Raw genomic sequence first — 50,848 nt, 5'->3', positions numbered from 1 at the left:
CAACACTCAGCAGTATTTGTTTGATGATAGTACTGTATATTTGTGTAAAGCTAATATTTACATATTGTGTATTACATTTCAGTATGTTATTTGAATCACATAGCAGAGCCGGCCCAAGGCATAAGCGTACTAAGCGCTTGCTTAGGGCCCCGCGGCCACCAGGGGGCCCCCAAAAGCAATTAACAAAAAATATTTATTTTTTATTTTGTGCATGTACGAGTCTGACTGATGATTTCTAAATGATCAAAGATATATTATTTTACAAAAACACAATTTTAGGTCAACAGAGTGCTGCTGCTGATCTAGGCCTAGTGATTCTTCCTGCCTCTCTTTAAATGTAAAACTGCCTCTGCTGCACCTGTGACGTTTGACGCCCGCCGTGCAATGCCAGTGCGCACTGGGCATCAAAAGCGCAGATAGAGGCAAAACAATGTCACAAAAAAGGACATATCCTTCAGGTGCAGAAAAAAGGAAGAAGAAGAAAGTGGAAGAGGAGAAAAAATGCCAAGATAAAGGTATGTTTGCATGACTTGGTAATAAAAAGTTCATCAAAGAGATTTGTAGCTGTAATTAGCTTTAGCTAGGTGACGTTAGCTAGCTAGCAATATGTTTTTAGCATCAGGTTACTAGTGAGATATGTTGTTTGCACAAATTGTTTGCAGCAGAGCACGGTCATTTATGTGAGTAAAATAAACATTATTTTTTACATCAACTCATAAGTTATGTGAAACTTCCCCAGGAGCATTGTTCAAATACTTTGGAGGCACAGAATCAGCCCAGAGCCAGTCCACATCCTCACGCTCAACTGTGAGTGATGAATCAGGTGAGGAAAAGACTGTCACCATACAGTATACATTTCATTTCTTAGTATAAACATTACACCTGAAGGGAAATTAATATAGTCAAAGTATCTCATTAATATGTATGTATTTCATCTTAGGTCCATCTCCATCCTCTACAGTGCTCTCTCACACACCTCCACCCTCTGTGCCCACTGTCCCCTCCATGTCTGAAACCACAGATGATTTATCTAGTAAGTTAACTGCAAAACACCCTTTATAATTGCTCATTGTACTGCAGAACATTCTGAGATGAATAATTATGTCCAACAGTGCAATTTAATGACCTTATAGGTCCTTCTTTTTTAGTCATTGTCTTTCTTTGGTCACTTCCTCAGCAACTTCCACCACAACGTCCCCTTCACACCATGGACCATCATCAGCTCCGCCAGTTGACCCAGCTGAGTGGCCTTCTTTCCTCTCACATTCAGACAGGACTGAGCAGGTGATCAGAGGACCACTGTCTATTAAGGAGAACTTTTCATTCCCCAAACGGCATGATGGCCCAAGTTTTCATTATCATTATACCTACAGACAGCTCGTCAATGGAGAAAAAGTCAAGCGTAGCTGGCTGACTTATTCAAGAAGTAAAGATGCAGTCTATTGCTTTTGCTGCAAATTATTTTCCAAAAAGTCCTTAAAAGTGTCAGCCGAGGGACAGCGGGATTGGGTCAACATAGGTGCACTGCTGAAACAGCATGAAAACAGTGAAGATCATTGTAGCAACATGGTGAAATGGAAGGAATTTGCCTTGCGTCTTTCAAAGGGGAAAACTATTGATGAATTTAACTTCAGTAGACTGCGCTCTCTTTGTACAAAGTAAACATTAAATATGAACAATTAACTACAAATGTAAACTAGTAATTAAAGACTAATAAGTGATGAGACAAGATGACACTTTTACCGTAAATGCAAAGCTTTATCACTTGGACTGTTCAACCCCAGGCCACTCTTGTAGCTGAATGTTTTCTACATTTTAAGATTAGGAACCATATGTGGCACTCTGGACATCATTCCTTCATTCATTGGTATTATTTATGTTCTTAACTGGGCCACCCCCATATCTTTATAAATGACATGTCATTTGTAAAGACATGCCAGGCTGACAATAGGATCATGTAAACAACACTGCCAGAGCCGCAATGAGTTTATAGTAGGTGTGTGAATGATCAACAATCAATATTATTGGCAGAAATAGAGGGCCCCAAAATCAAATTTTGCTTAGGGCCCCATGGAGGCTTGGGCCGGCACTGTCACATAGCTTATACATTTGTCATTGTGTGTATTTCAGTTTTACAAAATTAAAAGTCCAGTGCAAGACAAAAAGATAGGAAAAAGACAAAGCAAGATCAACAACAATAAAGAGCCTAAATGGATTCATCTGCTTTGGAACTTTATTAGACGTCTTGGATTGTTTGTCATCCTAGATTGGAAGCATACAGAAATATGTTTAACCGTTCAATTAACAAATAATGGCATTTATTTGATGTTATGTCAATGTTTGATAGGTGCTGCTGGGTTTATGGGTACTATCATTCTTGTCTTTTTTTCTTTCTTTTTTAAAATATTCTTTTGAACCCATTCCTCAACTTTTTCAAAAAAAAATTGGTTCAGTCACTTTCCAATAATTTCTGTGATTTTTGTGGGTTTTTTCCCTTCTTGGGCGTGCCAACAATTTCCAGCACTCTCAACAAAATCCAAACTAGTGACAATTTCTGTTATGATTAATTTCACCTTTTCTCATTTTTATGTCCAGGACGCTGAAAAGACCTTTCTTTGGCGTTAATGAACCCGCAGGCGGCGTAACAACCAATCAGGTCGAAGGTAGGGGTTATAGTTATACGGTATACCGTAGTGTTGTCGCAATACCAATATTTTGGTACAGGTACCAAAATTATTTCGGTATATTTCTAAATAAAAGGGACCACAAAAAATTGCATTATTGGCTTCATTTTAACAAAAAATCTTAGGGTACATTAAACATATGTTTCTTATTGCATGTTTGTCCTTAAATAAAATAGTGAACTTACAAGACAACTTGTCTTTTAGTAGTAAGTAAACAAACAAAGGCTCTTAATTTAGCTACTGACATATGCAGTAACATATTGTGTCATTTATCATTCTATTATTTTGTCAACATTATTAAGGACAAGTGGTAGAAAATTAATTATTAATCTACTTGTTCATTTACTGTTAATATCTACTGTTGCGTTTTGGACCAGATGTTCCTCCCAGAGAATTTAAGTTGCTGGTCACTCCCAAGTTTTTTTGATGACACATAAGCTGAGTTCTTTGACCACCAGACAGAATGGGTATTTTGTGATTTATTTTCAAAGCTTTGAAAATAAACGTGAGACCAATCCAGTACAGAAGCGTTCACTAGCGCAGCTAAAATGGTCTAATCTAAAATACGGAAAACTTCTCTTCTATAATGTGTCTCTCGCCCCCACCCTCGTTGTCCCTCCCTCCAGCCCGAACACATGCCCATTGTGTCTTGTATCTAGAGTCGGCCTGAGAAGGGAAGCAGGGAGGATTCCTCCTCTCTGCCTCCTAGCTCCAGGGGGCCCCACAATGTAAGCACACTTTCATGAGATGAAGAGAAAAGGAAAAGAGTACAATATGGAACATTAGCTATTTGTAATATGACTATGAAAGTAAAGAAGTAACACTTAAATATGGATATATGTAAATATCTGCCTCCGACACTGCTTACTTTCTCTTTTAACATGTTCTATCTACACTTCTGTTCAAATATAATAATCACGTATTCTTCTGGTGTTTGATACTTTATATTAGTTTTGGATTGATACTACGAATTTGAAAAACGAAAGAAGATGTTGTGATGCCAAAAAATATAGACGTAATCATAGTAGTATCCACTAGATACGCTCCTGTACTTGGTATCATTACAGTGGATGTTAGGTGTAGTTCCAACCATGGTGTTTTACATTTTGACGCCGGTGAGCTACGGTGTCTAGTGAAACATGTTTAGATATTCCTCGTCCTGCAGGGATGATACTTGTAAGAAACATACTTTATTTGTCGCCAAGGAGGCGAGGATTAGTGATTTAGAAGTAGCTAAAACACCGCCCGGATTTTGCGGGAGACTCCTGAAATTCAGCGCCTCTACCGAAAACCTCCCGGGACAAATTTTCTCCCGAAAATCTCCCGAAATTCAGGCGGAGCTGGAAGCCACGCCCCCTCCAGCTCCATGCGGACCTGAGTGACGTGTCAAGCCTGTATTCACGTCCGCTTTCCCACAATATAAACAGCGTGCCTGCCCAAACACGTTATAACTGTAGAATGATCGAGGGCCAGTTCTTGGTTTCTTATGTGGGTTTATTGTTAGGCAGTTTCATTAACGTCCTCCCAGCGCGGTAACAACACACAACAGCAGTCATGTTTTATTCTACCGTAAAGCAATTCGTCTGCCGTAAACAGCAATGTTGTTGTAATATATTGAGTTGGAGGCAATAACCAGGCGAGGTGATGAAGTACGTCTCTTTACTGTAGACTTCAGAACAGACTCACACACTTGACGTCAGGTGCGCAACACCACGTAAATCGTTGGCCAACCAAAAAGTAACCCCAGTACGCTATAGCCAACATTCACCAGGAGATGGCAACAGACGAACATAGATCACTCTATTACATTCCTCCCCTTTTAGAAATGTAGAAATTACTCAAAAATAAATAAACAACCCAACCAAAAAATGCAGCAGCTCAATTAAAAAAACTGTACTTAAGCCACATTCTTTTTTTTTTTTTTTAGTACTGAACTCTTAACCCTCATTTGTAAACAATAACATGCTTATTATACAAACAGTATTTGTACAGCTTTAACACAGATTTTTATACTGTCTTCAGAGATTCAGTTTTTTTGGTGGTACTCGAAACCTTTCTGGGTACCTGCGAAAGGGTGTTCAGCATGGTTAGAAAAATAGTGACAGAGAATAGAACAAGGATGGACAATTTAACCCTTAACTCAACAATGAGTAGATGAGTGTTATGTATGTGTATATGTGTAAATAAATGAACACTGAAATTCAAGTATTTCTTTTATATATATATATATATATATAGCTAGAATTCACTGAAAGTCAAGTATTTCTTATATATATTTGAAATACTTGACTTGGTAAATTCTAGCTGTAAATATACTCCTCCCCTCTTAGCCACGCCCCCAACCACGCCCCCGACCCACCCCGACCACGCCCCCCACCCCCCACCTCCCGAAATCGGAGGTCTCAAGGTTGGCAAGTATGCGTTAGCCGCTAGCTAGCTAGCCATGTCTTAAAGCACCTCTTCCTGAGGGCGTTTCAGTGTTATAACTTGATTGATTGATTGAGAAGTTTATTGTCATCTTAAAGAATTGAATCTATGTAATGCTTTAAAAAGGCAAATGGATGGCACAAAAAGCCAAAAGGCTTGTTTCCATTGTGGTCCATACTTCACTTTTATCTTTAGTTTTCAAGCCAAATTACGTCCGTTCTCCCTTTTCTGTCTACACACTGTGTCTGCTTGTAAGAACTCTGTGATTGTGCGCTGCCGAACATGCTCCTCTGCTCGTAAACCAGCAATGACACGACGACGACAGAAGGGGTGGGGGCGGGGAGTTGGCGGTATAGTACCGGATATGATTAATTAGTACCGCAGTACTATACTAATACCGGTTGTGGAAGGAGGGTGTGATCAGCGCGCCCGCAGGAGCAAAGGTTACCACCTCTGCCGATGGTGTTGAGGGCGGAGCACCATCGGATCAGGGCGGGGCATGTGCTGACGGCGAGACACAGCTGGCAGGTGATTAGATTTCACAGGTGGTACGTGGTAATCCAATCATCTGTTGTCTCTAACAGTGAGCTGCCGGGAGCAGAGAGGGAGAGAGGATACGGACGTGACTGAGAGGTCACGTTCTGCTGGAGAGAACTTTTGATTTAAAACTATATGTACATTAAATCCTTGTTAAACCCGCACGCTTGGCTCTTGTGCCGTGTCTACAATGGAGCTGCTAGGAAGCGACTTCCACACCGGTATACCGTACAACCCTACTATACCGGTACTAATAAAGTACCGTGATATAAATCGTTTAAAAAAAGGTGCTATGCTGTCTCTGCAAGCAGAAACAGGGCGGAGACAGAAGAGGGAGAATGGACGTATTTTGGCTATAAAACTAACGCTAAAACTTATAGCTCGCTTTCTAGTAGCTAGCTGCTAGCTAGCCAGCGGCTAACGCCCGCCCATACACTGTTTAAGCTACTACTAAATCACTAATAATGGTCTCCATGGCGACGAATGAAGTACGTTTCTTACAAGTATCATCCCTGCAGGACGAGGAATAGCTAAACATGCTTCACTACACACAATAGCTAACCGCTAACAACAAGCTAGCGTTCCTGGATGTAAACAAATGGGGTGGATCTATACAAATATCGACTGTAACGATACCAAGTACAAGAACCGTATATAGTCAATACTAAAATGATTATATCAACGTCTTTTATCATTACAATGTCTTATTTTTATTGTTAATACTCTCGGGAAATACTTCCCTGGACACACTTTGAATATGACCAATGTTTCATAAATCAGAAGAAAAGCAATGGGAGGCCTAAATGAAACTTTGGTATCGCATTGATACCAGCATTTGTAGTATCAGACAAAACTTATGTGAAATATCAAAAAGAAGAGTAAATTGTACATTTTAACAGAAGAGTAGATAGAACATGTTTAAAACAAAGTTATTAACAGTAAATGAACAAGAAGATTAATAATCAATTTTCTACCGCTTGTCCCTCATAATTTTGACAAAATAAAAGAATGATAAATGACACAATATGTTACTGCATATGTCAGCAGACAAATTAGGAGCCTTTGTTTGTTTACTTACTACTAAAAGACAAGTTATGTTCACTATTTTATTTAATGACAACATTATTTGATTGCAATAAGAATTGTGTTTAATTTATCATAACATTTTATTTTAAATCAAAGCCATTACTGACATTTTTTGTGGTCCGCTTTATTTTGAAAAATATCGAAATACATTTTGGTGCCGCTACCAAAATATTGGTACCCTAGTAAAGAAGTGGAAACTGTCTTACTTTCATGTTGAAAGGCATCAGACGTGATGTCATGGGGAGGATGAGGAGCGAGATGAAGGCCAGCGATGTGGTTATGTGAAACCAAAGGCTGCTGGGAAATGTTTCATAATTGGATGCACTTGAGTGAGTGGCGCAGAGCTGCATTAGCCAAAGTCAATTACAGCTGTTAGCGTCTGCATCATCACAACTTTTCTTTACTACACTGCAGAGCGGGCCAAAGTGCGGCCGGGGGGGGGGCCGTTTGTGGCCCAGCAGATGTTTTTTGTGGGCCCCATGCATGTGAAGGATAACTTCCAAATAGAGATGTCCGATAATATCGGATTGCCGATATTATTGTCCGATAAATGCTTTTAAATGTAATGTCGGAAATGATCGGTATCGGTTTCAAAAAGTAAAATGTATGACTTTTTAAAACGCCGCTGTGTACACGGAAGTAGGGAGAAGTACAGAGCGCCAATAAACCCTAAACGCACTGCCTTTGCGTGCCGGCCCAATCACATATCATCTACGGATTTTCACACATACAAGTGAATGCCTGCATACTTGGTCAACAGCCATACAGGTCACACTGAGGGTGGCCGTATAAACAACTAACACTGTTACAAATATGCGCCACACTGTGAACCCACACCAAACAAGAATGACAAGCACATTTCGGGAGAAATGTGTGTTTGTATGTATGTATATTTGTATGTATGTCTATATTCTTATGTGTGTTTGTATGTATGTCTATACTCGTATGTGTGTTTGTATCAGTGACGTTCAGTCACTAGAGGCAGGTGAGGTGGGGCCTCACCTGCCATCATGGAAAGAAAAAAAATGTAAAAAGAAAACATTTTTATTAAATTGTTATATGTATCCAGTGATTATACTATAAAGTTATTTTCCATTTAACTTCACCAGTTTTAAATTATTTTTATTCAAAATCGCTGAATTTTCACATTTGCCGTTCAAATACTGAGAAGAGACGGTGCGGTGAACAGCAGCCAGTTGAGGCACGTCACTCAGTGCCGCAACATGGATTGCGGACTCGGCTAACTGCTGGCCTGCTGTGCAGTGAGACCGTATTGCTATATGAATTATATTATACATTTCCATAGTTTAGTTAGCTGAGGTATATAATGTACAGAGTATTTTGTCAACAACTGTATGTGTGTAACGTATTTCTTGTGCTGAGCGATCATAAAACGGCTGCAAAAGACGCACTGGCTGAGGCTCGCCTCCTGCACCCCCGCCGTAGAATGCACGGCAACCCCTGACGGGAGTGTTATATCAACTAAAGCCCACACTTAAACTTTCCACGTGCAAGATTGAATCTATTTAAAAAAGTTATTTCATAAGAAGCCAAAAAGTGCAAAAACAATAATGTTGGTGTTGGAGGAGTTGTGAATGACTGCAGGGCCACAACATTAGGTACACCTGCAGAGTGCAGGTGTACCTAATTCACAACTCCTCCAACACAAACATTATTGTTTTTGCACTTTTTGGCTTTTTATTAAATAACTTTTGTAACCTATTTTTATGGGCTTTCCTCTTTGTGATGTTAAGTTCCTGTTATGCGCTGTTATACAGTATATGCCTTGAGCTCTTATTTTGAAGGCGCTAAGAGTGGAAGTGATGACACAGTGGAGTGGAGCGGAAGTTTTTGAAAGAAGGTAAATAAAGTGGTCCTCGTGTAAACTGGAGCCTCCGTGTTTGTTATTTTGTAGTTTCATACAGTATAGGCCACATTTATAAACCCTCGGTTACACTTTTTTAAATAGATTCAATCTTGCACGTGGAAAGTTTAAGTGAGCGCTTTAGTTGATATAACACTCCCGTCAGTGGTTGCATTAATCCAGCACAACAACGACGAATGGACTTCATTTATAAGTAAAGGTAAGACCATAATAACGTTGTTTTTTTTATTAAATGTGCTTTTTTGTGTGCTACAGTTTGTATGTGTAAAGTTAAAGTTAAGTTAAAGTACCAATGATTGTCACACACACACTAGGTGTAATGAAATGTGTCCTCTGCATTTGACCCATCCCCTTGATCACCCCCTGGGAGGTGAGGGGAGCAGTGGGCAGCAGCGGCGCCGCGCCCGGGAATAATTTTTTGGTGATTTAACCCCCAATTCCAACCCTTGATGCTGAGTGCCAAGCGGGGAAGAATGCTGGTATGAGCTTTTAAACATAACCCGTTAACTGCTGCCAATCAAATGGTGAATAAGATACTCTTTAGGGTTCATATGTTTGTAATTTAGTGTTGCCAGTCAACTTATCCCCAGGTGCATGTCTTTGGAGGTGGGAGGAAGCCGAAGTACCCGGAGGGAACCCACGCAGTCACGGGGAGAACATGCAAACTCCACACAGAAAGAACCCGAGCCGGGGATTGAACCCAAACTACTCAGGACCTTCGTATTGTGCGGCAGATGCACTAACCATTGGCCCTAGTGTGTGAATGTGAGTGTGAATGTTGTCTTTCTGTGTTGACCCTGCGATGAGATGGCGACTTGTCCAGGGTGTACCCCGCCTTCCGCCCGATTGTAGCTGAGATAGGCTCCAGCGCCCCCCGCGACCCCGAAGGGATTAAGCGATAGAAAATGGATGGATGGATGTTTGTAAATCTGACTGTGATGAAGTCAGTGCCTCACCAGCCATGAAAATCACCGCACGTCACTGGTTTGTATGTATGTATGTCTGTACTGGTATGTGTTTGTGTGTGCATATATATATCTATACATATGTGTATGTATGGTTTTTCACGTGCAAATTTTTTCTTACAAAAACAAACACATTCTAGGAAAATGTTCATACAAAACCAAATCATACAAAAAACACAGCCTATCAAAACAGACTTTCCCAACTATTTATACATTTGAAACAAATTTGCACGGGAAAAACTCGCCTGTTTACTCGTGTATTATTCCACAGAATAGAGTGCCTGGGGGAAAAAAAACCTACGAGTATGTTACTCACTTTTTTATGAATACCATTGCAAAATATTCTACCGTGGGGCCAAACAAAGTTGCGAGTGACAGCACTTTGGTGTAGCAGGTGAGAAACTGTATTGAATTCAAGTCCGAACTTGTAGCAAAGTACGCATGTGGCCCTCTCCTCCTCAAGTCATCAATAATTAGAAGTGATGTTAAATGTATTTCACATTGTTTTCTGCATGTACTGTAAACCTTTTTTCCTTTGGTTTTGTACAATTGCCTTTGTCTTGTATGACAGTATTAGCACCTCTGGCTATCATCAGCTTCTTCCAAGTCGTCTGTTCGATGTTTATTAGATTGCATTCTTCTCTGAGACAGCTCGGTCGGGTCTGGCGGCGTGAGACATGATACGGAAGGAACTGTGAACCTGCCCCCCCCATCATTTGTGTAACGATACAAATGTGTCATTTTTGATGTCACGTGACGGCGCTGCACGCTCCAGATTAAGGAGCAGCAAAGCCAGATTTGTCTGACAAAATCCAAGCCGACCAGAGCAAACTTGACCTTTTGATTCGAGTATGTTTATTTTGGACACTTGTCACATTTACAAACATGCCAATTCAGAGATTTTCATTTGCGCTTGAACCTCGTTAAGCATGAATAAATAGGCAGGTGTTGTGTTTAAATTATTTATTCATCTGCTGACGTGCAGGTTTTTACAAAAAACCTGCACACATTTATAAAAGTACTCTCTCAGACACACAAAGCAGGGGTGTCCAAAGTGTGTCCTGCGGCACATTCTAAAAATATGAATACAAAACAAAAAAAGTGGAATAAAAGAGAAAACAGGTGAAATGTAATGAGAAAAAGTTGCAATGCAGGCTGATTTTTCTTGAAATCTGGCATTAATCAAAACATAATACTGAATCAAAATCAATGTTACGAATTATTGAATTTTTATTCAAGATGCAAATTCCACTAACATTTTTGGGGGTGAAATAGTGCATATTTTAAGTTTGCCATAAATATCTCATTAAGTAAAAAAACATATATATATATATATATAGAGAGAGAGAGAGAGAAAACATGTATGACTTATATTTGAGTGAGTGGGGCCCTTTTGGATACACAATAACTTTAGTGGGTTTTATTTTCTTTTAAAAAATAAATTTAAAATCGAGCCAGATGAGGTGGTTCGGGCATCTGGTCAAGATGCCACCCGAACGCCTCCCTCGGGAGGTGTTTAGGGCACGTCCGACCGGTAGGAGGCCACGGGCAAGACCCAGGACACGTTGGGAAGACTATGTCTCCCGGCTGGCCTGGGAACGCCTCGGGATCCCCCGGGAGGAGCTGGACCAAGTGGCTGGGGAGAGGGAAGTCTGGGCTTCCCTGCTTAGGCTGCTGCCCCCGCGACCCGACCTCGGATAAGCGGAAGAAGATGGATGGATGGCGTTATGAATTATTGACTTAGTCAAAGCCCCAATGACTTCAAATAAACAATTCCACTTGATATTTTTTGGGGGGGGAAAGTATTGCATATTTTGTTTGCCATATTAAAAATAAACCAAACAAAATAAAAACTTATAGATTTGAAGTTGAGCTAGTGACTTAAGTGTTGAAAGTTAAAAAAATAAATAAAAGTATGACTTAAAGGCAGTGGTGGGCCGTGCGTTTCCCATCTCAGCCTTCAGTGATGTCTGACTTCAATGATTACCTCTCAAAATACCATCATTGATTTCACCATATGACCATTGCTGGAGAAATACTATATATATATATATATATATATATATATATATATATATTAGCCGTCAATAATGCATAACGTAAATTTTGATTCATTATTATTGCCTCAAAAAAAATAAAAAAAATAAAAATATATATATATATATATATACGATTGTAGCTGAGATAGGCTCCAGCGCCCCCCGCGACCCCAAAGGGAATAAGCGGTAGAAAATGGATGGATGGATGGATGGATATATATATATATGTCAATAATTCATAACATTCATTTTGATTCATTATTTTTGAGTAAAATATATGTATTTCGATATTTACATATATTTATATATATATATATATATATATATATATATATATATATGTCAATAATCCATAACATTCATTTTGATTCATTATTTTTGAGGTAGTGACGGGTTTAAAAAAAATAAAAAAGGTTTTATATATATAGCCCATTTTGTGTTTTTGCAATAAAAACAAGGTTTATAACAGAGCATAAATCATTATTTTCTTTAAAAAAATTTAATGACAGACCTGTAGTTGACCTAGAGATTTAAGCATTGAATTAAATAATTAAAAATATTTTTATATTAGACTTATTTTGAGCATTAATGACTGGGTCCCTCGGACCAAACTTGAGGGGAGCCTAAGATAAAATAAATGTATATATTGAATTGGTTTTGAAAATAAAAATATCAAAATGGCCCCCGCATGCTTTACTTTTCCGTGTGCGGCCCTCAGGTTTGGACACCCCTGCACACGGCATGAGAGACGAGTGATAGTTGGCACATCCACGAACAACACGACTCTTATCAGTCAATAAAAGCGCAACTTGACACAAACAAATCCCTTCAGAAGCATCTAGAACGAGGGACCAGCCTCCTTTTTTGTCATTCAACATGACTTGAGGCACAAAACGTCATGGGTGATTGCAGAAAAGCACAATTGAAACGTTACAAAACGATTGTTCAACACCTCATTTGGCGCCTGGTCATCATCCATCCTCTTTGATTGGAACATAATAAAAAAATACAGTTTTAGGCGTCCACAAGGGGGAGCTGCTTCAGTCTTTCTTGTTGTCTCCCGGCAGGAAGTAGGGGTTCTTGTGGCCTTCCACCAGGTACGAGTAGCGTGACGGGTTTTTACTCTTGAAGGTCTTCATGGCGTCCGTGTTGAGGTCGTATGAACCCGACTAAAAAGGTGAGCCAAAGCTGTGGTTAGTCACACACAAACACACAAACACAGACTTAAAGTGGACGAGACGAGCTAGCCACCTGGGAGAGCCCACCACCATTTTAGTTAGCAGGAGGCAGGAGTCTAAAAGCCAACAAACCTTACCTTCTTCCATCTTGCCTGCTTCAGCTGAAACCCCTAAAGCGACACATGGGGAGTCAGGAAAAAGCAGGGAGCGTGGGCGGGAAACTAGTTAGCTAGTTAGCTGGCTAGCACTACACATGATTGTATTTCAATTCAATAGCTTGCTAGCTAGTAAACCTGCTACACACATGCTTGATTCAAACTCAAGAACTCGCTAGATTGTTCTACACAATTCAAACTCAATAGCCATTTAGCTAGCAAGTACTGCACACTTGTTTGTATTCAAACTCAATAGCTAACTTGCTAGCTAGTATTAAACATGTTTGTATTCAAACTCAATAATTACCTAGGTAGCAAGTAAGAGTTTCAAAATGTTTCATTTTCAAATTAATCGTGATTCGTTTTTGTAACGATTCTTACTCGATTCACAAAACTCAAACATTGTTTTATATATATTTTTTTAATCTGACCTGTAGTTCACTGGTACCCAACATTATTAAAGTATTTATTTTGAATCCAGAATCGTTTTGAATCATGAATTGAATTGTGTGGAGAAAATCCTCAGTGCTGAACTCTGTAGAACTTGCACCTGGCTCGCTGACAACAAGCTATCCATACACTTGGGTAAAACAGAATCCATCCTATTTGGGTCCCACATCAACCTTAAGAAAGTCAATGACTTCACTATAAAAGTGGGTGACGTTGTTATCACCAGGAAAGATGAGGTCACCTACCTAGGTTCCATTCTAGAGGCTAATCTTTCCTGTGATAAAATGGCAACCAAGGTAATCAAAAAGGTCAACCAACGAACGAGATTTCTCTACAAAATCTCTGGTTAACAAAAGCACCATGAAGATTCTAGCGGGAACTCTCATTCAACCCTTTTTCGATTACACATGCACATCGTGGTACCCTAGCACCTCCAAAACCCTCAAATCTAGACTCCAAACATCCCAGAACAAGCTAGTCAGATTACTTCTAGACCTCCACCCCAGATCACACCTCACTCCCACCCAATTCTCCAAAGTGGGCTGGCTTAGAGTGGAGGACAGAGTAAAACAACTTGCACTGAGCCTGGTCTATAAAATCCGCTACACCTCCCTGATACCGAAGTACATGTCAAACTACTTCCTTAACGTAAATGACCGCAACACCAGGGGGAGCTCCACTAACCATGTTAAACCCAGATTCCGATCTAACAAAGGTCTTAACTCATTCTCTTTCTATGCCACATCAATGTGGAATGCACTCCCAACAGGTGTAAAAGAAAGTGCATCTCTATCCTCCTTCAAAACTGCACTAAAAGAACACCTCCAGGCAACTTCAACCCTAAACTAACACCCTCCCTTCCACATCCTACCTCCCCGGATTGTAAATAATCAAATGTAGATACTTATTCTTTATTATATGCTTTCCGATCTCTCTCTATGTCCACTACTTGCTGTACATATCCTACCAAGTCAGTCCTACACTGTTCCAATGTCCATTTCTCTGATGATGCAATTGTTGATGACTGAAGTGTTGATATCAACCAAACCTAACCCACCCCCCACATCCCACACCCCGGATTGTAAATAATGTAAATAATTAAATGCATATACTCTTGATGATTATCTTGTGTGATGACTGTATTATGATGATGGTATATATCTGTACCCCGACTTAAACAAGTTAAAAACTTATTCGGGTGTTACCATTTAGTGGTCATTTGTACGGAATATGTACTGTACTGTGCAATCTACTAATAAAAGTTTCAATCAATCAATCAATGGTGCCCAAAGATTCACAGCCCTACTCGCTAGTGCTACCCACATGTTTGTATTCAAACTCAATAGCTAGCTAGCTAGTACGCTGAAAGGTGTACGGCTGCAAAATTAGTCAAAACTGTTAGCTTGCGACGTTAGAAGGCTAGCTTGTTGATATTAGCATGCTAACAGTTAGCATGTGGCAAGTACCATTTTATATGACTGAGGTGTGCTAGTGCTACCCACATGTTTGTATTCAAACTCAAGAGCTAGCTAGCTAGCTAGTATTTTTACAGCTGCAAAATTTGTTAAAACCGTTAGCATGCGATGTTGGAAGGCTAGCTTGTTGATATTAGCATGCTAACAGTTAGCATGTGGCAAGTACCATTTTATATGACTGAGGTGTACGGCTGTAAAATTAGCTTAACAAGTTAGCATTCTAACATTAGAAAGCCAGTTATTTACACACAATGTTTGTATTCAAACTCAATCTTGTGGTGTATGTTGGAGTGCAATGTGGACTAAAGATGGAATATAGGAACATATGTTTGATTTTGTTCATTTTAGTGCTTTACTAGTCTTTGCTTCACATTAACTGCCTTGTTCAAACAAGTAGAGTCAGAACGTAAGGCTAAAAGCTAAATGTTTACAATTTAAAGTTGTCCCGATACAACATTTTCACTTCTGTAATAATCAGCAGGAATTATAGTACATACATACATACATGAAGTGGAATGTTAATTGGTTTTTGGTGACACCTAGTGCTCCCAATAATTAATTCAACTAAGGAATATGTTTAGTAATGCCGACACGTTTGATACTGGATACTTTCTCACACACAAACATGAATTAATATGAAACTATAATTATTTTGATACTTGTTTATATTGACAAATGTTCTGTTTTACACTTGCAATATTGTTCCATTAGTATGTATGTATAGCTTGTGTGCTATTGTGTGCTTAGCTGTTGTGTAGCTGCAGGTTCCTAGTAGCCTATAACATAGCATGTTTACCTTTTGTAAATGACTTGACTGAAATAGAAGGAATTTTGTGCTTATTGGAGGACATTTAGATGTTAAGTGGCTGTCCAGCTTTGCACAAGTAAACACTCTGCAGGACTGCTTGTATCGCACATTTGACATGCAAGCCCATATCATCTGGTAGTAGTTTTTTTTGTTTATCAGTCATTGATATCGGGGACAGGTTAACATGTCGCAGTTCTGCTAGCATCGGGCATTTTCCATGCAAGCCAATGTCATCCGATACTTGCTTTATTTGCTGATATCAGACCTATATCTGCAATAAATATCGGGCACAAGTGAACACGCTGCAGGTTTTCTTCTATTGAACATTTTACATGCAAGCCGATATCATCCGATACTTGTCTTTTTGCTGAAATCGGACCAATATCAGTAAACATGCCTTAGGTCTGCTTGTATCGGACATTTTACATGCAAGCCGATATCATCCGATACTTGTTTTTTGCTGATATTGGACTGAAATCTGATATCAATATGGGGCACAAGTAAACACGCTGCAAGGTCTGCTTGTATCTGACATTTTACATGCAAGCCGATATCATCCGGCACTTTTTTGTGTGTGCTGAAATTGGACCGATATCAGGCGCAAGTACACACACTGTTGGTCTGCTTGTATCGGACATTTTACATGCAAGCCGATATCATCCAATACTTGTTTTTTTGCAAATCGTACTGATATCTGATATCAATGTCAAGCACAAGTAAGCACGCCTTAGGTCTGCTTTTATCGGACATTTTACAAGCAAACTGATATCATTCGATACTTGTTTTTTTGCTGATATCGGACCTATATCCGCTGTCCTTATCAGGCATACAGTAAGTAAACACGCTGCAAGTTTTCTTCTATCGAACATTTTACATTTCTGGAACGCTTGCAATACTGTATTTTAAATATTTTTTGTTGCATTCAACATTATTACTTTGAACATATATTTTCAATCTTAATAAAAATCCTAGAAAATTATATTTTAATATTGTAAACATTTTTTTGGAATAATTTTACATGTTACATTTTTCATATAAAAATTTTAAACAAAATCATATTTAATTTCTAATACAGTAGAATTTCTGAAACACTTAATATTGTATTATAAATTATTTGTTGTATTAAAATTAATTGAATTATCTTATCGGACACTTTACATGCAAGCCGATATCATCCAATACCTGTTTTTTTGATGAAATCGGACTGATATCAGGCGCAAGTAAACACGTTGGTCTGCTTGTATAGGACATTTTACATGCAAGGCGATATTATCCAATACCAAATGTTTTGCCAATATCAGACCGATATCAGTAGTGTGTACAAGTAAACACGCTGCAGATCTGTTTGTATCGGACATTTTACATGTAAGCTTATATCATCCGATACTTGTTTTTTTGCTGAAATCGGACTGATATCAGGTGCAAGTAAACACGATGTAGGTCATTTTACATGCGAGCCGATATCATCCGATACTTTTTTCAGTAAATCAGACTGATATCCGATATCAATATCAGGCACAAGTAAACACGCTGCAGGTCTGCTTGTATAGGACATTTTACATGCAAGGCGATATCATCCAATACCAAATGTTTTGCCAATATCAGACCGATATCAGCAGCGTGTACAAGTAAACACGCTGCAGATCTGTTTGTATCGGACATTTTACATGCAAGCTTATATCATCCGATACTTGTGTTTTTGCTGAAATCGGACTGATATCAGGTGCAAGTAAACACGATGTAGGTCTGCTTGCATTGGACATTTTACATGCAAGCCGAAATCATCCGATACTTTTTTCAGTAAATCAGACGGATATCCGATAAAAATCAGGCACAAGTAAACACGCTGCAGGTCTGCTTGTATAGGACATTTTACATGCAAGGCGATATCATCCAATACCAAATATTTTGCTGATATCAGACCGATATCAGTATTGTGCACAAGTAAACACGCTGCAGATCTGTTTGTATCGGACATTTTATATGCAAGTTGATATCATCCGATACTTGTTTTTTTGCTGAAATCGGACTGATATCAGGTGCAAGTAAACACAATGTAGGTCTGCTTGCATTGGACATTTTACATGCAACCCGATATCATCCGATACTTTTTTCAGTAAATCAGACTGATATCCGATATCAATATCGGGCAGAAGTTAACACGCTGCAGATCTGTTTGTATCGGACATTTTACATGCAAGCTTATATCATACGATACTTGTGATTTTCGCTGATATCGGACTGATATGGGTTTCAATATCGGATAGGGGCACCCCTATTTTAAATACACTTGTCTACAATGAATAAATGAAATATTTTAATATTTGTTGAGAAATATGTTTCACTAGTTGGATAAACAAACGGATGCGCTAACTCGCATTTTGCCAGTTTGGAGTTCAGACTCTAAAACCTGGATTGTGCTCATAGTGGTTTGCACCTCCTCCCCCTGCAAACTTTTGCGTGTGGGACATTATTTCCTGTATGTGCGCGACTTGTTTAGAAGGGCATACAGCCCTCTTCCACAAACGCCTTCTCTGATTTCCTATCAACATTTGCAACAAAAGGGAGTGTGGTGACATATTTCGTTCCAGCTGCAATAACACTGCTTCTTTCTGTGATTACCCTTGTTCGCTTGCGTTAAAGAAATCTAACGAGCTGGAGTTGTGATTTCTCGCAAGATGCCACATCTATACAACATAATGTCATTAATATTCCACTCAAGCCTTGATAATCAAATAATTCATATCGACCATCTCTAAAGAGGACGTATGGATTGGTTAATTGATGTTCCAAGAGTGGCGCTCACCACGCCGTTGGTATGATTCTTTCCGTCCACCAAGACACGAGTGCTGCCTCCCTCGGTCATCTCCATGGACGCCGTGTCCCACGTGCTTGTGGCGGTGGCGCGGGGGATGGGCGTGATGTCAGAGGGCCACGGCTTGGCCAGCTCGCCTGTCGGGTACGGACTACTACTGCTGCCAGGGTCGCCTTGGCACCTCCGCCTGGTGGACGCACGGAGATAGTACAGCTTTACATTTTTTTTACTGTACATACTTTTAATACAGAATTGTTGCTTTCATACTGCATATTAAATTGTTCATTGGTTTGTTGTTGTAATCAAGACATTTAAAATATAAAAAAACATTTTAATATATGATAACTTATGTAAACAATAGATAAAAAGGATTAAATAGCATTTCAATACTCTAAAACCTCAATTTAAAATATAATTTAAAGAAATCATTATTTATGCAAGTTGTGATACTGTGAAATTTCTGGATCATTTGCGATACTATATTTAAAATATTTTTTGTTGCATTAAACATTATTACTTTGAACATATATTTCCAATCTTAATAAAAATCCTGGAAAATATTTTAATATTGTAAAAAAAAAAATTAATATATATTACACGTTACATTTTTCATATAACATTTTTTCAACACAATCATATTTAATCTCTAATACAGTAGAGTTTCTGGGACAATTGCGATACTGTATTATAAATGTGTTATTAAATTGATTAAATTACATTAGAGATATATTTTCAATCTAAATACAAATATTTGAAAAATTAAATTTTAATACTGAATTTAAATAAAAGAATTACGCTTAACATTTTTTTTTTGAAAATTTAAAACAAAATCATATTTAATTTCAAATTCTGTAAAGTATCTGGAACACTAGCAATACTGTATTTTGAATATTTTGTTATTGTACATTGTATTACATTAAAAATATATTTATCTATAATAAATCAAAAAGAATGATCGAAAATAATTATTATATTAAAAAAATATATATTATTAAATGTTAAATTTTTATCATTATCCCGCATAATATATAATTTGTAATACTGTAGTTTTACGGCGTTGTTCTCAAGCTTTTCAATTAAGATTTTATGTATTTACAATGCGTGACACTCAACTAGATACACTAAAAAGTACATTCATTTGAAAAAGTTAAAGATATTCCAAATGAAAACACTTAATGAGCATAAATTCGATCTTTTGTACGCTGTGACTTAAGTTTCAATGTGCTCACCAGCAGCAATATGCGAGCAAAGCTGAGATCAGGATGAGTAAAATCCCTCCCAGGACGCAGGAGACCACCACCACAGCCAGGAGAGATGCTGAAAAAACAGTTTTTGACTCTTGAAGCTCACAACTTTTAGATTGAGAAAGAGTCAAAACATAAAGTAACTCACAGTCCCTACAGTTAAGGCCTCCGTAGCCAAACGCACATCTGAAAGACAAAATAGTGTCAGTGAATGTCCACAGGAGGGCGCTAGTGGTTGCACAATCCATGCAAACTTAAAAATGTGCCACTCACGTCTTACAGATATTGTCCACCCCATGTTGTCCACTTGGACATGCTGCAGAGACAATAGTAGGAACAATACCAACAAAGTGAACACAGTAGTATGAATAATACCAACAAAGTGTACACAGTAGTATGAATAATACCAACAAAGTGTACACAATAGTATGAATAATACCAATAGAGTGTATACTTGCTCCTCAAAGACGATGATTTGCACACACGGTGTGAAGTCTTTTCTATGGCAGCTTTTAGAGAATCAGGAATGTTTATGCTGCGCCCACTTGTCTCCGTGGCAACCATAATAAACGTAGATTCAGCGCTAAAGAGCTCTCTATTGCTCGCTCCCCGTGTACTCTGGCTGTCACGCTACAGTGTTTCATTGCGCATCGTGTACAGACCTTAGTTATCTTATAATTTAGAGGCTTCAAAGTCTCGTCACACAGATTAAACAACCCTCGTGAATCTGTATGTCATCAGAGTGGAGTTTAAAAAAAAGTTTATTCTTTCCTTTACTCATAAAAAGCAGCATGAAATAACACTTCAATTACTATTATTCAGGTTGGTTTATTATTCCTCATTAGTTTTCAACAGCTACCTATTAATCTGCCCTTTGACCCTGACAAACTTAATTATCTCACATTCAACTTTATTTCACAATTCACAATTCACCCTAAAGATTAAATATTACATTTTAAAATGTTAAACATGTATTTTCTATTCATATTATATCCATACTAAATTTGTATTACCTAAAATTTATCAATATTTTTTAAAGTTTTTTTATAAAGTTTTTTAATGTACTTTTATAACATTTTGTTTTTAATTTACTTTAATTATACAGTACTTATACTATTCTCAACCACAGTAACATTCCATATTTATAAACTTTTAAAGTATATTTTTATTTTTTATAGTTAGTTTTTCCATGTTTTTTATTTTACAATTTGTAATTGTATTTACATATTTACTAATGTTTTTATTAACCCCAGAAAACATTCAATATTCAAGTGGTATTTAAAAAAACGATATATTTTTAAGATTTAATTTTCTCAAATGTATTTTTCTTCATTCAAATTTAAAAAATGTACTTAACTTTTAATTATGTATACTATTTTTTAGTATAATAGTCGCATTTTAAATTTTTTTTTATATGGTACGGTATTTTTTTATTTTACAATTTTTTAAATGTACTTTATTCACACTATTTTTTAACTAACCACACATATTTAAGTGACATTGTTTAAGATATATATATATATATATATATATGTGTGTGTATATATTTTTTTTTTTTTATGTAGATATATATATATATTTGTATGTAGATTTTCATATAAATTATCTATTCTACAGCCTTTAAAATGAAAATGAGTTTTTTTTCTTTTCCTATATTTATTTATTGTATTTGTGTGGATGTGAGTGTGAAAGTTGTCTGTCTATCTGTGTTGGCCCTGCGATGAGGTGGCGACTTGTCCAGGGTGTACCCCGCCTTCCGCCCGATTGTAGCTGAGATAGGCTCCAGCGCCCCCCGCGACCCCAAAGGGAATAAGCGGTAGAAAATGGATGGATATTTGTGTTCACTACAAGGGATATTTAACTTTCAAGAGCCAGCACTCAACATTTTCAACTTATGTAACTTCTACATTATTATTAGATACACTATATATTAGTATACAATGTATTACTTGTTACTGCCAAACAGTGCTTCAAAGATATTATATTTTATTATAGGTCTTAATAAATGTAATAAAAAGGGTTTCAACGGGAAAAAATATATTTTGTTAAACATGCTGCATTTCTTTCCTCGCTTTAAAATTACAATGCGAAAATCATTTTCTGCATTTTCTGTAAAAAATTTTAGTGAATGATGCACCTTATTGACAACAATTACACAGGAAGTAGATATCTATGAAAGATGAGGATTCAAATTGTGATTATTGGGTGAGTTTTTATAATAAAGTCAATTATGATTGTTGCAAGACAAACAGTTTACCTTTGCAGCTGGTGTTGGAGTAGACTGTTGAGACATAGCCTTGTTTACAGGAGCAAATTACCAATCCGTTGGCGCTGGTGCACACAGCGGTGACGGTGTCACAAGGAAATGGCGCCTGACCACACAAGTCTGTGCCTAAAGTGGGTCAATAGAAACAGGACGTGAGCGAAAAGCCAAGATAAGCTATAGTTGCTGCTTTTAGTGCAAGCTAGCTTACTGCTAAATGTAGCGTTTATCAGTAGGCCTTGAGAGCTGCTGGCGATGACCTCTTTAATGGTCTGCTCCACTGACTCTTGAGAGGCGGCCATGTTGGCAAATATGTTGTTTACCGTTGCAATCACACTTCCTGGTCTGCAGGGAACACAATCAGAATTGTGACATGCTTTCACGACACAAGGTGAGGTATTTTGGGGGCGTGCAGGGCAAACTTACGCAAGCTGCACCACATCTGAGCGGATGTACGCCGGTTGATCGGAGAAGGCGCCAGCGAGCTGCAAATGAAAATGTTAAGTAAAAACACCAAAACTGCTGCTATCTTTTGTGACGAGGAAGCTAACCGCTGTGGCGATGTTCCCCGCCGTGTTCTGGAAGGCTTTGGAGGACCTGTTCAACATATCGCTGTTGAAGTCCAAGGAGCTCAGGTGGAGCTGTCCAGCAAACACTTGACCTGAGCGTGACGACGAAGAAGACAGTTAAGACAAAAAGCTCACTGGCTTAATGACGGACGTTTTTGATGTTTACCACGTGTGCAGCGGCCGTCCACCAGGAAGCTTCCGGAGAGACACTGGCAGGTGCCGTTGAGGCAGACGCTTTCAAGAGGACACGGCTCAGCGGGACAAACTAGGGAAAAAGATGATGATGCATTCAAGTCATCAGGAAGCTCTTTTTTGAGAAGGAAATACATCAAAGCAGCTTTAAAACGTCAAGAAAATGTGCATGCTAACTAACAGGTGACTAAATAGTTTCTGGAAAAGTCCTCAAATTAAGCCAAAAGGTACAAACCCAAAACTGGACCCTGTGTGGGCAGTGGCGAGGTTCCAATGATAGTTGTGTTGGGTGAGGTCGAGGTCATGTGACTTGAGGCTTCATAGCTGGTGGTTCCCGTTTGACTAGTCACTGGGTCATTCAAGAACATGTCAGTCCAAAGACAACACAAACTTAACTTTAAAAAGTCGTACCTTCTGTCATTGAAGGGGGTCCAGATGAGACTGTGGTCAATTGTGTTGCTGCGCTGACACTAACGGAAATCTCCGGAGGAATTGTCGGGGTAAGGATAGTTGTTAGCGTAGTTGCATTGAAGATCTCGGTGGTTGTTGTGTAGTTGTCGGCTGGAGTGGCGGTTGTCATCCAGGTTGTTGCCGTGTCCTCCTCATTGACGGTCGTCATGGAGTCAGTGTTGTTTGTCCATGCGGCGGTTGTAGCGGAATTGTTCATCTCTGCTGCGGTCGTTGAGGTCGTGTCGTTGACTGTCAGGGCAGGTGTTGTAGGGCTGAAACTTGTGTTGTCTGCGGTCGTTTCAATTGACGTTATCGAGACTGTCATGTTCGTCGGACCTGTTGTCGTTAACGTTGTGACGCCAGCTGTCGTCATTGAGCTCATGTCATTGATGGTTGGTCCCGTTGTCGGGATTAAGGTGGCGTCGTCGTTCGTTGTCATGGAGGTTGTGTCATCAGTGGTTGCACTGTCGTTGACTGTCAGGGCAGGTGTTGTTGGGCTGAAGCTTGTGCCGTTGGCGGTCTGATCGATTGTCGTCATAGAGATTGTCATGTCCGTTGGACCCGTTGTCGTTACCATTGTGACACCAGTTGTTGTCATTGAGCTAATGGGACTGATGGTTGGTCCCGTTGGGATTAGTGTTGCGCTGTCGTTCGTTGTCATGGAGGTTATGTCGTCAGTGGTTGCACTGTCATTGACTGTCAGGGCAGGTGTTGTTGGCCTGAAGCTTGTGTCGTTGGTGGTCTGATCGATTGTCGTCATAGAGATTGTCACGTCCGTTGGACCCGTTAACATTGTGACACCAGTTGTCCTCATTGAGCTAATGTCACTGATGGTTGGTCCCGGTGTTGGGATTAGTGTTGCGCTGTCGTTCGTTGTCATGGAGGTTTTGTCATCAGTGGTTGCACTGTCATTGACTGTCAGGGCAGGTGTTGGGCTGAAGCTTGTGTCGTTGGCAGTGGTCGGGTCGATTGTCGTCAATGTCGCATCCGTTGGCCCCATTGTTGTTAACGTTGTGACACCAGTTGTCATTGAGCTCATGTCATTAATGGTTGGTCCCGTTGTTGGGATTAAGGTTGTTTTGTCGTTCATTGTCATTGATATTGTGCTGTCGTCAGTCGGAGAGGTTGTGAAGTGTTGGTCTGTAGTTGCGGGGGGATAGCCGCTGCCATCTGTCGGGTCGGGAGGGCGCGTGGTCGTGCCAGTCTCCCTCGTGTTGCCATCTTGGGTTGTTGACATCAAGACAGGGCTGCTTGGCTCAGAGATGGTGGTCTCTCTGTCAGCGTAAGATGCCGTAGCATCACTCACGGCTGTCATTGGTGTATAACTTGGTGACGGTGAGAGCGTTGTGTTGCTGCTAAATTGACCGAGGCTTGAGAAACTGTCATCAGCGGATCCTCCCTCAGTTGTTGCAGTGAAGTTGTCGGGATCTATTCCTACAGTTCCTACAGTCAAAGCAAAGATGGGGAATTAGCTCATCATCGGAACATTCTGTCATTTGTTTGTTGTAAGTGTTTGATAAGACGACTGACAGACAAACGTAATTACTCAAGAACGATGTACAACTGTGTTGTTTTTGGACCAGCAAAGTTGAGATATTTGTACATAAACATTGTAAGATACATTACAAAGCTTGTCTCGGTCATACGAAGAACATTTGCTTTCCGTTGCCACTTCTGTATTCTGACGCTCACAATTGTAATATAAACATACTAGACGCACAAATCACCATGAAGACCATTCCTGGATCCCTTTACAACCTTATCAGAATCTGAAGTTTGAAATTGCAAAGTTCATCATTGAAAAGATGTCCGCCATTACATCCACTTCTTGAAGCTGGTTATTAGCCTATGTCTGTTCCCATTTAGCCACATGCCGTTTACGAGGGAACCGATGGAAGTTGTAATGTGGCTTTCGGAGCGCTCCGACTGGCGGGAGGGGAGGTCTTTGAGGCTACTCGTGTACACTTAAAATCGTTCAGCTTTCCGAATCTCTCAGCTGGCCAGGGAACACATTAGTGGCATCCAGATAGGGCAGCGGACGCCTTATGTAAACACTTTTGAGAAGGCCGAAGGCGCTATCAGCTGCTGCTGGACCTTCCTTGATTATTTTCTGTGTGTACAAGAACTTAACTACGTTTAGACTTGGAGAAGAAGAAAGCTGACTTTAATGGCTTTTGTGTACATAAACACGCCCAGTATACGACACTCAATGATGACGGATGGGAAAGATAATATTGTGAAGAGAACACATTGATGTGTCATTCTGTGACGCTCTTGTCTCGGTTGCGACATAAATACTGATCGTGGATTGGATGACCATTGATGGAGATTAAGGAAAAAAACTCTTAAATCTGATCCAGGACTTCTTGGGTTTATTAGCCATGTTGCTACATTCACAGCACAGAACTACGATCACAGAAGGTTATCTTGTAGCTTTCACAGGAACATGTGGGGGGTTTAAGGTTGAGTTACATTTCATGCTGAAACTCCTTTCTGCATTCTTTCCACTTTTAGAGTTTGTATGTAGTTTGTTTGAAACTTAAAAAAGACACATTTTGCCGATTGTGTTGTGTCACAAAGACTTATCAGATCCTGTTGCCATGGTGTCAATCATATAAAAACTATGTACGATCCTACTGAGGCTTGGAAAAACCCATGATTGATTGGTATTTTGGTAAAGAAGGCGGTCGTTATTGTTATGGTAACATAACAATAAGTCATGCGGAAATGTGGCAAAAGCAAACATTAGTGTGTACATACCTGTGTGTGTTATCAGCACCTGTCATCTTCATAATTGTAATAGAGGAACATCGAGTGTGTTTGTCTGCTGCAATAAAAGCGAAGGGAGTAAGAGGAAACAGACCCTCTTGAAATATTGCATAAATTGTCAAACTTTTTTAGAGTTGCAAGGGGACCAAAATAACTTCTACTGACTTTTAAACTGCAGTAAACTTACACATATATTTATTGGAATCATTGAATAACTTTCTTGGTGTCTTTTGTTATTAAGTTGTCTGAATAGGATTTTATTACATTCGCCGTAAGGTATATGTAATTACCAGATGTTTTCTGTCGGTCAGTTAGCAACATCAATCCAATCCACTTTATTTATATAGCACATTTAAACAACAAAATGTTTCCAAAATGCTGCACAACAATATTAAAAACAATATTCAAATATTATCCTTAGCTCCACCAATGACTGAATAAAAACAAAAAATAAATACATATAAAACCAATATAAAAACAATATAAAATAAATATGATTAAAAATTATTTCAAAGGGTAAAACTAATTAAAACAGTAAATAGAAATAACAATTTATAAACAGAGGCCAACAGAGGACCACACAACTCACGTAGTGTTAAAAGCCAGAGAATATAAGTGGGTCTTAAGACGAGACTTAAAACACTCCACTGTGGGAGCAGTTCGAACATGGAAGGGCAGAGTGTTCCAGAGCTTAGGGCCGACCACAGAGAAGGCCCTGTCTCCCCTGGTTTTAAGTCCGGTCTTGGGCACTACGAGCTGGAGCTAGCTCTAAGACCTCAGAGCGCGCGCAGGATTGTAAATTTGGATGAGGTCCGAGATATACTGAGGTGCCAGTCCATGTAAAGATGGACAGGGAGCCAGTGCAAACTCTCAAGAATTGGGGTTATATGCTGGCGTTTCCTGGGCCGTTAAAAGTTGTGTTGCCGCGTTCTGGACTAACTGCAACTGGGAGAGACCTTTTTGGCTAAAGCCAGCATAAAGTGCATTGCAGTAGTCCAGGCGACTTGAAATAAAAGCATGCACGACTTGTTCAAAAAGGTTAAAAGACAAAAACGGTTTTACCTTTGCTAAAAGACAAAGATGATAAAAACACGATTTTAAAACGCCATTGACTTGTTTGTCAAGTTTAAAATCGCTGTCTATAGTGACGCCAAGACACTATAGACCATCAAAAGGTTATTGGCAGATGTTGATAAAACTCTCAGAAATTGTCAAAATGTAATAAGAAACTAGTTTTTTTTAGTTTTTTTTACTTGTTTACGTTACGGGCCTGAACCTTTCTCCGTGTGTATGCTAGCAGCCCTGCTTCCACCAACAAAGACAAAGAGTTTATCGGTTTATTTCAGCAACATAGCTCAAAGATATGGACGCATTCTGATGAAACTTTCAGAAAATCTCAAATGGAATACGGAACAAGTCATTACATTTTGGGGTTGATCCAGATCACCGTCTGGATTCAGGACTTTTTTTTTTAAAGGACTCTTTTTTATTATTGTTGGTGGTCTGTATTCTTGAGTGCTTTTCTAGCTACACATATAATCCTACAATTACTCAGTGAAGAACAAATGTTTTTTATTGTCTTAATATTTTTACAGATTTTTTTTATACGTGTGTATTTCTCTCTCTCTCTCTCTCTCTCTCTCTCTCTCTCTCTGTGTGTATGTATGTATGTATGTGTATATATATATATATATATATATATATATATATATATATATACACAAAACCCAAAACTAGTGAAGTTGGCATGTTGTGTGAATAAAGACGGAATACAATGATTTTGCAAATTTTTTTAAACTTCTATTCAATTGAATACACCGCAAAGACAAGATATTTAATGTTCGAAATCAGAATTTAATGGCAGCAACACATTGCAAAAAAGTTGGCACAGGGGCATTTTTACCACTGTGTTATGCCTTTTCTTTTAACAAACACTCAGTAAACGTTTGGGAACTGAGCAGACAAATTTTTCAAGCTTTTTATGTGGAATTATTTACCATTCTTGCTTGAAATACAGCTTAAGTTGTTCAACATTCCGGGGTCTCCGTTGTCGTATTTTACGCTTCATAATGCGCCACAAATTTTCAATGGGAGACAGGTCTGGACTACAGGCATGCCAGTCTAGTACCTGCACTTTTACACTACGAAGCCACGCTGTTGTAACAAGTGCAGAATGTGGCTTGGTGCAGGGGCGTCCATGAAAAAGACGTTGTTTGGATGGCAACATATATTGCTTCAAAACTTGTATGTACCTTTCAGCATTAATGGTGCCTTCACAGAGGTGTAAGTTACCCATGCCTTGGCCACTAATACACCCCCATACCATCACAGATGCTGGCTTTTGAACTTGGCGCCGAGAACAGTTCAGATGATTATTTTCTCTTTGGTCCGGAGGACACGACATCCACAGTTTCCAAAAACTATTTGAAATGTGGACTCGTCAGAACACTTTTGAAATCCCTAAATTCCTTGCAATAGCTTGTTGAGAAATGTTCTTAAACTGTTAAGACAATTTGCTCACGCATTTGTTCAGAAAGTGGTGACCCTCGCTCCATCCTTGTTTGTGAATGACTGAGCATTTCATGGAAGCTCCTTTTATACCCAATCATGGCACCCACCTGTTCCCAATTACCCTGTTCACTTGTGGGATGTTCCAAATAAGTATTTGATGATCTAACAAAGGTCTTAACTCATTCTCCTTCTATGCCACATCAATATGGAATGCACTCCCAACAGGTATAAAAGAAAGGGCATCTCTATCCTCCTCCAAAACCGCACTAAAAGAACACCTCCAGGCAACTACAACCCTAGCCTAACCCCCTGCTCCCACCACATCCCACCTCCCCGGACTGCAAATAATCAAATGTATACACTTGTTCTTATGCTTTCTGAGCTCACTATGTTCACTGCTCGCTGTACATATCCTACGAAGTGAGACCTACACTGTTACAATGTCCATTTCTCAGGTGATAAACTTGTATGATGACTGAAACATGTTGATAGCAACCTAACCTACCCCAAACATGTTGCAGGCATCTAATTCCAAATGAGCTAATATTTGCAGACCGTAGTCGAGGAGCGCAGGGGAGACGTTCCTCCAGGGCCTATGTACTTCGGGGCTAACAACCTTCACTTTACCCGGCAGTGGGTCTTTACAGCTCCGGACTCGAAGGTGAATGACGAGGCCGGCGGTTTGTTGCAACTTTGTGACTTTATTGGTGTCTTGCACGCAGCCATCCACCAAGCTAGAGCACCTGCACGCACTCACTGTTGCCGCTCCCTCACCTCTCTCACCCACTCACTCACTGACATCACTGACCTCACATGCTGTCATATCTTAAAGGGCCACACACACACACGCTACTCTCATAACAACTAACAAGACATCATGGCGAAGCCAGAAGTCGAGTTTCTTAACATCGAGACATTCTCACTACTTGTCTTTTGTCGAGCACAAAGAACATTTTAGTTAAATGTAAGTTGTGTCTTGGAGCAAAGATCCCATCTACTTAAAGTTCAAGTGCCAATGATTGTCACACACACACTAGGTGTGGCGAAATTATTCTCTGCAATTGACCCATCACCCTTGATCACACCCTGGGAGGTGAGGGGAGCAGTGAGCAGCAGCAGCCATTCAAATCTGCTGAAACAGCTACAAAAGCAACATGCTTCGACGAAGCTAGTAAAGAGAGACACAGACTCCGATGCCACTTTAGCTCCACTTAAGGATTTTAACGGAGGGACTGCTAGTCAGGACAACATTGATAGAGCCATTGCAGTGTAATATTGTTTTTAATAGTGTTGTGCAGCACTTTGGAAACATTTTTGTTGTTTAAATGTGCTATATAAATAAATTGGATTGGATTGTATGTGCTAGAAGACATGCAGGCTATTTCTACAGTGGAGTCACCTGCTTTCAGGCAGCTAATTAGCATGATACCGGCGTCAAGCAGCAAATGGCACGGAAAACATGTTCCAAGTACCTGGACAGTGAGTACATAAACATGGAAAGCAAGCTAAAGAAAACCCTCCAAACTCTGCCTCTGCTCATCATTCATCATTGGAGGTACACACTCTGTCAATTCTCTTATATACTCTTTCATTCTAGACTTCTAGAGTGTTTGATTATCACATCACTCTAAATGTATAGACTATAAAGTTCACAAACATAAAAAGGGATCCTAGTGGGCCAGGGCAATCTTTCCTTATCTCTAAATTAAAACTGGGGAAATGTGTAGAGTGTTCTGGGCTTCAGTACAGTGTTGATCTCCTGAATACATGATTTTATTTCCGAATTCCTTGAGAGAAAAAAAAATGCCTCGTTAGGCTTTGTGTATGTCATGTGTGCCTTCCTTGGGTGAAGCCAGCTTTACAGCTATGCTGTTATTATGCTGTTTGATACTTATGTATGTTATGTTGCAGCTATTTAAAATAGTTTTGTCAATTTCTTCTGGCCTGAAATAAATTGACCCTTTGAAACATATCTATGTCTTTGTGTGTTGTATGTAGACCACATTGCTTTCTGAGATCAGTGATGCAAATGCATGTCAAGTTGATCAACAGATTGTATTATTCTCCAGTGCAATAACAGTACTGAACGGAAGGCAAAAAGGGCATTAATGGGAGCCTTAATAAAAATAAAAAAAAATAAGTAACTAGTTACATTTCACAGTAACGCATTATTTTTTGGTGCAAGTAACTGAGTTAGTAACTGAGTTACTTTTGATATAAAGTAAATAGTAACTGTAACTAGTTACTGGTTTGAAGTAACCATACTTGCCAACCCTCCCGAATCTTCCGGGAGACTCCCGAATTTCAGTGCCTCTCCCGAAAACCTGCCGGGACAACCATTCTCCCGAATTTCTCCCGATTTCCAGCCGGACTTAAGGCACGCCCCCTTCAGGTCCGTGCGGACCTGAGTGAGGACAGCCTGTCGTCACGTCCCCTTTTCCTCCATATAAATAGCGTGCCGGCCCAGTCACGTTCTAACATCTACGGTTTTTGGAGAGTGTACAACTGCACACACAACAAGAACAAGAAGGAGATGAAGAAGAGACAGTCAAGGAGACGACGAGTGACAGAGAATAGAACGAGGATGGACAATTCAACCCTAAACTCACTCCTTTCCTGCAAGTTAAATTTCACAGATGCTGCCTGTAATAGAGTGATCTAAGTTGTTTGTTGCCATCTCCTGGTGAATGTTGGGTATAGTGTTCTGTGGTTACTTTTTGGTTGGCCAACGGTTTACGTTGTATTGCGCACCCTGACGGCAAGTGTGGGAGTCGGTTCTGAAGTATGAAGTAAAGAGACGTAACTTCATCACCTCGCCTGGTTATTGACTCCAACCCAGAATATTACACTGCCCATACATACGTATGCTCCTTCAAAGGCTGTGCTACTGGCTGCAAAGCATTGCACTTTCAAATACAACAATGAGTAGAGGAGTGTGTGTGTGTGTAAATGTGTAAATAAATGAACACTGAAATTCAAGTATTTTTTTTTTTTTATATGTATATATGTATATATATATATATATATATATATATATATATATATATATATATATATATATAGCTGGAATTCACTGAAAGTCAAGTATTCATTTTATTTATATACCTGTGTGTGTGTGTGTGTGTGTGTGTGTGTGTGTGTGTGTGTGTGTGTGTGTGTGTGTGTGTGTGTGTGTGTGTGTGTGTGTATGTATATAAATATATTTATATATATATAAAGAAACTTGAATTTCAGTAAATTCTAGCTATAAATATACTCCCCCCCCCTTAACCCCTCCCCTAATACACATATTAATATGCAGTCATTAAAAAATATACAAGTAAATTACATTTGTTTTGAGTATTTTTATGTATTGTGCCAATGATTGATATACATAGATATTATTTAATGATAATGATGACAGCCATGAAATAGATGATTAACTTCTATAAAATAATCCAAAAAATAAAACAAAGTAGATGTCAGTCAGTGTTTGGTTGCCTTGCTGAAGTAATAATTAAGAGTGGGCTGTCTTGTCATTGAGGACTTATCCTCCAGCAGGATTATCCCCTGCAGACACAAAAGGGATGACTGGGTCTAAGGTCGCCTGCACACACGTTCAGAAGGATGCGGATCAGAAGGTCCGGCTTTACCCACAATGCATTTGGTTAGGCCTTCCAGCCTCTTTGACACCCAAGGTCTACCTTTGTCTCCACGCGGTACACCAGCATCTGTCACTATGGCGAAGTCGACACATGACTGCGGCGAAATCTACGCTTGTGCGCCTTCTACTGTTTATTTTAATTTTATTTATGTGGCACTTAAGTCCTTATCCTGTTGGAGGCAGCGTCACGCCGACTCCTGCAGTCAGTGATGATGATTAACGCACATGTGGCGGACCCATGACAGCTAAAACACAGTTGACCATGTTAAGTTAAAGTTAAAGTCCCAACGATCGTCACAGAGACACTCGCTGTGGTGAAATTTGTCCTATTGGACTTCTTTTAGTTCTTCCACACCAAACACTTCCAAGCATGCCTTGATGGACTTTGCCATGTTCACTGGGAACACAAAAAGGTGTTACCACTTAAGTGTTATGCATACATTAATGAATGTAACATAACATGTCTTAAAGGAGAACATTATCACCAGACCTATGTAAGCGTCAATATATACCTTGATGTTGCAGAAAAAAGACCATATATTTTTTTAACCGATTTCCGAACTCTAAATGGGTGAATTTTGGCGAATTAAACGCCTTTCTATTATTCGCTCTCGGAGCGATGACGTCACAACGGGACGTCACATCGGGAAGCAATCCGCCATTTTCTCAAACACATTACAAACACCGAGTCAAATCAGCTCTGTTATTTTCCATTTTTCGACTGTTTTCCGTACCTTGGAGACATCATGCCTCGTCGGTGTGTTGTCGGAGGGTGTAACAACACCAACAGGGACGGATTCAAGTTGCACCAGTGGCCCAAAGATGCCAAAGTGGCAAGAAATTGGACGTTTGTTCCGCACACTTTACCGACGAATGCTATGCTACGACAGATATGGCAAGAATGTGTGGATATCCTGCGACACTCAAAGCAGATGCATTTCCAACTGGACTGGACAGATCAGCTCTCAGGAAAAGAGAGCGGATGAGGGTATGTCTACAGAATATATTAATTGATGAAAACTGGGCTGTCTGCACTCTCAAAGTGCATGTTGTTGCCAAATGTATTTCATATGCTGTAAACCTAGTTCATAGTTGTTAGTGTTTCCTTTAATGCCAAACAAACACATACCAATCGTTGGTTAGAAGGCGATCGCCGAATTCATCCTCGCTTTCTCCCGTGTCGCTGGCTGTCGTGTCGTTTTCGTCGGTTTCGCTTGCATACGGTTCAAACCGATATGGCTCAATAGCTTCAGTTTCTTCTTCAATTTCGTTTTCGCTACCTGCCTCCACACTGCCAACCATCCGTTTCAATACATGCGTAATCTGTTGAATCGCTTAAGCCGCTGAAATCCGAGTCTGAATCCGAGCTAATGTCGCTATACCTTGCTGTTCTATGCGCCATGTTTGTTTGTATTGGCATCACTGTGGGCCCTGCGATGAGGTGGCGACTTGTCCAGAGTGTACCCCGCCTTCCGCCCGATTGTAGCTGAGATAGGCTCCAGCGCCCCCCGCGACCCCAAAGGGAATAAGCGGTAGGAAATGGATGGATGGATGGATGTGTGCTGTCACAGGAAAATGGACGGGTGTATATAACGATGGTTAAAATCAGGCACTTTGAAGCTTTTTTTAGGGATATTGCATGATGGGTAAAATTTTGAAAAAAACTTCGAAAAATAAAATAAACCACTGGGAACTGATTTTTAATGGTTTTAACCCTTCTGAAATTGTGATAATGTTCCCCTTTAAGATGCACAACTAAGATCCAAGGACACCCCAGTGTTTCCCACACATTCATTTATTTGTGGCGACCCGCCACGAAAGAATTATGTCCGCCACAAATGGATTTTTCGGCTTTTGACTCGCTCGACCGCTCATAAAAGCAATGGGACTGTCTGTGAATGTTGCTTGTAGTTACACCTCCGGTGCATTAGGTGGCGGTATGCATTGTAACTCCGCCAATAGCACTTAATTCACCTGGTGGGCCAGAAGAAGAAGAAGAAGAGGGACGGACGGACGGGACCAAAATACTCGCCGACTACTTTTCATAATGATGGCGCTTCCTACGTTTCTACCTCAAACGTCCAAAAGCTGCTGAAAGCCTTGATCCAGGATGCCATGGGGAAAAAAACTTAAATGGTGCCTTTTGGCGATAGTTAGCAGCTTGGTGGCTCATAGCCGGCTAGCTAACGCTTGCTAGCGTGGTAGCATTGCTTCATTTTTACAGGTGTTATAGGTAGATAGGTTATAGCTGCATCGCTCGCGGCTCGTCATATATTTAATGTTAATCCGCGATTTCACCGAGCGTTTCACTGACGGTTTCGCCTGACGCTGCTTCATTAACACCGCCGCTGTTTGACTCGGTCACCTGTTTTCATACCGACGAGCTAACGTGTCCAGGTTATAACCCTGTTGTCAATAAACACACATGGACTGAAGCTAAATTGTCCACTGTCCACTGCAGCATGTGAATGCAATGAAAATAATAAAATCTGAGCCAACCAGCTGTTAAAATGTTGTCCAGGTTAATGTTTTGGCCATTAAAGGCCCTTCATTTCAAGATTTCAACTGTGATTGGGCTTTAAACAGGTGGCTGACCTGTTCAGATGGGTGTAACTGCTACTGGTCAAATAATGTGAACTAGCATTTAATTTTACATGTATGCAATGCCATTTAAATGTAATTATAGATAATAATAATAATAATAATAAATACTGTGTAGTGTTGTAAATAGTCAACGGGAAGGATTCTAGTAAGATATAAGCCATGAGCACTACACAGCCAGAAAAAAACCTAGGCAGGACAAGTAAAAATATTGGGGCAAGTAGATTTGAGAAGTCGGGCAAGTAGAAAAAAACCTTAACGTTGAACCCTGCATGTGTTGAGCTGCTGGTTAGACGGCACTGTACATAGAGCGCTTCTGCTCGTTAGTAATAAATTCTAATGTTGGATGTTCACTCCTTCACACAGATGAGTATAGAAAAATATTTTCAACGGCCGAAAAGGGCTGGACTTGGAGAGGAGGTAGGCCTACAGTCCAGACCACAGGTGCGACCTGTTCAGCCAGCAGGAGGAGGAGGAGGAGGTTGACTGACTGTGGCAGGACACCTCTGCCTCTGTTTCACTTCATGTTGCTGGTAAATAATATGGTTGTAGTAGTAGGCAAAAGTTAAATTATTTAGTATTCACTAATTAAAGGGGCAGAGCTTTAAGAGACATTTTAGCTTTTATATTTTATAAGATATATTTTTTGTAAGAACCACAATTAATAAATATATTTCAGTGAATCACTAATTGTTCAAATCTGTATATAAATATGTACATAAAATGTTGTAATTATATTCCAACTCCGCGTTCTTCTTGGTCATCGCCGCTGCCGCACCCACCCCCACCCCCCCCCACCCCCCCGCCGACCACACCACCACAAATAGATGCCTGTCCTGTGGGAAACACTGCACCCTGCTGCCTAATGAAAGCAAACATGTCCTCCATCCTGCCATTTAAAAGGTGTGTACCCCCACACCCCAAAGCCACTTCATAAAATGCTGGTTGGCGCCAGACGGCCACAAACATTTTCTTCAACTGTTGTCCTGCACAGAGTCACATGACTAAACGTCTTCATTTAGAAGACAGCCGTAGCAAGGCAAGAATGCAAGTCCAACTTAAGAGTGTTTACTGTGTACCGTATTTTTCGGAATATAAGTCGCAGTTTTTTTCATAGTTTGGCCGGGCTCCAGTGCGACTTATATATGTTTTTTTTTCTTCTTTATTATGCATTTTCGGCAGGTGCGACTTATACTCCGGTGCGACTTATACTTCGAAAAATACGGTACTATTATATTTTATGTACAGTGTTCTTTACGGTTCACTTACTGCGATCTCAGTCCATTGTGGATTTTAAAGTTGAGTAGATTGATATGTGAGTACCCATTTAAGTTTTCATGTTAAAATTACAGCATGAGAAGTGTTTAAGTGTTGGGGGGCTTAAAAATACTTCAAATACATTAGTATAGTGTCAATACTTAGCAGTTATTCACTTACCACTGGGGTTCTGGAACTAACCACTGCAATAATCGAGGGAATAGGGCAATGGAAAATGTGTTTGATAAAATGTTCAATATTTATTTTTATTTTTTATCTTCGCCGGAAGAAAGCAGCACTTGCTCTCTGGTAACCGAGCAAAAAAGGAAAAGTCACCTCGACGGTATGGCTGTTTTTTTTTTCAAAGGGACCGTAGTAAGACGAATGTGGTCTGTAAATTATGCAAGGCGCTCGTCCCACCAAGATCGGTATTATCACACCACTTTAGCCGCGCTCACCTTTTAGAGCATAGCTGTAACTTCCTAGCACTAAACCTGCAGAAAATAGTTATTCTCAGGTTTTTCTAGGGTTACATTCCATATCTATTGTTTTCTCAAAACTATTTATCGACTTGCTAATTTACAGTGTGTTTGGTTATGTTATATGTTTGGTTACTTTGTGTTGTAACATATTTCTGTTTACACTTTTGTTAAAATGTAATAAACATTCTTCTATCGCTTGGATATTTTACATTAGTTCTGGGCGATACAACAAATGTGGGTATCGATCCATACTAAGTAGTTACAAAGACAGTATCGGTCATACCAATGCTGATACTGATACTCCCAACGTTCCAAGATCATTGAATGATTCCAGTTTTGATTACTATTATACTGAACAAAAATATAATCGCAACTTTTTTGTTTTTGCTTCCATTTTTCATGAGTTGAACTCAAAGATCTAAAACGTTTACTATATACACAAAATACCGTATTCCTTTCAAATACTGGTCACAAATCTGTCCAAATCTGTGTTAGTGAGCACTTCTTTGCCAAGATAATCCATCCCACCTCACAGGTGTGGCATATCAAGATGCTGATTAAACAGCATGACTATTTCACAGGTGTGCCTTAGGCTGCCCACAATAAAAGGCCACTCTGAAATCCGGAGTTTTGCTTTATTGGGCCTCTGGGGGGTCAGAAAAGCAGTCGGTATCTGGTTTGACTATTATTTGCCTCACGAAGTGCAACACATCTCCTTCGCATAGAGTTAATCAGGTTGTTGATTGTGGCCAGTGGAATGTTGGTCCACTCCTCTTCAATGGCTGTGCGAAGTTGCTGGATATTGGCAGGAACTGAAACACGCTGTCGAATACACCGATCCAGAGCATCCCAAACATGTTCAATGGGTGACATGTCCTGTGAGTATGCTGGCCATGCAAGAACTGGGATGTTTTAAGCTGCCAGGCATTGTGTACAGATCCTTGCAACATGGGGATCTGTACACAACTGAGCAGACCAATGCTGCAACATGAGGTGATGGTCTCGGGTGAATGGCAAAACAATGGGCCTCAGGATCTCTTCACGGTTTCTCTATGCATTCAAAATGCCATCAATAAAATGCACTTGCGTTCGTTGTCCATAACATACTCCTGCCCATACCATAACCCCTGCCCCACCATGGGCCACTCGATTCACAACGTTGACATCAGCAAAGCGCCCTCCCACATGACGCAACACATGTCTGCCATCTGCCCTGAACAGTGAAAACCGAGATTCGTCCGTGAAGAGAACACCTCTCCAACATGCCAGACGCCGTCAAATGTGAGCATTTGCCTGCTCAAGTCGGTTATGACGACAAACTGCAGTCAGGTCGAGACCCCATGAGGACGACTGTCATGCAAATGAGCTTCCTGAGACTGTTTCTCACAGTTAGGGCATTCTTTGGTTATGCAAACCAATTGTTGCAGCAGCTGTCGGTGTGGCTGATCTCAAGACGACCATGGAGGTGAAACTGCTGGTGTGGTTACACGAGCTTTGCGGTTGTGAGGCCGGTTGGATGTACTGCCAAATTCTCTGAAGAGCCTTTGGAGATGGCTTATGGCAGAGAAGTGAACATTCAATTCATGGGCAACAGTTCTGATGGACATTCCTGCAGTCAGCATGCCAACTGCATGCTCCCTCAAAACTTGTGACATTTGTGGCATTGTGCTGTGTGATAAAACTGCACATTTCAGAGTGGGATGGATTATCTAGCAAAGTAGAAGTGCTCACTAACACAGATTTAGACATCTTGTGAACAAGATTGGAGAGAAATAGGTATTTTGTGTATATAGTAAAAGGTTTTGGATATTTAAGTTTAACTCATGAAAAATGGGAGCAAAAACAAAAGAGTCGTGTTTATATTTTTGTTCAGTGTGTAAGCAGACAAAAACACAGGATGACGTTGTACCAATATAAATTATATATTCAAATTATTTCATTACTCCCTATTATTATATACAACATTTTGAGCAAAAATAAAGTCAGTAATACAAAATAATTAAACATAAGCAAAATACAATTGGCTCTGATTTAATTCCTTTGGTATTTGCACTTAAAGTCATCATGCGTCCAGGCTCCAGGGACTTATTTTGTGGTTGGAAAACCATGACAAAAGGACCAAAAATAATTTTTTGTGATACTCAAATGTTATGATCTATTTACTGTAGTTTTAACTATATACTGATACCATATTTGGTATTGTTACTGTCGGTATTTGCCCATCACTGTATACATTGTATTACATTGTATTATTGTATCTTCCTAAAGCAGAGCTATTCAACTGGCGGCCCGCAGGCATAAAACCGGCCAAGGACTGACACCGAACCGGCCCCCGAATTCACTTCAAATCTTACAAATCTAACATTTTTGTAACAAATTCCTAAAAACACAATAGCGTTTCTGTTGTATGGAGTGGACAATGGTAGATCTTGCATTGACATTTTAACCCCTTATAGACCAGCATCAACAGCAATGGACACTTGTACTTTGCATAACAGGGCTGTTGTATGTGTAATGCTGACAAGATAAATATACCAAAAACAAATGTTCACTGCAGAAGATGCTGGTTCTCAAAATGAGAATATTAGTGAAAGGAGTAGTCCAGCACACCAGTTCTTAGCTTTCTGGAAATGTGGCCCCTCGAACACGTCAGTTGAATAGCCCTGTCCTAAGGTATGAAGTGTAGCATATTTAGCTATTCCTTGTCCTCCAGTGATAATACAGAAACAGCTTACTTGCTGACAGGGAGGCAAGGATTAGTGACTTGCACCGTACAGGGACGTTAGCTGCTCGCTTGCTAGTGAGGACTCAAAATTTTGTTGAGGATGCGGTCGTTCTTGTCCCTGTCAAACTTGCGAGACACAGCAAGAATGTGTCAACATGCATATTGTTGATATGCCGATCGTATTAAAAGCTCTACCATTCATATCATCTGTAATTTGCACAACCTTACAACACTTTGAGTCAACCATGTGTACGTGACTTTTATTCGGCCTTATTTTGATTTACAGACAGCGTATAATCATACTTGCCAACCCTCCCGGATTTTTCGGGAGACTCCCGAAATTCAGCACCTCTCCCGAAAACCTCCCGGGACAAATTTTCTCCCGAAAATCTCCCGAAATTCAGGCGGAGCTGGAGGCCACGCGCCCTCCAGCTCCATGCGGACCTGAGTCCGCTTTCCCACGATATAAACAGTGTGCCTGCCCAATCACATTATAACTGTAGAATGATGGAGGGCGAGTTCTTGGTTTCTTATGTGGGTTTATTGTTAGACAGTTTCATTAATGTCCTCCCAGTGCGGTAACAACACACAACAGCAGCAGTCATGTTTTTGTCTACCGTAAAGCAGTTCGTCTGCCGTAAACAGCAATGTTGTGACACTCTTAAACAGGACAATACTGACATCTATAACATAAATAACATATGCGGCTTTTGGAGAGTGCAATGCACAACTGCGCACACAACAAGGAGACTAAGCAGAAGAACGAGGAAGATACAGCCATGGTGACGCCGACGACGAGTAAGATGAAGAAATACGCTGTGTTGCACCTTTCCTGCCTGAGTCCGGCGATTAGTTGCAAATCTTGCTTTATTGATTGCTTGCACACAGCCAATCCAACACAAAACAAACTAGTCCCGCCCGCACTCACGCTACCGCTCCCTCTCTTCTCTCGCCCACACACTCACTGACGTCAGTCACCTCACATGCTCACCTATTAAAGGGCCACACACACACATACGCTACTCTCATAACAGCTTGTAAGTTCCAAGCCGTAGCTGCGATTGGACCTGGATAGCCTCCAGGAAGAAGTAGTGGACTACCAAGTGCTTGGCACTGAAGATCTTCCTCAGGAAGCAAAGATTGACCGGTTTTGGGCCATGCTAGGGAGAGATGGAAGATTCCAGACTCTAATGCATTTTAAGAAAGCACTTTTGTGCATGCCACACATCAATGCATCATCAGAGAGGGTGTTCAGCATGGTTCGAAAAATAGTGACAGAGAATAGAACAAGGATGGACAATTCAACCCTTAACTCAACAATGAGTAGATGAGTGTTATGTGTGTGTATACGTGTAAATAAATGAACACTGAAATTCAAGTATTTCTTTTATTTATATATACATATATACAATAACATATATATATATATATATATATATATATATATATATATAGCTAGAACTCACTGAAAGTCAAGTATTTCTTAGATATGTATATATATATATATATATATATATATATATATGAAATACTTGACTCGGTGAATTCTAGCTGTAAATATACTCCTCCCCTCTTAACCACGCCCCTAACCACGCCCCGCCCCATCCACGCCCCCCGCCCCACCCCAGACCACGCCCAACCACCCCCTCCCCCCACCTCCCGAAATCGGAGGTCTCAAGGTTGGCAAGTATGTGTATAATCGATGCCAACTTGCTTGTGACGACCGGCTTGTAGAAAATGTCATTTGGTTGCGAGTTGATTGCGGTAAAACTGTGGATTAGTCACAATAGTGCTTGACATATTTTATGGTTTATACAACAACACAGTATTTGTATGGCCTTTAACTCAGTCAGTGCAAACACTAACAACTTGACTGAACTCTGCTTTCCAAACTTATTCCACCTAGTGATTCATACTGGAAAAAACAAAGGATGCCAATTTTACAGTTGTACACCTGCATTGGCCTTCTGTAACTAAGTATTGTCCATGTGAAGGAATGACAAATATGTCAATATTACGCTCTTCTTCAGAGTGTGTGAGCGAGCACTTATTTGACTTCTCTCAAAGCGACAGATGGCTGAGTCGCATGACCTCTGCACATATCATATCCAATTTAAAGTCGGTCCAGCCTGCACGCGCTTTCCCCAGTGCGGCGTGACTGTGGCGTCCTACTGCACGCCGTCTGTAAACGACGACGACGATGCATACAAAGAGGCGTGTCAGGTAGCCAGGAGGAAGTCATGAAGGCCATGAGTATAAGTAAGAAGCGGAACTGGAAGTGAAGAAGACACAATGGCGCTTTAAGAGAAGGCTAGCTAGCGTGGCGCCACTTCAAACGTACTCGGTCACGCTTGGACCTTGAAGACTCCAAGGCCGTCCAGAACTCCTGCCCATGAGCACACTTGTGACAGGAAACGCTGCAAAGAGGCCGAGCCTTTCAGCACATGATGAGCCCTCCATTTTTAACCAAGCACTATGTCATATTGCTGTGAAGGGTACCAAAACAACTGATCAGTACCACTTTTTGGCACCCTTCTGCACCTCAATCAATGTTTCAGTACTTACTCCGTTATAGTGGTACCTTCACATTGTTTTACCAGGAATACGCATACAGTGCTGTTGGAATGTCACCTGCTTGTGTTTTTGTTCTTTCAATTGTAAAAGTACCAAACTATCAGAGCAGTACCATTTTTGGCACCCTGCTGTTATGATAGCCCCTGCACTTATATCAGTGCTTCTCAATTGTTTTTTGGTACGTCTCCCCTCGGAAGAAGAAAACATTTCGACCCCACAACCCCCCACACTCTCTGCCATAACTTTGTCTATAAAATTGTTTTAAGTGCACCTCTGCATAACATTGTGTCCTTATTAACTAACATTAAAGAAAATAAAGAAATACATATCAACTTACAAGTTAGAATAACTTTATGAACATTGTTTTTTTTGTCTGTAACAGAAAATATTTAAAGTGCATTAATTTGCCTAAAATTAAAAAATGTAATCTTTATTTAAACTATACACAATTTTGACCAACTTGAATAATTTGGTAGTGAAAATGAAATAATTGAACTCAATAAATAAGAAATTTTAATTGATCAGCAACATTAAAGGGGAACTGCACTTTTTGGGGAATTTTGATTTTCGTTCACAATCATGAAAGACATGACGACGGTTGTATATTTTGATGCATCCTAACTTAAGTAAATCTGATCAAAAGTCCGCTTACAGTGCCTATGGGAGCCGCTCTTTTCTGCCTAAAAACTTTCAAATACCTCCATAAGGGTTTTATATACATGATGTAAGTGTGCACACGTCTAATAACATTTTATATTTACGTATATATAAAAAGTCACTAAAAGGATTGGAAAAGTACCTAGAAACTCTGAATAGTACACTGTACAATAAGCAGCAACAATGGACGAATTGAGCAAAACAATACAATAAAAACTATGGTAATATTAATAATAAAACAGATTTATTTTAAAAATGTAAGTACAGCATTGTTTAGCCTTTTTAAAGAACATATATGCAATATCATCACAAATGATGCGTATATCAGTTGTTTTGGTGCTCTTATCTAGTATAAAACAAAAAACAAGGTAGTTTGTGTACCATACTTAAAATTTTGCTTATTGCCATTACTGATATCAGTCAATTATTCTCAAATAGTGGGGGGCGGCATGGTGCGATGCCAAGGTGGGCATGTGTGAACATGCTTTATCAGTATCATGCTTTCAACCCCGCTTCAAAAAGTTGTGCACTACAAAACTTGCTCTTTGCATTTTTTTGAAGGTTGATACATTGTGCTCATGAGTTAAAGAGGAACTGCACTTTTTCGGAATTTTGCCTATCGCTCACAATCAATATGAACGATATGACGACGGATGGATTTTTTTAATAATGCATTCTAACTCGTAAATAAATGTAAATACAAGTCCGCTTACAGTGGAGCCAAAGGGGGGTCCTCTATTCCGCTCATAAAACCCAAAGAACAACCATCCAAAAACCGCTAATTGTACTCCATTTACATTTTGTGATTTGAATATTAACCAAGTATTAGTGATATTGTTATTATAAGCACTAACGCAGACAAACTATTTATTGCGGCGCCATGATTACAAGCTTGTGTGCCTATATTTACATCATCGAGTGGTCTGCTGCTTCCTCGCTTCCCTACTCCCCCCCTTCCTTCGCAAGGATTATGAGTCATTTTTCATTTAAATGGGAATATATGAACATCCTAGCAATCGACATCCCGATGACAGCAGACCTTGTACAGTGTTATCATGTTGGCTCTTAAAGTCTACAGTGAGTAATCAGTGATAAAGAAAAAACAAAGAAAACGTGATGCTCATTTTAAATAAATGTGCTGCATATGCTTGAAATTATCAAAATTAGGGCTGGGCGATAAAACAATAACAATATATATCGCGATAGACATGTGATCAATATCAATAGAAAATGGGGTCGATAGAACGTTCGATAATTTCACTGAGTTCTGTTAGAAAAAAATAGGAAGAAATGCCGAGCCGGAACCGCACCGCATTCTGGGGGGTGTAGGCAGAGGAAGGGCTTTGGCCTCTCAACCTATCACGGTTGCAAGGCATTCTGGGAAATGCTAACAGAAAAAAAAAGAAATAAAAAGCAACAACGGCTAGCTGACGACGAGGAGTGAAACAAAACGGGAATATGAGTGCGACAGCACGAGAGGAAATTGTAAATAAAAAAGGAAACGTCACGTCACCAGTTTGGCAGTATTTTGGAGTTTTTAAGTCCGATACGAATCAGAGTAATACTGTCTGCAAACTTTGCAAGGTCGTCGTCCCGACCAAGTCTGGGAACACGACAAACTTATTTTACCACCTGAGCCGCTCTCACCCGCTGGAGTACAGCAGTATCAAACAGCCACAACCATCTACATCAGCCGGTGCAAGTGGAACAGCACCGAAGCGGCAACAACAGACCACCATCAAGAGGTACTCGGCAGCAGTGCCATACGACAAAAATTCAAAACGTTATAAAGAAATAACGGATGCAGTGGTGTATCAATTAGCGAAGGACATGCTACCTACTTATATTTACAATAAAAGTATTTAAATTCAGTCTTTTTTCTCCTGGTCTTTATTTAGAATATATATATATATTTTTTTATCAATAATGATCAATATCGACTGATATGAAACACTTATATCGTGATACATTTTTTAGTCATATCGCCCAGCCCTAATATTACCATAGTTTTTATTGTATTGTTTTGCTCAATTCGTCCATTGTTGCTGCTTATTGTACAGTGTACTATTCAGAGTTTCTAGGTACTTTTCCAATCCTTTTAGTGACTTTTTATTTATTTAAAACAACTAGCAACTAAGGCTGCAACAACTAATCGATTAAATCGATTAAAATCGATTATAAAAATAGTTGGCGATTAATTTAATCATCAATTTGTTGGATCTATGCTATGCGCATGCGCAGAGGCTACTTTTTTATATATATATATAAACCTTTATGTATAAACTGCAACATTTACAAACAGCTGAGAAACAATAATCACAATAAGTATGGTGCCAGTATGCTGGGTTTTTTCCCCAATAAAATACTGGAAAGGATAGAAATGTAGTTTTTCTCTTTTATCCGATTATTAATGGATTAATCGAAGTAATGATCGACAGATTAATTGATTATCAAATTAGTTGTTAGTTGCAGCCCTGCTAGATTGCAGCCCTACTAACAACAAATCTAGCATCTTTTTCTGGTGTTATTGGAGGCTCTGCTCGAGTTTAGAGACTCTTTACTTCTTTCGCTGGATGCCCGCAACAATCAGCGAGCGCTGCAGCGAGCTCTACTGCTCCAACTTCATTATCTCTCCTTAAAAGTCGCCACTGTCCTTGTAATATTTGTTCAATGCACATTTTGTAGATAGCTGTCTGCAGGTATATCTTGAATATATTAAAATACGTAGACATTGCAGACATACTGCCTCCTTTCCAGACGATCGCATGCGTATTGCTCACGTCATTGCTCAACATTAGGTTTCGCAGCGCTGTTTCGGACGACTTTTCAGTGGATCACTATCGTCAATAATGTCTATATGCGCTAATAATAAGCTATAAGTATTATATGAAGATACTTTGATTACTAAGAAATAGTGATTTTTAAAGGACCGGAAATTACGTGTACGTACACGTGTCGGGTACATTGCGTACGTTTGTTTACGGAAGTGAGTCGAAAAATAAAGCTGACATAGATCCAAGCTGATGCCCTTGTCTCCTCTACTTAACAGCCATTAATAGATAAGAAACTCCCAAACATATTACACTATATTTATCCATTTATACATTATATTAATTGAATTTGTTTTCACGTGAAAAAAAATCATTTTTAAGGAATGGCAGTTTTTATTTCGCCGTGGTGGGCCGCCACGATCAATTACACAATCAATTTAATTAATAATATTAGTTTTTGTGGATATTAATTCAATACTCTTTGGTGATCCATAAAACTACAAGTACAGTAAACTACGTTTCCATACTTCAGTACACTACACGATATATTTGCTTTTTTTTCCATGTGTTAATGTCGTACAGGGTACTAATACCTTCTGTACCAATTTTGGCACCCTACAGTTAGCTTTTGTGATGAGGTGGTACAGGCCTTTGTGTCCACAAAGTAGCACACTTCAGTACGATGCAAGTTAATTGGAAACTGTTATACAGGGTACCAAAATAACTGATTTTTGTCTCATGTTCTGTTGTAACATCGCTGAAATACAGTTAACATTCCAGTTTTTGCTTTATTTCCATGCGTTAATGTCGTACAGGGTACTAATACCTTCTGTACCAATGTTGGCACCCTACAGTTAGCTTCTGTGATGAGGTGGTACAGGCCTTTGTGTGCACAAAGTAGCACACTTCAGTACGATGCAAGTTCATTGGAAAATGTCATACAGGGTACCAAAATAACAGATTTTTGTCTCATGTTCTGTTGTAACATCGCTGAAATACAGTTAACATTCCAGTTTTTTCTTCTTTTTTTTCTTCCATGCGTTAATATCATACAGGGGGGTACTAATACCTTCTGTACCAATTTTGGCACCCTACAGTTAGCTTTTGTGATGAGGCCTTTGTGTCCACAAAGTAGCACACTTCAGTACGATGCAAGTTCATTGGAAAATGTTGTATAGGGTACCAAAATAACAGATGTGTCTCATGTTCTGTCGTAACATCGCTGAAATACAGTAAGCATTTCAGTTTTTGGCACCAGTACTAGGATGCAAACTGCAGTATTTATGGCCTTCTCATGTAGCTAAATAAGTTTTGGTCCTTTTTCAGGTGACACTGTAACATTACGATATTTCTAACTGTGTGCGTGTGTTTGTCTTATGTGTGATATGAGGTAAAAACATGTGATAAGTTGTCACACAGGAAATCCGTTTAACTTTCGATACAAGACAGCAGAACTATGATCAAGGAAAAGGATCAAGGATGACAAAAAAGACAGTTTGAAGACTACATACAGAGAAAAGTAGTAATGCTTTTAAGAATGATCTGAGAATAAAGTTAGGACATTGTGTACAGTGAAAATGATGTAGATGATGCGCACGGACATTTTTTAAATACTTTCATGATGCTTTATGTCAAACATTGTCTATGGAAACAACTTACTAAAAAGCAAAAGGACAATCAACCTGAAAAAATGCTTGTAACAATAAAAATACATTATATAGAACATGTATTACACAATGATCTATAAAAACAAAAAGGAAGATGGGGGGAAATTGTGGGGACAATAGGGGGATAAGACAGAGGGACAAAAACAAGAGCAAACAACAATAACAACAACATCAGCAAATATGATATTTACAAATGAGATAGTTAGTGATAGCAAAGAAGCAGTTAGTGAAATAAATACAGAAATGACATTGAACATTATTACACTACAAATGGAGCAATACAAATACCATTAGAAATAGCACTATTGATAATGAATAATAATAACTTACCTCTATTATCAACAATACAATTGTTCCAATGCAACAATACATATATGTAATGATAACTTGAAATACAAAAGAAAGCAGATAAGTGCAGGGGAAGAAAGAGAAGCCAGCTATATTAACCTTGTAGATTGTTATAGTAACAATAGGTTAAGCTTTGTCAGTGTGCCATGTGTTACCCAGTTTCCCCTAGGGCAACAACATTAATATATGTTTGATGAAATGTGATTATATGCATGAGTATATGTATATGTACTTGTATATGTACAGTATGTGTATATATATGTTTGTACAGTAAAACATATAAAAACAAACAAACTAAGTTCAAAACATACGAGAAGAAGCTAGTAAATAATATTACAGTCAAATATTAAAACCGCAGAACTATGTTATCTCTCCCGGCCAATTAGAGACAAAAGGTCGTTATTACAATTACAAAAAATATTAACATAAATTAATCTAATGATTAAAAACATTACAAAAGTTAAAAAATACAATAATGTTCTATTTTGATGTTTGAATAGGTCCTGGGCAAACTTTAGTGTGTAATACAATTTTTTATTTTTTATTAAAATAAATAAATATTAGAATGGGCTCTTAGGATGATGCAATATATATTATATATGTATAATAATCTGATTATTAATCATCATAAGTCACAGATTATTTGAAGGGTTACATTTTTATGCACGTTAAGTACTTAAACAGGAGTGTAGTTGCATATTAAAAGAGTATTTGGAGATTCCTATCACTTTGAACTACTTTAATAATACACAGACTGATTAGTTTATGGATGACATATTGTACTTGAAAGGAGAGCTGAACAACCGCAAGAGTTTAAAACTATATGAAGTGATGATTACTTTGATGACTAACGGTAAAATGTTAGGGAAATAAAGATAAGTGAGCTTTAGTCGGCATAAAAAGTTAACTTTACTCACCCTTGACGGCGACAGACAGCAAAATAAAGCTGGTCAGACAGTGTAGAAGCATGGTTCCGGTTCTGGTAAACGATGAGTGAGCGGTACCGGCGTGTAACGGTCCTGTTGGGCCGTGTTGGGCGTTCGCTGGCCGGGTGGAGGCTGCTTGAAGGCTGCTTGAAGGCTGCTCGCTGGCAGGACGGCAGCTACAGGTGCTTCTCTCCCACTCATGCGCGCAGCATTAAAGGCTTTGTTCGCTCGCCTCCCATTGGATCGTCTCCGCTGTCAATCATCATTAAACAAGTGGCATGCCCCGCCTCCTTTGGCCGGTACTGCCAAATGGCGCGGAGGCACACAAAACAGCTACTGTACAATCAAGTTCTATTTTTAAGCGATTGTTTTTTTTTCTGTCTTTCTCTCAGGCTCACGCAGCGCTGCTGGGAAGGGAGGCCACAGGCTAGTTAGCCGAACCGCCGCCAAGGAAAAGCCGTTTCAGAACAAAACCAGCCAATAAATCAGAGGTAGGCGACCCTCTCACAAGCTAATGTTAGCCGGCGAGCTAGGTGCTTCTGTTGGACACAACATTAGGGACACCTGCACACGGTCCCCTGGGGATTTAACCATATCAACATTTCATATCACAGTTATCATTATTACAGTATTGTTGAATGTGTTCAAAATTCACTCATAAACACACTAAAATATCTTAACCAAGTTGTACAAACAAAATAATCACACAAAATGTACTAGAGATGGGATTTATATCCAGTGAAATTACTGCCGAAACTCCACAAACACACTAAAATGTTTTTACTCACGCTCAACGTGTAAAAAAAAACCAACGTTTTCTTGTTTATGTGTATATAATACAATTTAAAAAACGCTTCGCAAGTATACAAACATTTTTTTGCAAGGAAAAAATTGATTTGCAAGTATAAACATTTTCATCCATCCATCCATCTTCTTCTGCTTATCCGCGGTCGGGTCGCGGGGGCAGCAGCCTAAGCAGGGAAGCCCAGACTTCCCTCTCCCCAGCCACTTCGTCCAGCTCTTCCCGGGGGATCCCGAGGCGTTCCCAGGCCAGCCGGGAGACATAGTCTTCCCAACGTGTCCTTGGTTTCCCCCGTGGCCTCCTACCGGTCAGACGTGCCCTAAACACCTCCCTAGGGAGGCATTCGGGTGGCATCCTGACCAGATGCCCGAACCACCTCATCTGGCTCCTCTCGATGTGGAGGAGCAGCGGCTTTACTTTGAGCTCCCCCCGGATGGCAGAGCTTCTCACCCTATCTCTAAGGGAGAGCCCCGCCACCCGGCGGAGGAAACTCATTTCGGCCTCTTGTACCCGTGATCTTGTCCTTTCGGTCATAACCCAAAGCTCATGACCATAGGTGAGAATGGGAACGTAGATCGACCGGTAAATTTAGAGCTTTGCCTTCCAACTCAGCTCCTTCTTCACCACAACGGATCGATACAGCGTCCGCATTACTGAAGACGCCGCACCGATCCGCCTGTCGATCTCACCATCCACTCTTCCCTCACTCGTGAACAAGACTCCGAGGTACTTGAACTCCTCCACTTGGGGCAGGGTCTCCTCCGCAACCTGGAGATGGCACTCCACCCTTTTCCGGGCGAGAACCATGGACTCGGACTTGGAGGTGCTGATTCTCATCCCAGTCGCTTCATGCTCTTACTATTATGTTGCATTCACTATGGACTGGACTCTCACAATATTATGTCAGACCCACTCGACATCCATTGCATTCGGTCTCCCCTAGAGGGGGGGGGTTACCCACATATGCGGTCCTCTCCAAGGTTTCTCATAGTCATTCACATCGACGTCCCAATGGGGTGAGTTTTTCCTTGCCCTTATGTGGGCTTTGTACCGAGGATGTCGTTGTGGCTTGTGCAGCCCTTTGAGACACTTGTGATTTAGGGCTATATAAATAAACATTGATTGATTGATTGACACTCAGCTGCAAATCGATAAACATTTTTTGCATTTACAAAATTAATTTGCAAGTATACAATCTTTTTTTTTTTTTCAAGTAAAAAATTTAAAACACACATTTCTTCAATTAAAAATATGATTTGCAAGAATGAAAGCAATTTTCTTCAAGTTAAAACTTTTGGCAGTATTATTCCACCTTGCGCCATGCATCCACACACTTGCACTCAAAGCCCCCCTAATTCCCACTCTACAACAGGTGGTGCAGCTGAGTCAATTTAAGGCGTCAGACCTACTGTTATTTGCGCATGGTGCCGTCCGCCAAAAATACCAAAGATGACGTTGGGTGGGGAATACATCTTCATCATGTTTTAACTTTTTGTTTTGTTTAATTTACTTGCGAATGTCTTCTTTCCTTTTAAAACTTGCGAGTCGTTTTTTTTAACTTGCAAATAGTTTTTTAATTAAAGAAAATGGTTTTGTTTACGGGCAGCACAGTGGGAGAGGGGTTAGTGCGTCTGCCTCACAATACGAAGGTCCTGAGTAGTCGTGAGTTCAATCCCGGCCTCGGGATCTTTCTGTGTGGAGTTAGCATGTCCTCCCCGTGACTGCGTGGGTTCCCTCCGGGTACTCCGGCTTCCTCCCACCTCCAAAGACATGCACCTGGGGATAGGTTGATTGGCAACACTAAATTGGCCCTAGTGTGTGAATATTGTCTGTCTATCTGTGTTGGCCCTGCGATGAGGTGGCGACGTGTCCAGGGTGTACCCCGCCTTCCGC

General features: G+C 39.8%; 1 protein-coding gene across 2 annotated transcripts; it reads right to left on the bottom strand.

Moving 5' to 3' along the window:
• Positions 1 to 11,718: 11,718 nt before the first annotated feature.
• LOC133620085 (uncharacterized) lies at positions 11,719 to 48,338 on the bottom strand. Of its 2 annotated transcripts, XM_061981299.1 has the most exons (14): positions 48,145 to 48,338; positions 23,184 to 24,665; positions 23,008 to 23,121; positions 22,747 to 22,845; positions 22,563 to 22,672; positions 22,438 to 22,496; positions 22,223 to 22,356; positions 22,006 to 22,140; positions 20,022 to 20,064; positions 19,897 to 19,934; positions 19,734 to 19,821; positions 18,496 to 18,691; positions 12,939 to 12,971; positions 11,719 to 12,792 (listed from the first exon to the last, which is right to left on the bottom strand). In XM_061981299.1, exons 1-14 carry the CDS (start codon positions 48,194 to 48,196, stop codon positions 12,664 to 12,666), a joined length of 2,712 nt encoding a protein of 903 aa, XP_061837283.1. In that variant the 5' UTR covers positions 48,197 to 48,338; the 3' UTR covers positions 11,719 to 12,663. The 2 variants fall into 2 exon arrangements, with proteins under 2 accessions (XP_061837283.1, XP_061837284.1); XM_061981300.1 differs by lacking the exon at positions 12,939 to 12,971.
• Positions 48,339 to 50,848: the final 2,510 nt, after the last annotated feature.

The sequence above is a fragment of the Nerophis lumbriciformis genome, linkage group LG24, assembly GCF_033978685.3.
Source record: "Nerophis lumbriciformis linkage group LG24, RoL_Nlum_v2.1, whole genome shotgun sequence".
Taxonomy (NCBI): domain Eukaryota; kingdom Metazoa; phylum Chordata; class Actinopteri; order Syngnathiformes; family Syngnathidae; genus Nerophis; species Nerophis lumbriciformis.
This window is presented reverse-complemented; position numbering and strand designations above follow the sequence as displayed.

Bases quoted from the DNA above. Each gene is read 5' to 3' on its own strand.
- LOC133620085 (XM_061981299.1), bottom strand. From the start codon at position 48,196: ATGCTTCTACACTGTCTGACCAGCTTTATTTTGCTGTCTGTCGCCGTC. The intron at 22,673-22,746 runs GTAAACATCAAA...CGTCACGCTCAG, and splicing joins GGACGGCCGCTGCACACGTG to GTCAAGTGTTTGCTGGACAG. The intron at 22,357-22,437 runs GTAAGTTTGCCC...TGTTCCCTGCAG, and splicing joins TCAGATGTGGTGCAGCTTGC to ACCAGGAAGTGTGATTGCAA.